This window comes from Oppia nitens, unplaced genomic scaffold (assembly GCF_028296485.1).
Source record: "Oppia nitens isolate AA-2021 unplaced genomic scaffold, nextdenovo-longstitch-racon4-pilon3 scaffold2_pilon_pilon_pilon, whole genome shotgun sequence".
Classification (NCBI taxonomy): Eukaryota; Metazoa; Arthropoda; class Arachnida; order Sarcoptiformes; family Oppiidae; genus Oppia; species Oppia nitens.
The window spans coordinates 5,997,037-6,059,158 of NW_026533210.1; the positions used below are offsets into that span (position 1 = coordinate 5,997,037).

General features: G+C 24.3%; 5 protein-coding genes across 5 annotated transcripts; 2 read left to right on the forward strand and 3 right to left on the reverse strand.

Moving 5' to 3' along the window:
- Window positions 1-5,724: 5,724 nt before the first annotated feature.
- On the forward strand, window positions 5,725-7,591 carry LOC128956152 (ecdysone oxidase-like). The gene is made up of 2 exons (XM_054301834.1): window positions 5,725-5,942; window positions 6,011-7,591. The coding sequence occupies exon 2, from the start codon at window positions 6,154-6,156 to the stop codon at window positions 7,558-7,560; it is 1,407 nt and encodes a 468-aa protein (XP_054157809.1). The 5' UTR covers window positions 5,725-5,942; window positions 6,011-6,153; the 3' UTR covers window positions 7,561-7,591.
- Window positions 7,592-9,990: 2,399 nt separating this feature from the next.
- On the forward strand, window positions 9,991-11,856 carry LOC128955887 (ecdysone oxidase-like). Its single transcript, XM_054301566.1, has 2 exons — window positions 9,991-10,239; window positions 10,304-11,856. The coding sequence occupies exons 1-2, from the start codon at window positions 10,005-10,007 to the stop codon at window positions 11,854-11,856; spliced, it is 1,788 nt and encodes a 595-aa protein (XP_054157541.1). The 5' UTR covers window positions 9,991-10,004.
- A 2,117-nt stretch (window positions 11,857-13,973) lies between these two features.
- LOC128956153 (3-ketoacyl-CoA thiolase, mitochondrial-like) lies at window positions 13,974-16,030 on the reverse strand. The gene is made up of 7 exons (XM_054301835.1): window positions 15,785-16,030; window positions 15,494-15,660; window positions 15,211-15,414; window positions 15,105-15,149; window positions 14,577-15,024; window positions 14,308-14,487; window positions 13,974-14,236 (listed from the first exon to the last, which is right to left on the reverse strand). The coding sequence occupies exons 1-7, from the start codon at window positions 15,801-15,803 to the stop codon at window positions 14,100-14,102; spliced, it is 1,200 nt and encodes a 399-aa protein (XP_054157810.1). The 5' UTR covers window positions 15,804-16,030; the 3' UTR covers window positions 13,974-14,099.
- Window positions 16,031-20,730: 4,700 nt separating this feature from the next.
- On the reverse strand, window positions 20,731-21,726 carry LOC128956155 (C-type lectin domain family 4 member E-like). The gene is made up of 3 exons (XM_054301836.1): window positions 21,361-21,726; window positions 21,230-21,299; window positions 20,731-21,156 (listed from the first exon to the last, which is right to left on the reverse strand). The coding sequence occupies exons 1-3, from the start codon at window positions 21,706-21,708 to the stop codon at window positions 20,768-20,770; spliced, it is 807 nt and encodes a 268-aa protein (XP_054157811.1). The 5' UTR covers window positions 21,709-21,726; the 3' UTR covers window positions 20,731-20,767.
- A 2,762-nt stretch (window positions 21,727-24,488) lies between these two features.
- LOC128955889 (transcriptional regulator ATRX-like) lies at window positions 24,489-30,434 on the reverse strand. The gene is made up of 6 exons (XM_054301567.1): window positions 30,345-30,434; window positions 29,433-30,061; window positions 28,589-29,381; window positions 28,441-28,527; window positions 26,432-28,375; window positions 24,489-25,726 (listed from the first exon to the last, which is right to left on the reverse strand). The coding sequence occupies exons 1-6, from the start codon at window positions 30,421-30,423 to the stop codon at window positions 24,489-24,491; spliced, it is 4,770 nt and encodes a 1,589-aa protein (XP_054157542.1). The 5' UTR covers window positions 30,424-30,434.
- Between the last annotated feature and the right edge of the window lie 31,688 nt (window positions 30,435-62,122).

Genomic DNA, 62,122 nt, shown 5'->3' on the forward strand with positions numbered 1-62,122 from the left:
TATATTATTTTAATGAAAATATCTACTAGACATTTATATTATATTATACAATATATATAAAAAATTTAATTAAAATTTCTTTTTATTTTCTTTATATAAACAAAAAATACATACTGTAAGTGTATAACTTAACATTTCAGATATTTTCTTATTTTATATGTTTTAATATGCTTTATATAATAAATTTTAAAAAATAGCAAAAATAACTAAATTACATAATTGTCTTTTATTTTTTTAAACTACTGTCGGCAACAATGACTATAAATAGTTTTTCAGGTATTAAATTAGAAAATAATTGAATCGTTAATATCAATGTTAATGTTATGATATGTCAAGAATTAGTATATAAATTCTTGTAAACGCATCACTGGTTTCCCAATTTGTAGGTTTATTAACAAATCGACGGTTAAAATGTCTTTATTGTAAAATAATATCAAACTAAAGATTTATTTCTGGAGCAAACTTTATCAACAAAAAAAATATGTTTAATCAATATTATCATTATCTAAACTGTTTTAATAATATTAATATTATAATAATCTTTTATTTTGTAATAATAAATTATTTATTATTTTTATATAATTAAAGCAAACTTAATTTAATTATTAAATAAAATTCATTAGCAATTTATTATATAGAAGTTGACTGTATTATTGTCGACAGAAATATTTTGTATTTGGTTTTATGTTGTTGTTTGCATTAACCAAATATTTGTGACTACAATAAAAAATATTATTATGCAATTATAATTTTCAAATAATATACTAAATACATATMTATATATATATATACAYACACTATAATACATAAAAATCCGTTCATGAATTATAATAATATTGTCGATACAATACTGATATTTTTTATTAAATATATTGTAATATTAAGCTATAGTATTGCCATACTATAAATATATATGTATTTTAGATTTTCAAACAAATTTTGATAAAAATTTAATTCTGGAATCTATGTGTCTTATCATATCTGTCTGTCTTAAAATACTTTTTGTGAATTTTGAAATTCTGATTTCATTTAAAACATCATAAATATGAAATATGGGATCACCTAAAAAAAATGACATGTTATTGGAAATATAGACATAATAACGACTAAACTAAAAAATTTTTGATTGAAATTCATATAAATTTTTAAGATTTATAATATCTAATATAAATATCTAAAGAATATAATCAAAATGGGCGACAAATTAATTTTTTTAATAATTTTGATTTGTGTGTGAATTTAGTAATCGATTTGTGATATATTTTATGACTTATATAAATTAACTAATATTTTAATTATACTATTACTCAGATTGACTATTGGTTATCAGCAATAAATTTATATTATAATATGACATAATAAATATAAACAATAAACTTCTAGTAATGTATTAGTTGAGTATTATAATATTTATTACGCTATTAAAGTTTATTTCTGGGCAATGCTTTCTACCATTCTCAACTGGTTTTTATATAACAATAATATAAATTTATATCTATATATTACAATCATATTTTTATTAACTCGATATATATATATATTTAGATTTGATATTCACTAAGAAATATTTTGTTGTTATTATATGCTTTACAAAGAATGTAATATAAAATACAATAGAAAATGTTGAATTTTCTATCGTATATTTATTTGATCAAAACTGTATATATTTACAACAAAAAAATATATAAATTGAATATTTTTTGTATAATAAATATATAAATACTATTTTATATCAAATATAGCTTTAAAAATGTATTTTTTAGTGATATACAAGTATTATTGATCATACAATATATAATATAATTTATTTAATAATATTATACATTCCACGTAATAATGTTATTAAAATTATAATATTTCTTACTATAAAACGTACAATAAGTAAATATAATGCATTGCGTGGGTATATACTAGATATGAATAAATTATTTTAGTTTTCTAATAAATAATTAGTTGTTTTTATTAATATATTATGTTGTAATATTATCTTTTAAAATTTTTTAAAAATATATCACTAATTCACTTCACAAATACAAAAATTGTTTATATAATATTTATCTTAACAAATACTTAATTATTTCTTTAAATAATTAATAGTTTAAGCTTTTTGGTATATACAGTTTATATTTTTATATTTTAAATGTGACTGAATAGTAATTATTTAACTTAATTTTAACTAAAGTTTTAATTAAAGAAAATAATTTTAATTAATTAAAATAAAGTTATATTAAGATTAATTTGAAGATGATTTTAACTATTTTCCTTATTTTTTATTCAATAATTACATTCATATAAAGTTCTGAAAATTTTTTATTGTTTTTAAGCTACAATTTTTTTTATATTTTGATCAAAAAATGTGGGGGTGGGGGTAAAATCACAAAATATTGATCCGTTATAATACTGTAAGCAGAGTTCGACTAAAATTTTATTATTTAGTAATATCTAATAAAATTCTAAAAAATTAAGTAAACATGACATAAAATTTCTGTTTTTTTTATTAATGCATTGTAATTGGTTTTTTAAATTATTGAATTTAAATAAATATTAGCATTAAATTAATATAAAATATTCATTATACAGTTAAATCATGAAATAAATGTTTAATAAAAGCTTAATATTTTTAAACAAACAAAAATATTTATAATAAAAATAATGTAATTTAAAACAAAATAAATTACAAGATTTTAAGATTAAACAAAAATAATCCACAAAACACTAATAGTATTGTATAATACATACAAATAGTGCATTAAATTATATTAATATAATAATTATAAACAACTTTAAATAATACAAACTGATATATAGTTTAATTAAAATATAATTAAGATTAACATAATGTAATTTATAATAGCTTAGTATATATAAAATAATAAAATAAATTTTTATTACTAAATAATATTACTAATGTTGATAAATCTTAAATATATTAATTATATTAAATATAAAATTATTGTAATTTTGTTAAAAATTTTATGATATTTTAAATTATTGTTAATTTTATCAATTATTGAATAATCCATTTATATAATTTAAATTATAAATATTTAAATAATATGTTTTAAAATAAAAAAATATACTATATAAAACATTACTAAAAAATAAGTTTATATTTGTATAAATGTTAAAACATTCAATTTAATTATTTAGATGAGAAATACAATAAAATTATTTTGAAAACTTTTGTAAATTTTATTATTTTTTTCTGAGAAATAATGTCAATTAGTAAAGATAACTAAATTTATTATACGTAATTCAAATTTATTATGTAAAATATGATTAATCAGTTAACAAAAAAATATTATTTCATAACACGTAAAAATTACATTAGATTAAATAATTTTAGTTTTTTTTAAATAACTTAATTTTAATTTATTTAAAAAAAGAAATAATGATTTTTTAAAAGGAAATATATATTTTTGTTATTAATTGAATATAAGTTTTTTGAGTTTATAAAAAATTATTTTTTACTAAAATCTAAAATAAAACCAGTTAAGAATGCTAGAGAGCATTTTCAGAAAAAAAACTTGAATAACATTGAAAACTATTAGTTTGTATAATTATAGCGGCTATATAATAACATATAAAAATTTAAAAACTGGTCAAATATACATAATATAAATATTGTCATGTATTGTATCAAATGATTCAGTATGACAAAATAATCAACTACTCATGTGTGGTATCAAATGATTTAGTATAACAAAATAATCATAAAAATAATTATACTTTTTCCGCTTATACTTATTCTTTTTGTTTCCGTAGATATCAAAATTTTAATGCATATTTTTTATCCTTGTTTTTGATGCTTTATTCAAATCTATACTTTAAAAAAATTTCTTAATCATATGGCAAACAAATCATAATATTTTATTAAATATTAAATTGAATTAAATATAATATTACACTCAATCAATTGTATATCTATTTATAAAAATAATAATTAAAAAAACATAATTAAAACTATATGGAAAATAACATAAAATATACAATAATTATACAAAACATATATACAAATAAACTATAATCTCAAAAGTTAGAGTAATTTTACAAAATAAAAAGTTTTCTGTAATTAAAATTAATTTTTAGACGACCGACACTAGTCTTTCATTAGTAAGTTCTGTATATTAATTAAATTAAGATATTTTAAGTATGTTTTGAAAAAACTAATTAAAATAAAAATTGTTTTATAATTTTAATACATTATACAAGTGGTATACTGTTATATAAATTAGCTTTTCTTAATTTACAAAAATTTATTAAATTTCTTTATATAAGTTATGTCACTTAGTTTTACTATATATGAATGCTATACAAAATAACAAAATGTATAAATAAATTAATACTAATTAAAAATTTTTATTTAAATTAATTAATTTTACTAATAAACAAAATAATATTTTTTTGTTGATGAAAGACTACTAGTGGTTATCTCCAGCGTATTGGTCAGTAAAATGGGAATAATACTATCAAATGTTAATTTATTTTATAATTTTATAGATATTATGCTTACGTCAAGTGGTTATGGTTTAAATATATTTAGTATTTAAAGTTATTCCATAATTACTTATATGTTTATAATTATATCGTATTGTTTAATACTGTATTATAAATTTGTTAAATTCTAACTTTAACTACAAGTTTATAATATTTTTGTATAATTTATTTGTAGTCAATAGTTTAAACTATAAATTGCATATATATTTTAGGTATTTTCAAATAGTTTTGATCGTAATTTAATGATTAATGTTTTATAAGTTATTTTCCCAATGCTTTTGAATACTTGTACTTATATTTTTTTTATGTATAAATAGAGATACTTTTTGTATATTTGGTTAGTCTTTGTCTAAGTTTTAACAGTAAACAGACGATACATGTAGTGGTAGTACCGTAAATGCTAAACATTATATTTAATTGAATTTTTAGTCTTGAAGGGATAAAAAAATATAATTTAAGGTTAAAAAACATTTATTTTTATAACTATGGGACAAGTTATCACATTATTACAGACAACACATTGATGATAGTATTTAAAACAAAGTAACAGTTTATAAATGAGTTTAAAAACTATAAGATATTTCTAAGAATAGAAATTAATATAATAATACATATTATAAAATTAAATTTCCTGTAAGTAATAAACAGTTTACTATATTTTAAAAAGCAGATTAAAAATATTGAATTTTATGTAGAAATATGTTTATACAGTCTAATAGTTGTCGTATTGTTTAGAATCGGTCGACACTTTTTTAGTGGTCGTACCGTTAGTACTATATTTTATGTTTTAAAATTTAACAGACATTACCAAAACTAAATAAAATTTTTAATGTTTACATTAACCCAATAAAAATTATAAGAAATTCAACTAAAATAGTTTTTTTAATTTTTAAAATAAAATATTCTATTAAATAATTGATAGATAAATGTAAAAAAATTTCAAATATGTTAAATTGATTTCTCTGATATGTTCTGCTTATTAGTCAAAATTGATGAAATATTAATATAATTAATATAATACAAAATTAAATTTATTAGTAAATTTTGTAATATAATATAAATATTTAACTATATAATAAATTAGTATTACAATATTTTTAACACCATATACTATGTATAAAACATATTTGAATTTCTAAGTTTTTTAAATGTAAAAATTAATATATTATATAATAAATAGTATAATAAATAAATAGTAATTAAAAATATGAAGTTTTCTTTAAAATTATTAACCATATTAGCAACAATAATTGTTGAAAAACAAAATAAACACAACAATATTGAAAACAATGATAATCTAAAAATAATACTAAATTACGACTATATTGTTGTCGGTTCGGGAGCTTCGGGAACAACAGTTGCCGCCCGGTTGGCTGAAAATAGTAAAACAAGTGTACTATTGTTGGAAGCGGGAGGCTATCAAAATACATATAATGACATCCCTGGTTAGTTACTTTAAATATGTTTCTAATAATTTTTAATTCGTATAAAATATACAAATAATTTTATTTAGCATTTGAATCAATATTAAGTGAAACTCAACAAAACTGGAATTATACTATTGTTAAACAAAAAAATGCATATTTGGCTTTTGTGGACAACCGGTATAACATACAACAGGGACGAGTTTTAGGCGGATCCACAGCTATTAACTCAATGAACTACTATCGCGAGTGTCCCGACTATTATCGTTTGTGGTCTGATATTACAGGTGTTAAAGGTTGGAGTTATTCCGATGTTTTACCGTTTTTTCTTAAAACCGAAAATAATTTGGACAAAAAATTAGTGTCTATTGACTCAAAGTATCATAAATCGGGCGGAAAGTTGACAGTAACCACACCTGATGTCGATGTTATTCTTAAAAATTATATAATTGCTTCAAAACAGTTGGGTTATAAGTGGACACATATGGATGGAAGGAATCCAATGGGAACCACATATATGCAGAAAACAATAGATAGTAATGGATTTCGCCAATCAATTGCAAAAATATTTCTCGAAAATCGAAGTCAAAAAAATCTCAAAGTTTTAGGTAATTCTTTGGTAACAAAAATTTTGATTAATGATAAAAAACAAGCCATTGGTGTTGAGGTTTACAGAAAAGCTAAAAAATATCAAGTATTTGCTAAGAAAGAAGTTATTATAAGCGCTGGCGCTATAGGAAGTCCTAAATTATTGATGCTATCGGGTATCGGACCATCAGATCATTTGAAAAAACTGCATATTCCTGTAGTTTCTGACCTAAAAGTTGGTTATAATATGATTAATTCACCGATGATTGAGATAAATACTATTGGTTTTGATATAATCAATCAATCGTTAGTTGAGAAACCACTCGAAACATTTGAGAATATTTACAATTTTTTTGTCAACCATTCCGGGCCTTTAAGAAACAAAGTATCGGGTGTTTCCTGTTTTCCTGAAATGTCGTACAACAGTACATATCCACAACTAAGTAATGGATGTGTATTACCCCGAACTAGTTATATAGACACTGATTTGGATGCATTGGTCGCACATTACAAACATCCCGATCAATGGCGTCAATATTTTAGACCATATCTAAATCGGACCAGTTTTTCACTTTATGCAGTAATAAAACGCGCCAAAAGTGTAGGCCGTATACAACTTGCATCTACTAATCCTCTTGATGAACCAATTATTGATCCATGTCAATTTTGTGATAAAAAAGACATAGATGATCTTGTTAAAACAATCAAATTAGCATTAAAAATTTATACAAGCACATATATGAAACAATATATTAAACCCTATAAATATCCCATTCCTGGTTGTACGCCCTGTCCTCACAATTATTTTTGCGATACGTATCTAAAATGTATAGTACAGGCAAATACCGATTGGGTATTACCAATGGGTGGGTGTCGTATAGGTGTATCTCCCGATACCGATGCTGTTGTCGATGAAAACTTTAAAGTGTTTGGTGTTTCAAATTTACGAGTTATTAACTCCTGTATAATACCGGTTGCAACCGAACAGATAAATGCCATATCGGTTATGATTGGAGAATATGGAGCCCACAAAATCATTAATACATTATAAACTGTAGATTATTTGTTAATTTTACTTTATTTTTACAAATTTAAATATAAATTTTTTATATTTTTATGTTGTGATCAAAAAAATATTAACTAATAATTAGTAATTATAATAAAATGTCTTAATATTAATTTTACTTTCCACTGTTATAACATGTATTATTATTTTATTTTTATTTTTGCTTATCAAGATAACACTTTAAGATAATAGTTCTTTATGTATGTATGTATGACACCTTTCTCCAACAACCATATTTTAATTCAAACCTAAAAATGTATTGTTATATTTTCAATTTTTATTCAAAACAATGTTATTTCTGTGAAATTTTAAATGCTCAGGTAGGTTTTAGGGACTAGTAGACAGGTGTTGTGTAATTACATTTTGCTATATTGTGTGAGTCACAGGGCACCAGGAAGTTAGCTACATGTGCTATATTTTTGTAAATTTTTTTCAAATGCTATTTTTTAGGAAAAAATGAATAAATTTTCATTTTTTATTTAAATTTTTAATATATATATATAACTAAAATTTCTTAAGAGTTAAGACGAATTAATATGTAATTCTGTTGTTTTGTTACATTAGGTTCAGTAGTTTTGTTAGAATAGTGAGACTATTTAATTGCTAAATACAGACATTTTTAATATCAAAAACTTTTGTAGTAACGTTATTCTGGATAGCCTAATCTAAATTTTACATATATTATAACTACATATATATACTACATTATAGCAAAAAATTAAACATTTTTAATTGGGCGAGTTTTTTATAGACGTTTTTCTAAAGAAATTAGATATCCATAATTGTCCAGTACAACTAATGTAACCATTTATAATCAAACTTTCAATTGTTGTTGACTGTCCGATTGGAAACAAATTTGGTTGTCTTTCAAATATCTTATGAATATTTTCAAATTAGTATGAGAATGCACGACTATATATGTTACGCGGGATAAACTAGTTATTTTTTAAATAATTTTATTTCAATCTATTTTAAAATATCACACAAATTTATTATTTACTTATGTTATCTAAAATAATTGTTATATTAATAAATTATGAAATTAAATTTAATAAATGCTTTAATTTTTATTTCATTCTAATAGAATGTGTGCTATTTTTGCACAATAAATAAATTACAGTACATAAACAGGGGTAGTATATCATATATTTTGAAATCTTTATATATTAATTGACTAGTTTTAACATGGGTTAGTTGACAATAAATTTACTGTTAAATATAAATACTAATTTTTAGTTAATATAAAAGTTACTCAAAAAAAATGTCAAATATTTACTTAAAAATTATTAGTAATTTATTAGTAATAATTTTTTTAAAAACACTTTTTCTTCAATATTATCTTCATACTTTTTCCATCTTATATTTTATCAAATTGTAATTTTTTAATTTAGATTTTTAATTTAAAATTATTTATAATATGAAATAATTATGTTTATTGTCAGCAAATGTAATAATAAATTATTTATTTAATGACATATTACATAAAGCTAAATGTTTTATTGTAATTATTATTTATTATTTCTCTAGACTAAGATTTATTTCTCTTTATTTTTTACATAATTGTTTTACTAATTTTATATATTTTTTTATCACTAAAATTGTGTTAAATTTAAAAGATTTTAGTCAAAAATTAAGCAAAAGTTAACTAAAAGTTGATTAAAGTGCTAAAAGTTAATAAAGACTTAAAAAGTTATTTATAGGTGATATAGACTTTTGTATAAATGCTTATATTTATATGATATACTCATATATTTAATATTAGTTTATTCTCCGATATCGCTAAAAAATATAATTAAAATAAATTATTTAGTTAAATAATTTCAATTGGACAGCTTACTTATTACAAATATTAATATTATTAAATTAATTTTATGTTTTTTAATATAAATTACTAATAAATTAAAAATAATTTTTTAATTATTATTATAATCTATATTGTTGAGAACTATTGATAAACTATAGATTTATTTATAATTAAAAATTAGTGTGACCCACGATAATAATAATGAATAAAACATAAATTAATATAATGATAAAAATATATTATAAATAAAATAATAATAAATAAAATAAAAATTAAGACAAATGTAAATGAAAAATGTTTATGTATTTATTATGAAAATATGTATTATATTTAATTAAAGTAATTATTAAATGTTTTTATATGGGTATAATTTTTAATTAAAAAAACATATGTTCTATATAATAGTCAATATAATATAATTAAATTTAAATTAATAGTAAATTTTTAATATAATTTTATCTTAAACATTTAGAATTTTAAAAATTATATTATACTGATTATAACATTATATTTAATAAGTTATGGGGTTTTTAACTTAATTTATTTTTAAAAACATATTTGAGTTTTTAAGTTTTAAAAAAATATATACAAAATTAATATAAGTTATTAAACAGTAATAAAAAATATGAAGTTTTCACTTAAAATGTTAACTTTATTGTCAACAATAATTATTGACAGACAAAATAAACACAAAAATATTTTGAACAATAATAATCTAAATATTAAATATTATGATTATATTGTTGTTGGTTCGGGAGCTTCGGGAACAACAGTAGCCGCCCGGTTGGCTGAAAATAGTAAAACAACTGTACTATTGTTGGAAGCGGGAAGCAATCAAAACATATACAATGACATCCCTGGTAAAATTTATTATCAATTTATATATAATACATAGTTATAAATACTTTATAAAATTTTAATTAGCATTTGAATCAAAATTAAGTGAAACCCAACAAAACTGGAATTATCCGACTGTTAGTCAAAAATACGCGCATTTTTCTTATGTAGACAATCGGTCAAACATAAAACAGGGACGAGTTTTAGGCGGATCCACAGCTATTAACTCAATGAACTACTATCGCGAGTGTCCCGACTATTATAGTTTGTGGTCTGATATTACAGGTGTTAAAGGCTGGAGTTATGCCGAGGTTTTACCGTTTTTTCTTAAAACCGAAAATAATTTGGACAACAAATTAGTGGCCATTGAATCAAAGTATCATAAATCAGGTGGAGAGTTGACAGTAACCACACCTGTCATCGATGTTATTCTTAAAAATTATATAATTGCTTCAAAACAATTGGGTTATAAGTGGACACATATGGATGGAAGAAATCCAATGGGAACCACATATATGCAGAAAATGATAGATAGTAATGGATTTCGCCAATCAATTGCCAAAGTTTTTCTTGAGAATCGTAATCATAAAAATCTCAAAATTTTAGTTAACTCTTTGGTAACAAAAATTTTGTTTAATTACATTAAGAAAGCAATTGGTGTTGAGGTTTACAGAAATTCTAAAATATATCAAGTATTTGCTAATAAAGAAGTTATTATAAGCGCCGGCGCTATAGGAAGTCCTAAATTATTGATGCTATCGGGTATCGGACCGTCAGATCATTTGGAAGAACTGAATATTCCTGTAGTTTCTGATCTAAAAGTTGGCTATAATATGATTTATTCACCGATTATTGATTCAAATACTATTAGTTTTGATATAATTAATCAATCGTTAGTTGAGAAACCACTCAAAACTTTTGAGAATATTTACAATTTTTTTGTCAACAATTCCGGCCCTTTAAGAAACAAAGTGTCGGGTGTTACCTGTTTTCCTGAAATGTCGTACAACAGTACATATCCACAACTAAGTAATGGATGTGTATTATCTCGAACTAGTTATTTGGGCACTGATTTGGATGCAATGGTCGCACATTACAAACATCCCGATCAATGGCGTCAATATTTTAGTCCATATCTAAATCGGACCAGTCTTTCACTTTTAGCATTAATAAAACGCGCCAAAAGTGTAGGTCGTATACAACTTGCATCTATTGATCCACTTGAAGAACCCATTATTGATCCATGTCTATTTTGTAATGAAAATGACATAGATGATCTTGTCAAAACAATCAAATTAGCATTAAAAATTTATACAAGCACACATATGAAACAAAAAATTAAACCCTATAAATATCCCATTCCTGGCTGTACTCCCTGTCCTAACAATTATTTTTGCGATACGTATCTAAAATGTATAGTACAGGCAAATACCGATTGGGTATTACCAATGGGTGGGTGTCGTATAGGTGTATCTCCCGATACCGATGCTGTTGTCGATGAAAACTTTAAAGTTTTTGGTGTTTCAAATTTGAGAGTTATTGACTCAAGTATTATACCGGTTGCAACTGAAACTATAAATGCCATTTCAATTATGATTGGAGAATATGGAGTTCACAAAATCCTTAATAATAATACTTAAAAATATTTTTATTAAATTAAAAATTAGTTTTTTAATAATTTAAATTTCATATTACAATATTTAATTTATTTATATTTTAATAAAAAAAGTTTTTTTTATTATAATTATAATTCTGATTATCTTATTATTTAGGTTTATCTTTGAGCATTTATACTGAAAATATTTTTTTAAATATCAATTCTATTATTTAATATAAATTATTTGGATTTTAATCTAAAATTTTTTAATTTAAAAATAACATTTTCATACCCTATTTGTTATTATATTATTAGATTAAATTAATCATTTTTCGGCACTTATATAAACAATGAAAAAATATAAATAATATAATATCTTTATATAATAATTGCATTGCTTACTCAAGCATAATAAAAAAAATTATTAAATTAGAAAAACATTGCAACACATAGATATATTATACATATTATATATATGCACACTTAAACATATAAACTTGGTATTTAACATAAATTTTTACCAATGAATTAACCACCAAATAAAAAAAAATAAATAATATAAATCCCAATTAAAAATACAATATAAATGTTAAGTTATAAGTTGTTGTTTTAACTAAAAAAATATATAATAATATGTTTTTTATGCAATTGCGTTTGAAACATTAATAAAAAAAATCTAAAAATAATTTCTATAAATTATAATGTTTCCATAGTCTATCTCTCAAAGTATTAGTTTTATTTTAATAATTTCAAACTTAGCAGTCAAATATAAAAAAAAAACTGTGTTACCAAGTAGTAGTCTATTTGAAAATTTATTTCATATAAAAACCACAATTTTAGAGAAAGAGAGATCCGGTTCATAAACTTTTTAAAGTTTTTATATATCCATATGTTTTAGTAGAGATTTTAAACCTTACTGTAAAGACTGCAAACAAAATAAAATTTGAAATATAAATAATAATTTTTTTTATTTAAAAAGTTGTTTACTGTATTAAATTCACTACAGTATACTAATATTGTTTATTAAACACACAAATTGGAAATTTCTCAAAAAATTATTAAATAATTATTGAAAAAAAAGTTTTTTCAACTAATACTCGATTTATACTCTGATCTCAATAACTAAATAATAATTTTTAAAAATATCATGAATTCGTTGTGTTTTAGTCTCACATTTGCAATCATTGCAATTGTTTATCATATGTCGACTTTTGTGGCCAACGGCGCTCCACTCAACCGCAACACTGTCTACTATTATCCGAATTCGGTAATCGAAGATCTGGTCAACAATGCTGTAGTGGACAACAATAGTTTGGAGCCGGCCGTCGAGTACAAGATGATGGACCGTATTATCGGTACCGGTAATGGAGTCAATCAACTCAATGGTAACCGATTGTCGGGAATGCTGTGGCATTGGTGGCGACAACAACGACAAGGGTCGGCGGCGGCGGCGACGGCAGCGGCCAATCAAATATTGTCCAACATTTCGGACAAGCGATCATCGGTCGAGTACGGCGGTGGCGATATGTCCGTACGGATGCCGAAAAACGATTTGAAAAACATCATGAAAGTGAAGGGCAAACTGACCCGAGTTGGAGATGGCATCAGATTTTTAACAAATTAATATATAATTATCTAATATATTAAAACCTAAGTCTAGTATTTTTTTCTCTCATTCTGTTTAAAGTACAAAAATCTCTCATTTTTTTATCATTTATTTATTTTTAAACTTATTTTTCATATATATATATATATTTGTCTTTCAATTTTTTTATGTATGAATTTTATTTTATTAATTATCGTTTCATTAGAAACAGCACTAATTATATACTTAAATGTATTTTTACAGAAAATATTTTTTCATTTATCACAATCAATGCCCATATTTAGAGAGCGTGTTAAAAATAAATCATTGAGTTTTAATAAATTAATAATCAAATAAATATTTTTATCATTATTTTTAAAAGAAATATCTACCAGTATTTTAAAAATAAAATATCAAATAAAAATAATTTTAAGTTTTTAAAAACTGCATGCTAAATATTATTTTTAAACTTTTAAAAAAAATAATGAAACTGTTATCAAATAATCCTATTAATAAAATAGATTTGAAAAATGTAAAACAAATTTCAAATTTAATAAAAACAGAATATAAAAAATCATTTATTTAAAATATACGGTATATATAAAAAACAATTTCTTAATGAATTCAAAAATAAAGAAACATTTTTGAAATATTAAAGTCTAAAAAATACGATAAAATTGCTTATATACGGCACAAATAAATTATTGAACATTTTCAATCATAATGGCAATACCCTGTCCTCCACCAATACAGGCCGAGCCGATACCATACTTGGCTTTTCGTCTGTTTAGCTCATAAACCAAATTTGTGGTAATTCGGGCGCCTGAAGCTCCGACAGCTAGAAAAAAGGTATCATTTTTTTGTTAAAAACGACGCTTTTTAGATGACAGACAAAAAAAAGATACATACGATGTCCCAAAGCAACAGCACCGCCGTTCACATTAGTTTTTGCCGGATCTAAGCCGAGATCCTTCTCGACGGCACAGAACTGGGAGGCAAATGCTTCGTTAACGTCGACCAGATCTACATTATTCAGTGAAATACCAGTTGACTCACAGAGCTTACGAATAGCCGGTGCCGGTCCGATACCTAAGCGTATCAACAACAACAACAACAACAAAAATATATCATTAATTATAGTAAATATGTTAAGTCCTAATCTATCACTTATTGCATACCCATTATTGTCGGATCGACACCAACACTACAATAGCCAACAACCCGAGCCAATGGTTTAAGATTATACTGTTTGAGAGCCTCTTCACTGGCCAAAACCACAGCACCGGCGCCATCGTTAACACCCGAAGCGTTACCGGCCGTAACCGTACCGTTCTTTTCAAAAACTGACGGCAATTTGGCCAAAATCTCAATCGTTGTCTGTGGTCGCGGGTGTTCGTCCACATCGAAAACAGCGTCTTTACCCTTAACTTTAATGGTCACGGGTACGGTCTCTTCTTTAAAAACACCGCGTTTGTGGGCATCGGCCCATCGCTGTTGCGATCGAAGAGCCAATTGGTCAGCTTCCTCGCGAGTGATGCCATATTTTTTGGCCAATTTTTCGGCAGTGGCTCCCATTGGCATTTTCACGTGATGGTCGGCCAATCCTTGCCATAATCCGCACTCAATCTAAATAATAGTAAAATATAATAATGAAATAACATTGAAATTGCATTAAATAAAAATCTCTTATTTTATGATATCCTTACCAATGGTACGGTTGAAAACTTGACACCAAATCTGGCGCCTCTTATCTGATAAATATTAAAAGTATAAGTAATGGTAGACTAAAGATATGTGTTATAAAAATATTACGAAAAACGGTGTTTGACTCATATTTTCAGAGCCAACGGCCAGAGCTATATTGGCGTCATTTAGTAGTATGTCCTGAGCGGCCGTCACCACAGCCTGAAAGCCAGAACCGCACAAACGGTTAACCGTTAACGCGGGTACCGCTTGTGGGACACCAACGAGTAGACCGACGTGTCGGGCAATCATTGGACCACTATTTGATGAACACTGCGAAGAAAATAGATGTCCTTAATATAGGTGCTACCAATCGGTGATAACATAGTATAAACAAATATGATGTACACACTGAGGTCACATTGCCGGCGGTAACCGAGTCCACGTGTTCGGGTTTAACATTTGCGTGCTGCAGTGCCGCCCGTGCGGCCACTTCTCCGAGCTCTATACTAGTCGTGTCCTTTAGTGCCCCGCCGTAGGAACCGAAAGCCGTTCGTTTGGCTCCGACTATGAAAACACCTGATCGTCGGGTTTGACAACAAAATAATTATAATTATTAAACATTTTTTTGTCAATAATTTTGTAATAAAATTTTTTAAATAATTAATTAAATTATTATTATTAGTATTATAACTGATTATACCTTTTGCTAATTTTGACATTTTGTCGCGTTTTGATTATTATTATTAATTAATTAATTACTAAATTTAAATAATAATAAATTAGACCTAAAGTTAACACTATTTAATAATTTTCAACTATTTTTTAAAATATCAAATAATGACATGAAATGACATTTGAAAATAAAAACTTAATTTTATATTAAAATTAATGACTGTTTTATTTTATTTAAATACTGAAATCAATAGACAGTTAATGTACTAAATAATCAAATAATAATGATTTGACAGTCAATGCAAAAATATATTGCAAATCAAGTTTTCATTTATTATTATCACTTTTTAAGTTAGTTTTTAAGTACACAAACAACAAACATATTTAGCCATTCAATAGTAACAAACAAACATAACATTGCTATCAATGTACGAATAAGTTGTACTTTTATATATATAATTTGATTTATGTATTTATTTATGCTTTTAGTTTGTTTATAGATTCATAACCTAATACTCATAAAAAGGCACAAAACATATATAAACTTGCATTGAATTATTTTTTTAAATTTTTTAAACTTTTAGTTTTATCAATAATAAACCTGTTTAGTTAGTAGTGGCGTATTTATACATTATAATATAATACAATTAAATTAATTTAACTACAAATTATTATTAAAATGTTTAGTTAAATACTAATTATTCTTAATTGAATTAAAAAATTAATTTAATTGAATTAATTATCAATATAATTTTGTTAAGTTTAATTGACTACGCCACTTACAGTATATTTTGTACTTATTTAATGGTGCATGTAATGTTGTAATGAGTAAACATAGCCAAGGTAGTTTAAGTTGAAAATAAAATTTATTTTACAATTTATTGAATGCATATTATAATTTATTATAAATATTGTAATTTATTTAAATTAATAAAATTTTTGTAAATTATTATTAATCTTTAATTAATTATAGCAAACTTAATCTAGCTTAATAATTTATTATAAGTTGATGATACTATTTAATAATAGGGTATATGTAGAGTGCAAATGAGTACAATATATTTATTGTATTTATTTTTCAGTATCATTATTATTAGCATAAAACTTAGATAAGTTAGTTTTAATATTAATATTTTTAAAAGTCTAAAATATTATATGGATTTAATTTTTATTGATATTAAAAATAAAATTATTCATGTATTAAATTAACTAGTACAATTGATTAATTGATATTAAGATTTTATTTTTAATTTGATTAATAATTATTACAGTTTATTCAATAAATAGATAATAATTATATGTATATTTAAAACATATAATAAATTATTATCAAATTAATTATATATAAAAGTATTTTTTTTAAAATTATTTTTACAGAATTAATAATTAATAAATAGTAGAGTATTCATACTTAACATTAGATGCAAATAAATATATAAATTAATCAATTAATAAATATAACTAAACTATGCATGCTTAAATAATATGTAATAATTTTTGTGGGTGTATTAAAAAAACTGCATAATAAAGTCAATGATGGCCAACGCTGATAGGCCTAACCACATGCCGGTCAAACCACCCAACGATGCTATAAACGATATGAACGTCATTTCGGGTAAGTGTTCGATCACCTGATCCGGCAAATGATTGTGTGATATATAAACCGACGCTCTCTTATCCCACGAACTCAACGGTAGTTTAGTTTTCTTTTTGAATACAAAATCAAAGAACTGGTTGTGACACTCGTCCGGACAGTTGTCATCACACGATGATCGCACCTCATGGGACATATGGGCCGCATAGTAGAAACTATGGTGATAGTCACCCCACTTGTCAAATATGGGACAAAACTTTGTCGTTCGGTTGGCCATCAATAGGTCTTTCCTTAACAGGTCGGCCGTCCTATGAATACAGTTATCACTGTTGTTCATCTTTGACATCTTTAATACGCAATCCGTTATACAATCACTGCGAAATCGGTGTCCATTTTTCTGGTTTAGGTCATAGTTTTGGCAATTTGTCATATAATTGGGTGGCAATAGTATAGTATCAATTTGAGAGTATAGTATTTCATTAGAATAGCCGGGACTGAGGGGCAAAAAATTATTATCAAAAGCAATGTCGGGAATAATGTTTCCCGAATGCATTGACAGCTGAGGATAGGTATTGATATTATCGTAAATGTTTGGCGGAAACCATTGATAATCATTATGTATTTCTATAGCAATATAATTGAGATTCAATCTTAAGTTCCGCCATTTTTCGTTCAGTTCACTAAAAAATGTATAACACTTATACTGATCGCCTCTAAAGCTCATGGCTAACGACTCCACTGGATTATAGTCTCTAATTCTCTGTATGGATGTATGGGTACCGTTACGTACAGTTCCTTTAGCTTCAATCTCAATGGCGTATTCAGTCTCATAGTCATCGTATACACCGACATAATCCCGGTATTTCTCGAACTGATAGAGCGATCGCTTTGGAAATCGAAACGGTAGGCTATAGTTACCAAACAATTCATAAACCGGTACTTCAAACGGTATGTTAGTGTTCATAAATTTTTCCCAATAGATATCCATTATTGTTTGCTTTAGTGTCTCATTTTGGTAATCCTTGTCCTCTATCTGTTTAATAATAGTTTGATAGTTAAAATAGTCGGCATTAAGTTCATCAGTCAAATGGGACAGTCGTTCCATAGGTAAAAATCTGGGATAACATATAGTAATCGCCGGTATCTTATTGTATTTGATTTTGTCTACTTTGACGTTGACCACTGTCTGGCCGATCATATACTCGGAAACTAGTTTTGAGGCGTGAAATGTAAGTCCAAACAGACATATCACACACAATGAACACCGGATCCAGAATTTTATGCGAACTTTTCGTGACATTCGCCGATAATATCGTAATAATTGTAAAGAATTTGCCGGCAATTCATTTGGCGACGACTCGACATCACGTTTTGAATTATTTATGTAAACCGATGACCAAATTGGATATGAATTTTCGCTCATTTCGGTATAACTTATCTAAAAAATAGTTGAAATTAATTAATTATAATAAGATTATGTTAAAGTTTTTTTTTAAAATATAATATTATACTATTTTCTACATACGGTTTTATATTATTACATATAATATATTATATGATTTTTATTTATCAAAATTAATTAATAAAATAAATAGCGCACCATGATTATTAAAATAATTATAAAAATTAACAATTCATTTAATTTAACTGAAACACTAATTAAAATAACAAAATAATTTTTATTGATTTATTTATCACTACTTACTTTTTGGTCAAACAATTGCATTAGTATTATTAAAATATTATTTTTTTTGGAAATTTTGTGATTATATTTAATAAATTATTAATATTATTAATAATATGTATAATAGATAAATATCACTAATAAAGCTAATATTGATTCAATATTAAATATCCAGATATTCAGAAAACACAAATTGCATTTAATATTTAAAACATTTTATTAATAATTTTCATAAGTAATTGTTTTGAACGCATTATTTTAACAAATTTTATGACAAAAATTATAAGTTTGTGTAAAACATAGCATCCTTTCCGAGACATTGCTCTTTCAGTTATTAAACTAAAAATTATTAGTGAAAATCCATTAGTCGATAGATTTATAGATAAATATAGACATTCAATGCAATCATTTTGTCAAAAACTAACTGTTTATCTGTCAAACTCTATTTAGACTGAAAAACAAATGCTTTTTATTTATTATTAAACAAAAACACTGTACATGTAGTTCACTATGTTTTTGAACTTATAGTCAATTAATTACAGGTAATCAACAATATTTTTATTTATTTATTTGTATCCTTAATTATAGTATCATAAATTTATCTTAATTTATCAATATATACCTTATTATACAATGTTACATACATACTATAATTATACAAGAATAAATACAAGAATAATTTTCACAATTAAAAAATTTTATTTTAAATTTAATTATCTAAGGGAATGATTATTTATTATAGAGTATTATTTATTTTATTTTTAAAAATAAATTTACATCAATTATTCATATAGGATCAAATGATAAAATTATTTATTTTTAAAAAAAAATCTTGTCGTAGATCACAAGTATTTTTTATTAACAACATTTTATTTACAAAAATATCATAAATAGTGTTTAAACTTTATGAAGACATTTTAATTACTTTAATTAGCTTTTTAAACTCTCTCTCTCTCTCTCTCTCTCTCTCTCTCTCTCTCTATCTATCTATCTATCTATCTATCTCTCTATCTATCTATCTCTATTTACTTATCTATTTATCTCCATCTCTCTAGTGAGTGAAATGAAAGAGAGAGAGAGAGAGAGAGAGAGAGAGAGAGAGAGAGAGAGAGAGTCAAGCAATAAATAAATATTCCTATCAAAACTAATAGTTAAAATATTAATAAAGTAAATTAGAGTCTATAAACAGTTACATAAAAATATTAATGTTTTGTAAACAAATTGTTAATAATGTTAAACATGTTTTTGTAGGAATTTTCCCTAAATTAACAAAAGATAATAACAAAATAATAATTAATATTTTATCCACAAAAAAATAGTTAAAACAATATTTTTTATTAACTTTAGTTAATTGAAAACATAAAATTTATTTCTTAAACAAATATCGTACAGTAAATCACATTTTACATATTAATTAGAAAAGTTTATAAAATTAATTAATTAATTCAAAAATTATTATTTTGATTATTATTTGCTCGGCGGACAGCATAAACTTAATAATTTATTTTATAGATCATAAAAATACATTTTTATTTTACATTAAATATAATTATTTTTGCTGTCGATAAAAATTTTATCTAAAATATATGCTAATATTTTTACTAAAAATTATTTTTTATATAATTTTATTTAAATCTACAAAAAAAAACTTTTTATTTTAAAAATTATCATAATTTATGACAAACTAATTAATCAATAATATTAATAATATATTAATTAAAAAATGCAGATTTTTAAGCGCAAAAAAATCTAATTTTCAAATTGCAGTTAACGTCCGCCCACTTGAACTCTGCCTTCTCTGAAATAGCGCCACAATTTTCGCCACTGTTAGCATAGGCTCCACCGTTATCGGGCTGACCCGTAGCCCAGGCCGAGAACTTATCGGAAACTGGGTTCTCGTCGTCATACATCCAACTTTCCTCCATAAGCTCATCGCTTATACCCATCCAGAATTTAGTGTCTTTACCGGTTCTCAAGTCTGGCTGTTCCGCCAGACGTTTTCGGGCAAAGGCCTCAAAAAATCTCTGTTCGTCCAGATTTGTCGGCATCGGTAGTGTCCGGCCCAGCGATTCGCAGTACTTTTTGGCCTCACTTTTTATCATAGGTGTGTCCGATAAGTGAGCTATAGGTGCAAAATAATACCGTATTTTTTAATAAAATTTTTATAAATTTTTATGTAAAAAAACACGACTCACGTGAGCGAGGATAGCATTTTGCGGAACATTTTCCAAATAGACGACAGTATCCATCCTTTAAATGTTTTTTCTGCAATAATAATAATAATAATAATAATACTTTAATAATTAAATGTTATTACAAATTTTACCTCCGAATCGGGTGCATCCATGATATCATAATAGGCATAACCCTCTTTACGGGTCAACAATAGGGTTTCGTTGAAGCAAATCGAGTCTGACATCAACATACAGGTGCCGTTACCCCAATTAAATGATTTACAATCGGGTTTGCGTTTCATACAATTCAGTAGACATGTCGATACCGACGACACATTTTCAACGACATGCAAATAGGGAATACCTTCGAGCACTTGGTTCATACGGAACAGGGATGAAGCATACAATGTTTCGGCTTTATTAATATCAGGCTTACGCTGGGCCAGTACGGCACCAATAGATAAGGTAAATATAGCTATTATTATGATATATCTATACATTTTTTAAGATTACTTTATTTGACTGATTATTATAGAAAAAAATGTTAAAATACAATTTACAATACAAAATACAATTATATAAAGTTATGATTTTATGTTTTTTTTAGACAAACATATTAATTGTCGCATAAATCTAAATATTTTTGGTAACAGTATTACATATTATTATTATTTATTAAGGTTATGATGTCTAACCTGACGTATAACAATAGTCCAATTGTAGGACTGTGCAAATTATTTATTAATAAACACAAAAAAAACATTGAAATCATAGATTCAGTAAAATTGAATACAATAAACAAATTACTTTAATATGTTTTATTAATAAAATTTATTTGTTTAATTGCTATTGAATCGCATGAGTTATTTAGTGGTCAACACGAAAACTAATATACATTACATTATAATAAGTAATAGTAATAAATATTTTAATTAATTAATTATTAAATAGTCTAAATGCATTTTATTAGTAAAAATTAATATTTTATTATGATTAGTCTATTTATATCTGATAATAATTTATTCATTTAGTATAAACTAATTTTATTTGGAGTATTCATTCATATGACGATAACTTGGATTTTAGGAATTATTTGTTTAAAAATATTACAAATTAGTTAACAAAATAGCTGTATATAATTATAACTGTCTTAATAATATGTATACTGTAGTACACTATTAATGTATTAAATACTAATTTATCATACAGTAAGTATCATATAGTAATATTACAATTTATATAAACAAAATAATAACTATAAAAAATATTTTATTAAATATTAGTTTTGTTAATTAATTGTTGATATAAACATCATGTAACTTTTTGAAACATTTTAAAAATTAAATATATGTTACAGGATAATATTTATTAGCAGCATTATAGTAGATCATTGGTGGTTCATAATAGTGATCTCGATAGTAACCATTTGGATTTGTGGTGGTTTGAGGCATAATCCTATTCAAATCGTTGTATGTCCATAATTTACCTTTAATATTTATCGAAAATATATTGTTAATTGTACATGGTATATATATATATATATATATTTAAATTATCAATTATCAAAACATCTATAATTTATAAATTACCATATATGATAACATATGCTATACATGAACATAGCATAATAACAATTATTACGATAAGCAAAAACACGATTAACATTTTTTTTTTATTTAGAGATATTTATTTAATAAAATTTATATTATTAATATTATCAAGAAACAATTAATAAAAAAAATTTATTTAAAAAAATGTTTCAATATATTGTAAATAATAAAACAATTAAGAAATAAAATAAATATGTTTTTATTTGCAAAAAATAATGCCATGTCATCAAATATTCTTATAATATTAATATATATATAATATATATTGATAGTTATCAAGCATTTTTTTAGAATAAAATAATGCTAATAAAATTTTATACAAATTTTAATATAAATTTCGAAATCAATTAAATTCAAAGAAAATATATTATAATGTTATACGGTATAAATTTACTGTTATAAATAAATAATTATATAATATTTATAATATAAATTTTTGTTTTGTTGAAAATAATAATAATAATTATAAACTTAAAAATTAAGAATAACAAGCAAATTATTCTAGTATTTTATTTTTATTATTTCATATATTTATTTAATGTATTTAAAATCATTAATGAAAAAGTATTTATAATTACCATATTAACAATAGGTTGGATTAAAAAATTATGAATTCTATTAAACTATATATATATATTACTTATTTATTTTTAATACATCATATATTGTACATATATTAGTATGTCTATCAAATAATTTTAAGTGATTTATTATTTTTAAAATATAAAATTATCATTATATTACTTACAGTATATTTATCAATATCAATATTATCAACAATTTACAATAATTAAAAAATGTTTTATATAAAACTATTATTTTAATATAAAATTTGTATACACAATATATATACTGTATAATGTATATATGAATGTATTTATAAAGAAAAAATTAAAATTTTACAAATTAATAATATATCACACAACTAAACATGATATATTGGGACATCTATTGATATATCATTTTGTAGTTTCAATTTAATGTCATCGCTTATCGCATATTCAATTGGTATATCATTACTGTAATAATAGTGGGAAACGTATGGCATGTTATAGTTTGATATCCAATTAAATGAAAATAAATTACCAAATTTACCTGTAGATCAATATAAATAAATTTTTTTTTAATTATAAAGTTTTTCATTATAAATAATGTGATAAATAATAATTACCGAATATTATCATTATAACTATAAAAGAATATATTAAAAAAATTATTAACATAATAATTAATATATCTATTAAAATCATTTTTATTTTTGTTTTAATGTTTTATTTATTTTAACAAAATATTCAATTCAATTTTATTTTTAAAAATTTTCTAATACTACTAAATATATTTGCGACTCATAACAAATGTTTTTATATAAGTCTATTTAATTTTATTAATATAATATATCAATGTAACAAAAATAATATCATAGAGTTTATTAAATTAGGAAACTTTGATATATTTATTTTTTGTCAATTAATTGTCCTTGATATTAGTTAAAGTTATATAGTTTATTTTATTAAATATACAAATAATAATAATGTTCAGTATATGACTGTACATAATGTAAATTATATATAAAATAAATTTATTTAGATATTATTAAAAATAACATTATTTTAAACTTTATTTAGATAAATGATTAAAGTAAACATATGTATTGAATCAAATATTAATAATTAACCAAAATTTTTATTCCAATATTGACTATAATTAGGCCAATATTGTGAGAGAGCACCGGTATGTTTTGGACCATTACTATAAATCAATCTATTACTTGACTCTAATGGACTTTCATTAAATCTAACGATATCTTGAGGTTTATTATTATAGTTATTATAATTTTGATAATTTGTTGGCGAACTGAATAATAGTTGATTACTAACTACTTGTTTATCCCCGACAATAGTACCGGTATTATGGCCAGTACTACCACAACGTGGCGATACAAGTATTGGCCAATTACATTGACCTTTGCTCGGGTCAAAGTGTAGACCTGGAGGACAGGCAAACTCGTGCATACGTAGGACAGGTGTACGATCGCATCGGTAAAATTTTGAGCAATCAGAGGGATGTCTAAAGTAACCCTCTTTTTGACATTTAAATGCTTTCCGTTGTGAACCAATATTATAGCTATTGAATGGATAGTAGTCTTGAGCTACAGGCTCTAACTTTTTGAGCACCCGTTGGGACTCTTGTGCCACAAAAATCTTGTCCCGTAATGTATCCGATTTAGACTGACGACGGCGTCTCTGTTGTTGAATAAACTGTTGAGCTGTTTGTTGTTGTTGAGCGCCGTTAGACTTCTTTTGCGGTTTATTTTTATTATTTTGCGCTTTTCGTTGACCTCCCGGTGCCGCCGCCGCTGCCTTCGAAGTCGACGATTTGATGCGTTCACTCTGTTGTGGTCTCGGATTAAACATTGGTTTAGTTTTCTGTTGTGTCGACGACTGTTGATTATCGACTTTCTTCATCGGTTCACTTCTTGGGGTATTTTTTGTTTTTCGGCCGACATTTGCCGGACTTTTCTGTTTATTGCCTTTAGTCGTAGTGTCCATATGTTTACCACCTTTTTGCTGCTGTTGAGGGCGTGGTGTAAATCGTGGTTTATCTTTGATACCACTATTGACACTACTTTTTGTTTGTCCTTTTGTTGCCGGTTTAGGTTTAGCACCCGATCCTCCTTTTGTAGGACTCTTTCCAGTGGTTTTTTGCTGATCTTTCATCGGTTCCCTTGTGTTAGTTGAAGGTTTGATAGCATTAGTAGTCTGTGGTCTGCTCTTTACCGGTGGTTTAGGTCTTGACACAGATTTTGTAGATTGTTGTGATGTCTGTCCTTTTGTGGCACCATTTGATTGTTGAGGACTTACCTGTTGTGATGGAGATTTTTTTGAACTATCACCTGATTTTGTACCACCTATTTAATCAATATTATTATTAATATTTAATTTTTTAAATTTTTTTTCAAAACAAATTTATGTTTTCAATTAATTTGATAAATATTAAAAATTATTTTGTTATTTAAAATAATATTAATTTAATTTTAAAAATATGTTATTTCAAGTGACAAATTAGTTAAATTATTTCAATCGGAAAAAATTATTTTTGTTTGTTTGTTAATAATAATCATTTATTTATAGAAAAATAAAATTTATTTATTGAAAAAAACTTGTTAATTAATATTTTGAGCAATTACAATTTGTTAAATTTATATTAATTTATTATTTTAATTATTGTGTTGATTAGTTTATAGAAAATAAAATTTAAAAAAATAAAAATGTTTTAGTGCCATGAAAATAAATTAACAAATTTACAATAATTAATACAAGTAAATAAATAAAAAATAAAATGTGCGATTACTATATATTAATTGTTTAAAAATACTACGATAACTACTAATAGATAATAAGATATAAATATTATATTACATAAAAGATAGAAAATAAAATAAATTAAAAAAATTATTTGTAATTAAAGCATTATTAGTTATATTTATTATTATATTATTTTATGATAATTAATTAATTTATTAGTTTATAATTTAGTAGCATAAATTAGTTAATAATTGTTAAAATATAATTAACTAATTTTTAGTAATAGTAGTTATAATAATAGGGTAAACCTTTGACAGGTTGGTTGGGTTCGCGCACTTGACTATCACTGTTCAATCGATTCCTCGACTCTTGAGGACTGTATTCAATGAACTGATCCTGAATTGGTTGTTGCGATGGTTTTTGCTGCGGTATAGATGGTTGTCTCTGTTGCTGTTGTTGACTACCTGATCCCTGACATGACGGATAAGCAGACTGTGGCCAATTGCATACCTTATATCTCTCGTCAAAATGAAGACCAGCGCCGCACCGGAAGTCAAACCTTTTTAGACCAAACTGATTGACGCACCGGTAGAATGCGTTACAATCGTTAGGGTCTCTAAAAAAGCCCTCTTCGGTGCACTGAAAGCCTGATTGACCAGATTGTTGTCCTACTCCTCCTCCGTGTGGTTGTCTATTACGTTCGGGTATTGGACTAAATTGTCCATCTTGGCGATTGGATGAATCAAATCCATGATCAACCATAGCTACATCTTCCTGTTCAAATGGATCAGTTGGTCGCTGTGATGGCCGACCCCTAACTGGAGGTTTATCTTCGGGTAACTGCTCGTCATCTGTAACTTGTTGTATGTGTTGTTGTTCATCTCGTGGTACGGGTGTTGTTGATGACTGTTGAGGACGTTCTGTAAATCGGTGATGATTTTCAGGTTCTTGAGGTATTTGTTCTTCATGTTGTTGTTGTATTGGTTGCTGATCCTCATTGTCTTCATGTTGTTGTTGTATTGGTTGCTGATCCTCATTGTCTTCATGTTGTTGTTGCTGCTCTTGTGGTTCATCTTCTTGTGGAATCTGTTGTTGCTGTTGTTCTTCTTCTTGCTGTCTATCCTTATCATTGGCAGACTGTTTGCTATCTTCAGGTATCTGTTCCTCTTGTTGTTGTTGTTGATCTACTTGTGCATCATCTTCAGGTATTTGACCTACTTTTTGTTGTTCAACTGGTTCTTCACTACTGTTTTCAGGTGCTGCAGTAGTAGTACTTGTTTTAGGTTTAGGTTTAAATATAGGTCTTTGTGTGGGCCGTTGTTGCTGAGCACCAGAAGCACTGTCGCTATCGTCTTCGTGTTGTTGTTCAATAGGTTCATCACTTGAAGGTGTTGTAGACTTGGTTTTTGTTGGAGCTTTAGTCCTCTGCGCCGCAGGTTTAGGTTTCTCTGGCTTTGATGTCGATGTGTCTATCGGTGTGTCCTCTTCTTCATCTTCGTGTTCGTCTTCTTCTTGTTGTTGAACAGTTGGTTCAGTTGTACGTTGCGATGGTTTTCTTAAATCAGATTTAGTTGATTTTTGTCCATCAGTTGACTCGTCAGTTGTCTCAACACTTTCAGATTCGGTAGTTGTTTCTTCGGGTGCTGTAGTAGTTGTGTCTGCACTCGTCTCAGATGTTGGTGATGTCGTCTCTTCATCTTTTGCAGGTGTGGTCGTCTCACTCGACGCTTCAGTAGTTGTTTTATCTGACGATTCTTCAGATGTGGTCTTTGACGAGCTTTCGTTTTCTGTTGTTTCAGTCGCTGCTTCTGTTGTCGATTCACTTGAAGGACTGGCAGTTGTTGGTTCAGATGAGGATTCTGTTGACTCGGATGTCGGCGACTCAGATGACTGCTCTGTACTGCTTTCGGTTGACGTACTGGTAGATGATTCGGATGTTGTCTCAGTCGATGGTTCACTTGTACTGTCTAACGGTTCATCACTGGAAGTTGTATCCGTGGACTGAGATGTAGTCGTCTCCTCAGATGACTTTGTGGTGGAAGCTTCAGATGTTGTTTCTGTTGACGATTCAGATGAAGATTCAGATGAAGATTCAGTTGAAGATTCAGTTGAAGATTCAGTTGAAGATGTTTCAGTTGATTCTGATGTTGTTTCTGGTGATGTCTGGGTTGACGACTCTGTCGTTGCTTCGGTAGAACTATCAGTGCTATCGCTTGGTGTTGACTCTTCTTCATCTTCAGTCGGTTCAGAGGCTGAAAGGTTTTAAAATTAAAAACAAAATGATATAATTTATTAAATTAATCAAATGATATCTCACATCTTGACAATGGTTTGGCAGTAGGTCTGGGTGTGAACCGTGGCTTATCCTTTTGCTGGGCTAACACACCACCCTTTTTGCTGTCATCTTTGTCATGGAATAAATATATTCATAAAAAATAATACTTTATAATTATTATTATGATTACCTGTTTGAGCACTGGTAGCCTTTTTTGTAGGACACTTATTACTGGTCGATTCCTTATCACATTTCCCTGATTTTTCATCAAAAACCATACCCTCATCGCACTCGTATTGATCGGCATTGAATCCTCCATCAGTTTCGGTACACTTGTAAAACATATTACATCGTTTTGGATCTCTAAACGAACCGGTTGTTCGGCACTGATATATACGCCGTACTGGCGAACAATTACAGTCCTCATCGGCCGACGGTAAATCTTCGTCATCCGTATCCTTCGCTTGACTAATCTGTTCGCCCGATTGTTGTGTCTCTTTCGGTACTTCTGTGGCTTCATCTTCAGAACCGCCGGAAGTTTCTGTAGTAGTGGTCTGTTGTTCTTCTTCAGCATCAGTGGCAGCATTAGTTGAAGTCATTGGTGTAGCACTAGGACTGGCAGTTGTAGTTTGTTTTTTAGGGGCAGTGCTTGTCTTTGTCGGTGATTTAACTGGCGGAGTAGGCTTTGGTTTTGATCTGGTCTTTCCTTTAGTCGCCTCATCACTGGTCGGCTTGCCTTTTGTAGCCGGTTTTGTTTGCGATTGTGGTTTAGGTTTAGATTTGGTTTGCGGTTTAGATTTAGTTTGCGGTTTAGCACTGGGTTTTGTGGCAGTTTTTGTCGGCGGTTTGGCAGTGGTTTTCATTGAAGGACTGGCATCTGAGTGACTGTCGCTATCATCTTCTTCTTGTTGTTGTTGTTGCTGTTCTTTTTGTTGGACATCTGTGTCCTCTAAGTTGTCATCTTTTTGTTGGCTAATCCGATCCTATAATTAAACAAATTAATTAATAAGTAATAGCAGTATTTAAATAATTACATTTTGTGAACCATCTCCCTGTCCATCAGCCTTAGGTGATGGTTGAGCCCAGTCATCATCGGATTGAGTATTGTCCGGTGCCGGCGAAAAATAACGCGACGGGTCTTGTGGTCTAATGTTTGGAAACCTTTCGTTTGCATTACTTGTTGGCAGTAATGGTGCGGCAGTTGTAGTTGTTTTGGGCTGAGCTCGCGGTCGGGCAGTATTTTGTGAGCGCTGTGAGCGACCCGATGCGGGCGATCTAACAGATTGGTCGAGTGGCTCGAGTTCATAGGTAACATCACCAGAGGAAGCGGCCGGTTGTCCGACCGGTTGGTAGTAATAACTGTCCTCAGGACGCATCTGAGGTCTGGCATATGATTGGCCATTTAGGTTAGGATCGTTAGCCACTGCTGATGATTGAACCCCATTGTACTGGTTCTGTGGTAGTGTTGCAGGTGATGATGCATCACATGGCGGTGCCGAATGAGGCCAATTGCACACCGAGTTTCTCTCGTCAAACACAGTGCCGGGAGGACAAGCAAAACGGTATATACGAAGTCTACCGGCTGTCTCGTCGGGAACACATCGATAAAATTGGACACAATCTTTGGGGTCCCGAAAAAATCCCTCACTTTGACAGAGAGTATCTAAATGTTGAAAAGTTTTTATTAAATTTAAATTTTAAAAACTATTTATAATAAATATATTATTTTATTATTAATTTCTAAAACTTTTAAATAAATATAATTTTTTATTTGACAGTTTAAAATCTAATTAATGAATAATATTTAATATAAATTGTACTAAATCTATATATTAATAATTATTTTTATACATTATAATAATTATATACAGTATTAATCAGTGCTAAACATTAACATCACTAATTTTATAAATTTATAAATCAATATATAAAAGAAATATACTTACTATCAAATTGTTGAGCAATTGATTGGCCAATCAATAGTAATAAAAGTTTGAAAATAATGCCAATAATTGTATTATCCATTTGTTTGGCAATGATTTAGTTTATGATTATAGTGTATAACTGTTTTATAAATATACAAAAATGACATTTATTGTTAAAAATTTAAATTTAAAATTTACATCAAATATTAATTTCATTTTTTTAATGTACAGTAAATAACTATTTTTTATTGTTTTCAAAAACTATATTTAAATTTAAATTTGTAAACTTTAAAATTATACAACTATTCAAAACTATAGACAAAAAGTGTCAATGAAGTTAAGCAATTAAATTACCATAAGTTTAATGTTAAATACTATGAAACTTAAATAAAGTCGTGATTTGATTTTTCAATAAGTGAAAGTAAAAATTACAACAAATAAAACAACAATAAAAATAATGAGAATATACATTAAATAACTTTTTTTTATAAATAAATAAAAAAAAACTTTATATACACTTTATATTGTTTTACAAGTGATTCAGTAAAAGATATGAATAAAGACATGAGTTTATAATTCATGAATTATTTTTTGTTAGAAAAAAATTATTTATAAATTTAAGTATTTTAATATTATTTTGTACTAAACTACTGTTGAAAAAAGTACAAGTATTTTCACATTAAATGTATTTAAATATATCTATTATATCTATCATGTATTTCATATCCTAATCATAACTATAAAGTATTGTATTTTCCTATATATTCAACAAAAATTCTTGATTCCATATTATATCAAAAAATTATTTTTAGATATTTTGTTAGACAATCAATAATTGTTAATTACGTACATTTAACATAATATTGACAGTAATTTTTTTTTTGTATTTTGTAAAAACAAATATTTAATAAATTACTGTCATATTTACTGTTAAATATTGTTATTAAATAAAGTGATTATTAATATAATACATTTTTTATGATAGCTGTAATTGAATCGGAAATCACACTCATATATAAAATTTTGACATTTTTTCAAATATAAATATTTAATGTAATAAAAAATATTTTATTAAAATAATTTTTTTAAAATAAAAGAAAAACAAATAATAAATTCATTAACTCATTCAATAACTCATCAAAATAGTCATCAAATAAATGATTTTTATGGTTGAATACTCAAAATAACTGAATTTTATTATCATATTTGTTATTATTAAATACATTTTAAGATGATATTGAATTTTAAATGATATTTTTTTAAATGACAGTAAAATTGATAGTATTTAATATTATTATTAATGAATTTCAGTGTTAATAGTGAAAACACTTTAAATTCAAATTTAATAACTTTATTTTGATTATGACTTTAGCTATGATCAGCTATTAAATTATAGCCATATTGCTAATGAATATTTAATTATTATTTTTTGTTTATTTTAAAATAAATAAATAAATAATATTGAATAATAATGATAATACTGTATAACTTTATTTGTAATTTTTTTTATACAAATCTACTATACATACTGTATATAAATTATATTGTTTATAAAAATTATGTTTTCAAACTTATTGTCAAAAAAACAAAACAAACAAAAAGAAACAAATATTAAACAAAAAGCTAAATTCAGGGATAAATTTATTACAATTTGTTTTGTTGTTTATTTGTTTATACATATGATGTTTGGTATTATATGATAAATGCCGACAATTATAAAATGTGCTCATCTTTTAGGTATTTTTGTTAATAATAATTAATTTTCTTTAAAATTTTCGTTTAAAAAATCATTTAAACTATTAATCTATCACCAAATGATAAATGATAAATAAAATAAAAATATTTATAATTAATTTTGCTATACATTTAAAAGTTAAACATTTTTATGACATAAATTATTAATATTAAATTACCAAAAAACATAATTATTATATTAATAATTTTCAAACATAATGATTGTGTGACTTAACGTAAGACATTGAAAAGTTTCATCTCTGAGAAAAAATACATTTTATTTAAACACATTGTAATAAAATTAATAGCCTAATAATTTTTAATTTTGTTTTCAGTTAATGGTAAACACATTACATTAGACGATAGGTAAAAATAAAAACTAATATTTTTTAATTTTTGTTTTTTTTGTTTTAGTGCAATTTGTATAAATATTTAATTTTATTAGTTATTTTTTTATTAACTATTATTACGCTATAATAGTGTGTTTATAGATAATAAAAGTCTATTTGATCATAATTTAATTTTATTAGTTATTAAGTTTAAAACTAATGTAATTATATATCTTTATTATATATATATATATATAACATTAACCTTGTCAACTTTTGATTAAGATATCTTTAAATATTATCTTGTTTAAATATTTAAAATAATTACAAATATAATTAATTAATTAATTTTTAAATTTTTTTTATTGATAGTTGATTTTGTATAGGTATCGTAATTTTTGTTTACTTAAAACAATAGGCAATAATTAAATTTTACAATTAATTAAAATTCAATTCAATCTAATCTAACATCTTTTGTTTTGTTTTCTTAACTTTATAAACAAATTCCGATAAATATTTAAATTGTATAATAAATAATTTCATAATTAAATAATAATTAAATAATAATGCAATTATTGAATTGAGACATAAGATAAATGGACTTTTAATTTAAACACTATTAAATAATTTATAAACTTATATACAAAATTTATTTTTAAAATAATATTTAAAAATCTAAATGCCACACATATATATAATGACATTGACATTATTTTTGCATTTAGGAAACTACAATAAATATATAAATTTTTTCAGACAATAGGATTAATTTGAACCATTAAATACCCCTAATTTGTTTGTATATCTATTTGCTATTTAACAATACATTATATATATACAGTACTCTACTGTTTATATATCTATAAACGCAATACTAATATTAAAACATCTGCTTTTGTTTGTATATAATTTATATGTATTTAAAACTATTATTTAATAGCAAAACATTGGCATTATTTTAGTAATTAATTTTTTTCAATTAACTATTTTTTTGAAAAATTATTTAACTATCACTTCACGATTTTTTAATTGTTATTTTTGAAAATAATAATAATAACATCCTATATATATATATATATATATTGATTTAGACAAAATTATAATTAATAGTAATTAGTAAAAATATATAACAATCTATTGACTATTTTATCTTTAATAAAAAAAATAAAACAAAATAATGAAAAATGTCTATTTATTAATTATATTTGACATCACTTTCACACCATGTGTTAGGGTATGAGCCGTCTCTAGGATTAGCCTAAAAACCTCCTACACTATATGTATAATATCCTCTTTATATATTAATATACTGTATTAAACTTAACTGTCAATTAATGTTTTCTCATTAGCCCTGAGCTACCAGTGAGGGGTAATCTATCTATAAGTCACTTTACACTAAAGGACACACCAATATAGCACACATACAGTCAAGTGATAATCAATAATATGAATTATTAATATATTTTTTTCTTGTTGATGATCAATGAAATTTTATATTGTGTCCATCAAACTATGTTTTGACAAAACATCACAGATATAATAAAGTTATGATAAAAAAATTAGCAATTTAAAACTTTAAATTTTGTTGTTGAATACATTTTGTTGTTTTTTGCATAGAAACACTTTTTTAATCACATTTTTTTAATTAAAATTTAAAAAATTGTCAAAAATTATAGTATTTCCGTGTTATATATATATTCAATAAGATTGTGAGTTTGTTTTTATGAGTTAATACAAAATTATTTTATTTTTAAAATATTTAAATTGTTGCAAAATTTTATTATATAATTTTTTAATAGTGTAATATAATAAATAACTAATGTATACGTAATAACTTAGTTTCAAAATAAAAAGTTTAATGTATCTTATTTTCTAAAATTAATGATATATTGTTATGCATTAACTATACTATAATACAGTATTATACATAATATAGTAAATATACTTTTTATATAATCGTATAATTTTACATAATTAAATCATTGGCATAAACATTAAAATTTAATGGTTATTAATAAATCGTTTATCAAGTAATTATGTGTTAAAGTAAGTATTTTATATCACTTAATTTATAAATAACTAATTTAGTGGATTATTTTTTTTAAAAATAAAAATAGTAAATTAATAATATTGATATTTGAAGGTTGATATAATACACTTACAAACAAATATATTGCTATAGTAAATAATTATTTGAATTCAATGTCTAACAATAAAATTAATATTTCAAAAATATACTCATCAATTATATATTATGTGCTATACATTGAATAAATTATAATTATATAAATACAGTACAGTATATATATATATGAAAACCACAATATTTGTTTTGTATATAAAAATCACATAAAATATTAATATATTGATGTGATTGAAGTCTAATCCATTAAAATCAATCATAAGTTTCAAACGCATTAAAAGATAATATAAATATTATTTCAATAAAAAAATATCGGAAAATCCATTCCTATATTTAATATACGATAATAATAATTAATATTAGATTTATTAAATTATGTATACAATAGGCAATTGATTTTATAAATCTATTGAATGTAAATTATAATGTGGTTTGAAATTTTTTTAATGCACAAATATTTAGTCAATATAATTGGCTTTTTTATTATTATACTATTGTGTAAAAATTTATAATAATAGTTAACTAATAGAAACCCATTAATTAAATAATTTTTTGTTGTTGATATCATACAACACTATAAAAAGCAATAATTAATTATTATTATAGATATTACAATATATGTAAAGTTTGTAAACATACAGTACTCATGCAATGATGTAATAATTAAATATTACATAAAATAAGATATCGTTGATAAATGCAATATAAATGCATTAATTTTTAATATTTATATTGTTGTTAACAACGAATTAATATTTATTAGAAATTCATTTATTATACAATACTAAAAAACATGTTATGAAATCATCGTTTTATTTTTTGAATCACTAATATATAGCGATATGAAAATAAAGGGATAAAGTGTTAAAATAAAAAATAAAAAAAAATTTATTTCATTAAATTAATTAATGAATTATGTAATAATTGTTTAATAAACATATACCGTTTTAAAACTACTATCTATCTATACTATTAAATTTTTGAGATCATAATAATATATTGATTTTATTGAAAATATTTAAGTCCTATTGTCTTAGATTGTATAAAATTATAAAAAAATAATTTAAATAATAATGCAATTTTAAACACTAATTCTGAATATTAATTAATTTGTCAGCAATTAAAACTATTGTGTAAAAATAAATTATTTAAAAATAGATAATTTAAAAGTTATTTATTGTATTGTCAAAAATTAGCATTTAAAATAATGTAACATATAAGTAATAAATTCTATATTATATTTATTAGATAATTATTTTAAAATTTTAGTTGTTTTTTCAATCTTATATTTTTAGATAAGTTATATTAGCATATAATATAAATATAAATTATGTATGTTTATAAATATGTTATGATTTTATCAAAATTATGACATGTCATTTATTAAATAAAAAAATATTAAAATAATATATAATTTTTGTTAATTATAATAATTTATAAATAATGTCTTAATATTATTATTATATTTGCAAATATATATATTATTAAATAATATTTACTGAAAAATAGTTTTTTATAATAATAGCCTTTATACAAATTATTTTAAATCACTATTCAATATTAATCAGTATTAATATTATAATATATATATACTGTATATTCTATTATTTATTGAAAGTCTTAAAATAATAATAATAATAATTAATAATAATAATTTTATTTAGCTTAAATGCAATGTTATACATAACAAGTTGTATACAATATTACAAAAAGTCATTAATATATTTAATAAAATTACAGTATTTTTCTTCATTTCTTATATACAATGGTAATGAATTAAATAGGTTTATACAATAATTAATATAATTTTTATCAAATAAATCAATCCTTTTAAATGTTTTTTTAATAAATAAACCATTTCTAGATGTTTTATAAAATTCAAACAAATAAAACCAATTATTAGGTACAGTATTATTACATGTTTTTATTTTGAAAATAAGTTTCAACGCTTTTAATTTTCTTCTTTTTTCTAATGTAATTAAATTCAAATATTTTAATCTATTAATATAACTTATGTCTAATTTTCCTAAATTGTTACAAATATATTTTGTTATAACTTTTTGGATTTTTTCAATTTTATGTGATTGAGTTAAAGTAGGAGTAAAGCATGAATTTGAATAGTTTAAAATCGGTAAAACATAGGTTTTATACAATTGCAAAAATATTTTACTGTCAATATTTTTACATAAAAATTTTAAAAAATTAAATTTAGAAATAGCTTTACTATAGATTTCATTACAATGTATATTAAATGACTATGATATTAAATAACTGTCATACAATATACTACTACTAAAACTAATAATAATAATAATAATTTTATTATTAGAATACAACCTTGATCATCATAAATGTTAATTTTTGAATATATATATATTGGTATTATTACTAAAATTATAATTTTCGAAAAAATAAATATATTAATAAAAATTAGTCAAACATTAGTTAATCGAATAAAAAAGATTTAATAATTGATTTTATACTAAATTATTAAAATATATAATAATTTGATTGATTGCATGAAATTAATGTACAATTGTTTGTTATATTAACTAACTGTAGAAATGATGTTTTTTTATATTTCTAATTTTTATTGTTATTATGAATGGTACCGTATAGTATTACAAAATATTTTTTATAGTTATTATTATTATAGCTTAATTTTCTCACAAAGTATACAATTTATACGTTTACCCAATGATTATATTAACATTAGAAAAAATAAATTATGTGAATAATCTATGTATTAGAGTTTTTCTTTAAAAGTTATATTATATATATATTTTTTATAAATGTAATTTATATACCAAACATGTATTTCAAATACAATACAGTATTATTGACATTGAAATATTAACATACATTATATTATTTTTAAAAATTGAAAGTTAGTTTTTTAAAATAACATTCAAATATTAAGATTAATAAAGTTTTAGTAACTTTTATTGAATATATTATAAAATATTTAGTGATTTATTTTCATAAATATAAATAATAATTTATGTGTTATCATGTTTTAATAGTTTTCTATAGTAATTAATAATTTTTTCAACAACAAAAAAACACAATAATCCACAAAAATCAGGAAAATTTAGATAAACTTTGTTAGCTATAAATTTTATGATAATTATTACCAAAGATAATAAATAATGTATAAATCAATAATATAATAAAATAATCAGAAACATTTTTATTCAGATATAATAAATGTGCCGTTAAATTATTATTGACATTAATAATTCAATTATTATTAGTTTTTTTTCAAAAAAAAAGATTGATATACACAAAAATCTTTAACGATATCTTATTAAAAAAAATACAGTTATATATTTAAACAAAACAAAAATATTAAATTTTAAAACAAAAATATCGATAAACATTCAAAACTTTTATTTTACAGCTTATGTTAATATATAGAGAAAAAATAAGATAATTTTGTAAATTTTTTTAAAAACTTTTCTTTATTTTTTTACTATATGACTACTTAATATACGCTAATTATATAGTAGTTAATAACAAAAATAATATTAGCTAATTATTTTGTGTTATAGTATTTTATTTTATATGATTAGAAAATAAATTATAATATTAAAAATTGATTTTTTATAAAGTCTAATTTATTATCTAAAATTGATTTTTTAAATAGATTTTATTGCATCTCAACACATAATTAATGAAACCACAAATAACAAGGTTAGTTAAGCATTTATGCATTTTAAATAACAATAAAAATATATAAAATAAAATTAATGTTATTGAAGAAACAATATTATAAAATCAAATTTTAATCTCATTTTTATTTGTTGCTCATCTCTAGCCTCAGGGTCTTAAAAAATAATATTATATTTTAATTTTTTTTAACAATTTGCAAAAAAAATCAATGTTATCATTTAAAATAAAATCTAAAAAAATACTAAATAACGTATTTTAATATATATTCTATAGTTATAATTATGTTGTAAAATTGTTATAATACTAAAAATAAATAAAATTAAAAAATTAATTTTTACCTTATTAGTGTTAAGATTTGTTGCAAGATTGATTGAAATAAATTAAATAAATAACATAATAATATTTAACATTTTTTAAAAAAATACAAATATATTGTAAATATAATTTTAGAGTACAAATATAAAATTATTATAGAAAAAAAATATAAACTGTGTAATATTAAATAGCTAAATGAGTTTATAAACTATAATTAAATAAATATGGAAAAATTTATGATCATTTTATTTTTAATATAAAACAATGACATTTATATAAAATAAACATTTTTATTTTGTAAATGTAAATAAATAATAAATAAATAATATTAAAATGCATTTTATTTCATATAAATAGTTTTTTGAAATTTTTTTTATGACGTTTGATAAAACCCATAAATCAATAATTAAACAATTATTGTCATAAAGTTAACAAATAATTTGTTTAAACAAATTTTACCAAAATTACAATATTTTCTATTAAATTTAACAAATTATTACTAATTATATCAATATTATAAAATATATTTATATAAAATTGTTTTATTAAGAAAAATTATATAATACTTATGTTTATGAATAACTTACGTTTAATTATCATCAATGAAATATTTGTAAAGTTTTTTTATTGAGAATCACTTATACTTTTATATAAAACAAATATTTATTTAAACATTTACTTTATATATATTTTTTGGCAACAGATCATAAAAACAAAACAATCGAAAAAAAAGTTTAATTAACTTTAAATACAAATCACATAACAATTTATGTTATATAAATTAATTACATAATCATAAACATAAGCAATTAATAATACACAAATTAATTAATTATATATATAAATTTAATAGTAATTAAGTTAATATTAAAATGACATTAATTTTTTCTTTCCCTAAAGTAATATAAATAAGTTGCAAAAAACCGCTTTTTTGTCTAATAGTCAAAAAAATTTTTTTTAATATCTCTTTTACTTTCTCTGCCTACTAGTGCTCATCGCTGTTGTTATACTATAGACTATGGGCTATCGTTTTTTCTTAACAAAATAAAATACAATACATTTAGTGAATTTGTGTTGTTTAGCATAAATGCAATTATCAAGTATTATGTGTGTGTATGAAGATCTTTACCTTCACTTTTCAATAATAATAATAATAATAATGATAATAATGCAACTCTATTATAATGTATATATTATCATAATTTGTGATGTATGTTATGTATATATAAATACTGTGTGTGTGTGTGTGTGTATTATTGAATACCTGTATAGTATTACTACTTATTACACCGTTGGGCTCTCTCAAAGCCACCAAACAATTTGCTAACTTTCCTATTAATTCATTCACACATTTATTGTTATCCACACACTTAGTATTGATTGTGATGACTATTATTATTATAAATTCAATACACAAGTCAAATGAGTTAATGTATACAAAAAAAATAAATTATAAATTAAAAAAAAAATATTTTACAAATTAAATCAATTAAATTTATAATGAATTTTTTGGCGGTTAATGTTTTGTTATAGTAAATAAAAATAATATTATTTGTTTACCTAATATATAATATAAAAGTAAATATACTGTAAATAATAAGAAAATAGCTTTTAAAACATAAAATAATAATTCTAATAATTAACATTTAATAACAAAAAAACTATTTAAAAATTTAAAACTAATATTTTTGAGGTATTTTTTGATGTTTTATATAATCCTTGACAAATAAAAAACATTTTTTTCTCTATTAAAATCACTAAAAAAATTATTATTATTTTATTAGCCACTATAATATAAACATTTTTTTTTAGTAATTTTAATGTTAAATAAATTAGTGTTGTCATTTTTACTATTAAATTAATTAACTAATCAATCAATTTATCAATTTGTCTAAAATTTTATTATAGTTGAAAAAACAACAAAATTGGTTTGCAGTTTTTTTACTTTGCAAAAATCATATATGATAATTTTACAATTTATATTTTAATACATAAAATTAATTATTGATATTTTGTATCTATTGTGAAAATTTTCAATTTTACAATATATTCAATAAAAATAATTAAAAGTAAAATTATTTACTGTTTTTTAAAGTTATTTAATATTAATAAATAGTGAAAATTATATAAATACAACAAATCACACACACAAATGGTTTTTTAAGGAATACAATGAATACAAAAAAAAATAATGCAATTAATAATTAAATTACAAAAATAAAAATAAGTTACAAAAAAAATTTCAAAATAACCATGGTTGATTATATATTATTTTTTATCATTAAGTGAATTACTTGGTGATACATTTAGCTCATTGTTATATGCATTATAAATCAGCCGCCGATATGATGATTGTCCCGGTTGTAGATCACGAAACGGTATGCGATATACTTTACCGCCGTTAGACTGAATCCACAGGTTTGACGTCTGGGTTACCGGTTTGGTGGCCGACGACGACGATTTGGCCATATATGTAATACCCGGTGAGGTGTCCAGGAATCTAGTACGCGGTGGTCGACCGCATGGACGCGATACATATATTGGCCAATTGCAGGCCAAAAATTGCGGATCAAACCAGAGGCCACCCGGACACTCAAACTCAATGAACCGGCCGTTGACACACCGGAAAAACTTTGAACATTCGCTCCAATGGACGATAAATATACCCTCTTCTGAGCACTGGTTTGGCTCTTGAGGTTGGGGTTGAGGCGGTTGTGTAGGTGGTTCTGGTTGTGGATATTCAGGTTGTTGTGGTGGATGAGGATGTGGATGTGGGTGTGGATGATGTGGTGGTTGTACAGGTGGTTGTTCCGGCTCTGGCTGTGGATGACTTGGTGGTGGTTGAGTTGGTTGTGGAGGTTCTGGTTCTGGTTGTTGTGGAGGAGGATAATGTGGTTCTTCGGGTTCTGGTTGTTGTGGTGGAGGATAATGTGGTTCTTCAGGTTCTGGTTGTTGTGGTGGAGGATAATGTGGTTCATCGGGCTCGGGTTGCTGTGGAGGATGTGGGTGAGGGTGTGGATGTGGGTGAGGATGTGGATGTGGGGGACGATGTGGACGAGTTGTAGTTGGTTCAGGAGTGGTTGTAGTAGTGGTAGTTGTAGTAGTTGTTGTCGTCGTTGTTGTAGTGCTTGGCTTACCCTTTATTGGCGGCTTAGATGTTGGCGGTCGGTGAGTAGGTTTCCCTTTAGTAGGTGGCGACTGTGTTGGATGTGGTCTATGAGTGGGTGGTCTTCCCTTAACCGGTGGTTTAGTAGTGGTTGGTTTGGGTCGACCTTTGACTGGCGGGCGGTATTTGGACGGAGGCCTAAAGCGACCTTTAATCCCGTCGGTGTTTAAGCCTCTTCCTTTGACACCGTCATCAATAGGCCGACTCCAATAAGTCGGTTCACCGACTAATGCTGGTGCTTCAAATGTTTGCGGTCGCGGAGGTATAATAACCACTGGATAATTAGGCCGCTGTGGTTGCGGAGGCCAAGCAACTGGTGGACGGCTTGGAATGGTTGGTTGATATGGTGGTCGTGTCCAATATGTAGGACTGTTGGCTTGAGATGGAGGCTTAGTGGGTGAAACAGCTGGCGGTGGTTCGGGATGTGCTATTGCTGGTGGTTTCTGCGGTTGACTACTAGACGGTGGTTCTACAGGTTGTGCCGGTTCTACTGCCTGTAGACGACAGTCCTTGACATTCTTTGGCCAATCGCAGGCCTGTTTGATTTGGTCGAAGAGCAACGGTTTCGGACAATTGAATGTACTTAAGACAAACACATTGGAAAACTGACTTCTCTCGCAGCTATAGTATTGATCGCAACGAATTGGATGTCTCTGTAGACCCCGTGCCGGACATCGATAGTCACGCGTCCAGTATTTATCAATAGAGCCCATTGTTTGATTGGCAAAAAGTTTGGTCGGTATCGGTGTTGAGACTATGGGACTGTCACCGAAACCGCGATTGTGGTCATCGATAGCAGTACCGGAGCCATCAATCAGTGGGTTAATGTTGAATATGTCAGATACCGGTTCGAGTTCTGTATCAGTTATAAGTTTTTTATCATCAGTGGATACACTGGATGTGATCCGACTGTTGTCTATTGGTTTTGGTTGACTACTACTACTACTGTCTATAACTACCGACGAGTCATACATCAAACGATTATTATCTTTGATATTACTATCTATGAGTTCGGGTTCACTACTACTGACTAATTGATATATTAGTTGTAATAAAATCAATCCAATGATATTTCTATTCATTTTAGTAAATCTAAAATTATAAAAATACAAACAAAATAATAATTAGTAATTCTTTAATAATAATTATAACATTTTTAACAAATTATTTTATTATTTATAGCTATTTAAATAAATTAAATATTTTATATAAAAACAGTAAAAAAAATTAAGACAATATTAACAATTAGCAATAAAATTATTTGTTATACATTAATAAAAAAAATTATTAATAACTTATAATAAAAATACAATTATATTGAATATGTAATGCAAGATAATTATTATAATAATATATTTTAAGATCATTTTAAATTATATATTTAACTTACAGATATGTCATTCAAATTAGCGAAAAGTAATATTTAATTTGACATTAAATTATTTTTTTATACAAACAAAAATTAGTTGACACAAACTTTTTAACACTTATAATATTTAAATACTTGAAGTGTTTTATGACATTATGCTAATAAAAAATTGAAACAACAAAAACTATTGGAACCAAAAAAGTTTATGAAAAAAATGTCAAAAATATTTCAAATAATTATTTTTTTCAGAAAATTTAACGAAGACTTTTAAATACACGTCAAAAGTGTTGTCCAAAAGAGTGTCTCAACCAATATATACCATCAAATAAAGTATACTATTATATATATAAACTAAACTATAATATAATATTGAAACCATTAAAAAAGTGGTAATTGAATATCACTTTTATTTGCAAATAAAATAACCAAAAGATAAATACTTTCACTGTATGTGTATCTGTTTGGGACACAACCTATTGCTTTAGCTTTCACAGGTTAGGGGCTGTCCCGCCCTGTTTAATGACCCCAAACCACCCCAGAGATGATATAGCCTATAATAGATATATTAGACATCCACTGGTCTGTTCACTCATACCTTTTATGCAACATTAGTATATTAAAATAAAATCTTTTTAAAAAAACCTAAAGGAACTACATGTGCAAACATAGTGTAAGTGCTGTAAGTATTTATGATGATATGACCCATACATACCCTGTGGTCCCAACAAAAAAATTTGGGAATTATTATTATAAAATTAGAGAAAAGCAATGAAAATTTGAAAGGCATGTCATCTCGTTTTTTATATAATTTTATTTTAAATACACAAAACACTCCTTTAGGTTAATATAACTCACAGAAAAAACTTGAATTTTTATGTTGTTTTATAAATGCTTTACTTAAAAAAATTCATTATTAATGGCATCTAATTTAAAGCACGTTTTGTGATTATTATTATTATTATTATATTTTTGTGGAAAAAATAGTTATTCAAGTTTTTGTTAATCAGTTGTGGTTAAGGACCGGTAGGTAAAAACAAGTAGTCTAAGTCATATGTATAGCACTGATATATACTGTATAAATTATATCATATATTAAATAAATATATATTTTTAAACTAAAGATCAATTACTCATGTTTTGTATAAGACTTTCAACATATTTTCAAGTAATTTAATTTAATTTTATTTTTTGTGAAAGTTTTTTTTAAAAAATTACCAAATGATTAAATTAAAAATAATTATTTTTATTTGTATAATAATTTTTTTAGATAACATAAATGCATTTTAATTGAATCTTTAAAGTTGATGCTTCAATATAATAAAAAATAATATCATCCAGTAAATAAGCAAGTTGAATTAAATAAATTATGTTAGCATGCTAAATAATTGTATCATTCACCTTATTTTTAAAACTGCTTTTTTAAAAAATGTTTTAAACTGAACCAATTATAAATGATTCAGAAAACATTTCTGATGAAAATTTTTGTTTCATAAATTATTGATAATTTATTTTGTATTTTATTTTTTGCTGTTGATAACCTTGTATCATATATTAACCCTGGTTATTTTGAATATTTATCCATGCATGCATAAAAGAAACTATTAATATTACCCTGATAAACTACAATCGAGTTATTGTGTATATTTTATTTCTTGATAAACTATTATAAACTATTGTCAACAAATTATAGGTTTCTTCTATATGTTTGTATCGTATTACACAACAATCTAATAACAATGATTGAAATCAAATGTAATATGTATTTACCACTAAAATACAAGTCCAATACACCGGTATTATAATAATATATGAGTTATGCAAAGATTGTTGTTTGTATGATATCTTTTTAGTTGATTTGCATCTGTAAGACATTGGATGTAAAATACAGAATATATATATATATATATATATATATAGTGCATATTTAAACATAAAATACCTCTTCTCTAATAGCTTTTTTAAGGGAAGATATTTTGGTTATTTTTCTTCTATTCAATCGTTTCTTGAGATAACCCCAGAAGAAATAGTCCATTGGTGCCGCATCAGGACTAGAGGGCATCCATTGTTCAGGTGTTATGAACGGTACATTTTGTTCCCGAAGAAAGTTTAATGTCTTTTTAGACACATGACTGGGAGCCGAGTCTTGATGGAAGCAATAGTCACCATTCGGGTATAATTTCGGGACATCTCGGCGGAGAAATGGCTTTAATATCTTATTTATATAATAATCGGAGTTTATTTTGACTCCAGGTTTGACAAATCGGACTTCGGTTTTGCCACACACACACACACATGTCTTTACGGGTTTGTTGAAAGGAGATATACTGTATCTTTGTTTTACCATCTGTTTCCGATAAATGGAACAGTGCCTCATCTGATGTAATATGTTTTGTCCATCTCGACGGCGATAAAATGGCCACGATCTCTTTGCCCGCTTTTCAATGGTTGCGGCGCTAAGTACCTGTCCTATTGGTTTTTTGGCCAACTTTTTCTTTAAAACATTGCGGATCTGGTAGTTGACAACCCATTCATTAGTTTTCAGTTGTTGTGCCATCGCTTTCTGTGTGATTGGATTGGGATTTTCCACCATTTTCTTCAATCGACTTAATTGGTTTGCTGAGAGGACACTCTTTTTGCCTCTCAAGTCGGGTTTCTTTGGGATATTGTCCGCTATTTTTGACGCATTTTTTATCTTAGATATCATACTCTTAGATAACGGGATGCCCTTTGACTCGAAATATTTAATTATACGCCTTTACTTGAATTCGGGCGTGACCTTTGGCCACATTTTCAATTGCACTTTTAATTAAAAAATATCACAATAATTATATAACACTATAGTTTGTTTTGGTATGAAAATAAATATTTTAAACACATGTTTAGACAGTCAAATCTTACATCAAATACGTTCACAAGTTCATCCAATATCCCTGTATATATATAACAATATTTAAACAAAAAATACATTTAGTTTAATGACACCGCAAATCACTGTCACTGTCACTGTCACACACACACACACACACACACACACACACACACACATACATACAGTATATTCAGTATATATTGATAATATAATATATTTTATATCGGGTTTAGTAGTATATATTTATAAGAAGCGGGTTCACCAAAATAATAGCCTTGAATTTGACTTTAATTTTTATTTTTAATACCTCCGAAAAAAATTAGATTTAGAGATATTATTTTTGATGTTTGAAATCTTCACGTTGAAGACAAAAATATTTTAATATTAAATAATAATAATAATGAATAAAAGACACACAAAAATGTTGGTGTCGTTAGCCGTAGGGTATATCAACAGTTGATTTAAAATAAATAATATAATAGTATGCATCAAAACGTTAGCGTAATATATGATATTTAATAAAAATTACAAATAAAGTAAATTTTTTATTTAAATAAAAATATTAAGTCTTAGCTAAAAATAATTTTAATAAATATTATAATAAATTTTGACATATTGTTAGATTTTTCGTGACTAATATGTTATAAAATTGTTGAAAGTAACATAAAATTATTTTAATTGCTTAAATATAAATTTTTATTTATACTGTATATGTTATGTAATACTGTATATTGTATTTAAATTTTATTTTTTACTAGTTATTTAGTATTTTCCTATTATATATATATATTTATCTTATATTATAAGTAGTACTTTGAGAAAATTAATGCAATTTTATTGACTATTTTTTTATTAATTTAATTATATTACATATAAATACAAATATAAATTAACTATTTCAAAAAATTGATGAAAATTATGTCGTTTATCTAAAATATAGTACACATTTTAGATATGTGTATATTTAGAAAAATAATTTTTTATATATTGTAGTACATGTATACAGAAAATTTTTTATGTCTTTAAAAAAGTAATTTCTGATATAAACATGTAAATTTTATATAATTAAAAAATAAATTATTTTATATTGATAAAAATATTTCTTTAGCTTAGTATAATAACAAACAATTTAATTAAAATTTTATGTAATATTGTATAATAATAATATTATTATTGTTATTAAAAGGGTGTAACATTAACTTTTGCAATATTATTAATAAGAAATGAATACATTTTAATATAATAAATGATTTTTTTTATTATTATTAATTTTTAGAAAATTTTATTATTTAATTATATTTAACATATGACTATTCTAAGCAATTTCAAAGTTAATATCTATATTTTAATTTTATCTAGGTTCATTCTATAAATTATAATAATAAATTGTTTTATAAAGCATATATTAGTACTTAATGTTAATGTGTATATATTAATTACTATCATAATAATAATAAGATATAATTTGAGTAATGGACCAGAATAGTTTAAAAACTTATGGCGATATTTATAACTATATTGAATCACATCACTTTGGTTATTGGCATAAATATGTTTCGGGTGTTAATATGACTATATTTGATAAAAATTTTACCCAGGATCAATTTAATAGAATGCCCATTCAACAAAACAAGTTCATAATATCAACACAAACTGATACTGTTAATAATATAAATTTATAAATATATATATATTTATTATATATTCGTTATGTTATAATTAATATATTTATTATATTGTTTAACTAATGTATTTATTTTTATTATTTTTCTATAAAAGAAAGAATATATGGTTATTGACTCAAAAGTTGGTGAAAGTTATCTGAGCTCATTAATTGCTCCCATATTAATTGAACTAGGTAAACTTGTCAATTACAGGTAAATAACCAGAGATTTACTACTTTATAGTAAAATAATGTTATTTTTAGTAACAATAATTTTTATTTATTTATTTATTATTGATAATAATATTTGTATTCCTTAAGCATTCATCTCTATGTTTTTGATGAGACATATGATTTAAGTGAAACTGTATTAGTTTATGAGGAAAAACTAACCAGTTTTGATCGGGTGCCACAAAATTATTTGGATCAAACTAAATTATTTGTTAAACATAAGTCCAAAAACTTTATTTATCACAATTGTACCCGACCAATCTACCTGTCCAATGCTATGCAGTATATTACAGCTAATGTACCGGCACCGATTGAACCCATTATGAATATTTGGAAAGCATTTGACACTCTAGTTTGGTGTCATGTATTTCTGGCATTTATATTATTGATAGTAATTGATATAATAATTTATAAATCAAATCAAAATCGATGGAAAGTCATGATTAGATCTATTTTACACAACATTTGGATTTATTTTAAACCATTGTTAGGCATCGGTGAAGTCCTGGGACACACAAACTATATGTATATACTATGGCTGTTCTCAATGGTTCCGTTAGTAGAGATTGTGCGCAACGAGTTGTTGGCTAATCTCATGCATCGACCGATGATCAGAGCCGATACTATTAATAATCTATTGGACAGTAGACTCAATGTATATACAGATAGACATAAAATTAGAGAATGGAGTCGACCAAACTTTTATGAGAACTGGGAGGACAAGGAGTTTAAAAATAATTTTATTAAATTGACTAAAAAACTTCAAAACTGGGAAAGCGATCAATTTATCAGTGAAATCACAGACAAAATAGAAACTCCGGAAAATTATGTTGACTTTTTAAATACTATAGCTATAGTTCAGGACCAGGCATGGATGGATATTATTGTTGCCATTGCACCCAGATTTGTATCAATACATTTGGGACAACCATATCTACAGATACCATATACACCACTATGCTATGGACGGTCATTCAAGTTTGTCAAGGAAGCAGAGATTGTGTATACTTTTTTAAATATTATCTATTTTTAATATTTAAATAATTATAATAATAATAAATTTAATTATTTTATAATAATTCTAAACTAAATACAGATATATTAATATTCAATGTTTTGTCCATATTATAGAACCCGGCGTTTATACGAGTCATCACTTCTACAATATTGGTATGAATTGAAAGCAAAGTTTTATTTTCAAATGATTTGGAATATTATTCCTAAAATTGGATTTTTAGGCGACAAACAAATACATGATTTTTACGGACAAACGGCAATTAAATATCCAAACAGTGCATCCATTCAACAAATACCGGAGCCATTAATGCTTAATAAAATTGTCGGACTGTTTAAATTTACTGCTTATTGTATATTAGTTTGTTTGATAATAGCTATTATTGAAATTTCATTTAAATATTTATCAAAATGATTTTAAAACTATCGAAACTATTAATTAATATAAAATATAATTATCATTTACATTCAATACACTTATCAATTATAACAATAGTAAAATCAAATTTTTTATTTAATAAACAATATCCTTAAAAAATAATTTTATTAATTTATGATTTATAACTTAAAAACCATTACTACTTAAATGTTTTTATAAAAAAATAAATATTATATTTTATTAATGTCAATAATATTTATTAGCAATATTATTTACAATAATTACAAATAAAATCATTTAACTTTAATAATTACCAATTAAAATGTTATTATAGATTAATTTAGATGTTTATTTAATTTACATTTCTATTAATAGATTATGTTTTAGTGAGAAATAGTTTATTTTTATTTATTATACTAACAATTATTATAATATAGTTTTTGAAATAATAAAACTAACTGACTTCCTATAGTTTATATATGAGTTTAATTATAAATAATATATATTTAATATAACTTACAGTAATGTTATCCATAGTTGCAATGCAATGTGAAATATATTAAATTTTGTTTTTTTAATAAACTTGTAATGAAATAAAGTATCAAAATAATTAAAAAATCGATAAATACAGCTTATGATTAATTAAATAATTATTTTATTAAATACAAATAATTATAATTTTCATATAAGTACTCTATAATATTAATTGTTGTAGTATTTTTTCATATACTGTATATGTATGTAACGATAATTTATGAGTTTAGATAAAAGTTTTGATTAAAATATACTATTAAAACAAAATTAAATAATTTAAAAATGGTTTATATGTCACACAAAAGCCTTATTCAACATTTAGGTAATCCAATTGATTATATAAATTCACATAATTTAGTCTATTGGCAAAAGTATGTTCAAAATGTTAATATGACTTATGTTAAGTGTAACAGTAATAATAATAATACATTGAATTTGCCATTTATTAATCATAATAATAATACATTTATAACTATTGTACAAACTGATCAAGTATGTATTATTAATTTCTAAACTTAAATATTATTATTTTTTAAATATATATTTTATTATATTCAATAATAAAATATAGAAAGATTTTTTTCAATCTGATAATTATGCATTATCGAGCTCATTGATTACACCAATACTATTGGAACTTGGTAAATTAGTTAATTATAGGTATATTTTTTAAAAAATTTGTATTTAATATAAAAATTATCAATTATATGTATAATTTTTTAAATAAAATAATTTAGTGTACATTTATATGCTATCAATTGTGACAAATTGATTACAATGGATAGTTTGGCACAGTTAGTAATCAATGGACAGATAACTGGTTTGGACAGAACACCGTTAAACTATGAAATTGAAACCGAAATTAAATATCAATTTAATTGTACTAAACCTTTGTATATATCATATTTAATGAACTATATTACTGCCAATATTTACAAACCAATGCCACCTATTTTAGACATTTGGCGATCTTTAGATTTATATGTTTGGTTAACGATATTTCTAATTATGTTTTCAATTATATCATTAGATTTTATTACTGATATAGTATTTGGCAAAAAATCTTTTAGAATTATTGATTTGACTAAAAAGATTTTTAATTATTTAAGTCCATTATTAGGTATCGGAGGAAAATATAAAAATCTATTATATATTGTTTGGTTATTAATGTTAATACCGATTATCAGTATTATACGCAATGAATTGCTAAAAAATTTAGTGCACAGGGATGTCATAAATGCCGATAACATTGACGACCTGTTAGATAGTAGACTACAAGTGTTTACCGATCGACAAAAACACAATGAATGGAATGACCAGAATTTTGCTAAACATTTTGATAATGATTTTAAAAGAAAATTTAGCATGCTCATCAACAAATTACAAGTTTGGAACTATAGTGTCATATTGGATGAGACACTGGATGTGCTAACTGAGCCCAATTTGTTTATGAAATATTTCGATAATAAAGCTATCATTGAGGACACCGTTTGGATGGATGTGTTGTTGTCGTTTGCATCGCGTCATCTGTCCATACATGTGGGACAACCATACGTACAGATATTTGTAACACCACTGTGCTATGGACCTAACTTTCCATTTGTTAAGCAAACAGAAACACTGTATAAAAATTATTTTTTTCAAATATATATATATGTTTTCCTATTAATTATATTTGTGTCATATTTTTTTGTTGTTGTTATTGATATACAGATCACAGCAATTATTTGAGACCTCATTATTACAGTATTGGTATTCATTGCGCGGAAGATTTTATTTTGAAATGAATCGCAATATTATTGAAAAAAGCGGTTTTATGGGTGAAAACACTTTTGCCGATTATTATGCTAATAGAGATCCGTATGAAAAACTATGTATCAATAAATTGATTACTTTGTCTTATTTTGTTTTGTATGCCATCTCTGTATCTGTGATTACAGTATGTATTGAATCTGCTGTTAAACACATTACTAAATACAGAAAACACTAATTATTTTTTTAATTCAATAAAATTATATTAAGTTATTTTATTTGTAGATTAGATTAATAGATATTTAAATATCATAATTGTTTTTTACTATATTAATCATTTAGATTTTGTTATATTATTTTTATTTTACAAAAATAAATTATTATGATTTTATTAACTTAATAAATGAGTTCAATGTTATTATTATAATTATATTGTAATCAATATACATATTTAACAAAATAAAAATTTCTTTATTAAACAACTTGTTGTATTTCAAATTATATTGCTCAATATAAATTTATGATACTTTTAAACATATAAAAATATAACATTAAAAATAATTTATTTATTTTCATAAACAAAATTATTTATGTATTTAATATTCTGTATATTATAATAATAATGTATTTAGATGTAAATTATTTTGTACACAATAATATTAAATATATGTTGATATTATATTAAAATATAAATCTATTTTAAATTACCATATATGAAATATTATTTATATAAATTTTTTATATAAACATATTTGCAAAATAAAAACAAACTATTTGTGAAATATTTCTCTAGTTTATAGAAATTTATTATTTTTTTATTAATATATTTTTAGTTTTGTTTCAATCAAAATGTCAATGAATGGCTTTTCACACCGAGATTTGGTGCTATTGTTTGGAAAAATATATGAATATATAGAGTCGAGAGCATTGGGTTTCTATCAAAAATATGTTTTTGGAGTCAATATGTCATACATTGATTGTAATTATAATTTAACTTTTGATGATTTACCCAAATTTGGTAATAAATTTTATTTAATGGCTCAACCAACTGCGGTAAGTGTTTAGTCTAATCAAGGTGATTTTGTTTTTAATTATTAAATTTTAACATTTTACTATGCCTATTTCACTGATCAATCTATGACAATGCAATATCACATAAACAAATTTAATTTCCTAATATATTAAATATTTTTTTAATTTAAAAAAAATGTTTTAGAAAGAGTATATTGAAATTAAAAATGAGCCAGGTGCTGCCTATTATAGTTCACCAATAGGGCAGTTATTGATTGAATTAGGCAAACGTGTCAATCATAGTATTCATCTATATCTATTTACATGTTTAGACGCTGACTATGAAGTGCTACAGGAGTCACTGATTATGAGGGGACAGTTGACTGCATGGGACTGGACTCCGATGGACTATGTCATAGAAACAGATAGTGTTCATCATTTTAATTGTACAAAACCATTGTATATGTATAACACATATAATATTGTAAGCTTTAATAATTATCCGCCACTACTGTCGATAACCGATATGTTGAAAACATTGAAATATATTTGGCATTTAATTATTATTATATATATTGGACTCGTATTCATTAACAAATTATTTAATAAAATTATTGGTATCAATACTACACTATTAGAGCTAACAATTACATATTTTGCACCATTATTAGGACACTCCTATATTAAATCTCGTAATATAATTTACATAACGTGGCTAATGATGTTAATGCCAGTGTTGGAAATTGTAAGAAACGATTTGCTAAATAATATACTTTATAGACCAGAATTGAATGCGGACTCATTGAATGATTTACTTAATGATGATATTATGGTATATGCGGTGACAAACAAAGTCAATACATGGAAATCAAATATATTTATGAAATATTTTGATGACAATGAATTTAAAAGTAATTTTATGAAAGTTGCCCAAAAAATGAAACCTCTCCAAGGTCAAGATTTGATTGATAAAGTTCATTAAATTCAAATGTCATTAAAAGATGACCGTGCTAGTTTTTATAAATATCTATATAAAATGGCAGTTATTGAATCGGAACATTGGGTTAATATATTGAAATATTTTTTGGCCAAATTTCTCGACGTACACATTGGCCAATCGTATATACCGATATTGATTACGCCACTGTGCTATGGACCTGGCTACAAATTTATTAATCAAACAAATATAATGTACTTGTTAAGTTTTTCAATTCATAATAAATATACGATATTTTATATTTTATAAATAAAAGTTGAACTTATATTTGAAATTATAATAATTTTATTTTTTGTTGTTTTTTGCTATAGATCTCAACAAATGTTTGAATCGTGGTTATTGCAGTATTGGGAGCACCAGGAGTCATCCTGGTATTTTGAAATACACAAAAATATTGTCGAAAACAGTGAATTTCTCGATCCAATGTCAACCTATTATCTAAATAATACACAATATGTGATTGAATCTTTAAATTTGAATAAATTTGAATCATTATTTATATATATTATGTTGTGTTTGACATTATCAACATTTGTTTTATTAATCGAAAAATTTATAAATAGTTATAATTTATATAGAAAATGATATAAAAGTTAGTGATTTTTTTAATTATCTTTTTATTATATATTATCATTATATATTGTTATTATTTATTATTAAAAATTGTTAATAATTATTAAGCAATTTTTGCAATATTTATGTATAATAATAATAATAATCCAAACTCATTGTACATTTATATTAATAAAAATATTTAATAGTTTAAATGCTAGTTAAGTAAATATTTATTATTTCATTACTAAAGCATTTAATAAACTTGTATAAACTTATATACTGTATAATATAATATTAGATTATATTATGCATCTATAGTTAAATTGTTTATTTCACAATTTATAAACATACGACTTATTAATTATTATATTAAAAATATATATTTATTTTAGTAATTATTAAAATTAGTTTTTTTTGTATTTAATAGTCATTAAATATATTAAAAATAATCACATAAAAATTGTTATATTTTATATTATTAAAAATATGTTAAATATTTAATATAATAAATACTATTAATAATTACAATCTACTAAATATAATTTACAAATATGAGATTTATAAGTGAAAAAAGTTCAAATCGATGCAATAAAATTAATATAACTACCAAATGTCAAAATGAATCAAATAATAATGTTAACAAAGAAATGCCATTTGTATTTATATGTATTTATACAGCAATACATTTTATTAATCATTTTTTATTTGTAAGTATTGATTACTTAACAAAATACCGCATATAAATATAATATATAAATAAATAGTATATTTAGCAATTAGTATACTGTTATACTAAATTTTTTAATATAAACTATAATTATTTTTTTTTATATAATAAGGGTTTGACATCATCAATGGTCCCACCAACTTTTGTTGATTTTCAATACACAGCTAATGCATCATTAAAAATGATAGGTTTGAGCCCTAGTATAACAGCAATTGGTACACTAATTGGTGCATTAGGTAATCAATTTTTTTGCTGATTTTAAAATTAACACAATTAGTAGTAATAGATTATGTAATTTCTTATTTTAGTAACAATAGTACCGGTATTTAAATGGATTAACAGACAATTATGTTTATGTTTAGTTGTAATATTAATGTCGTTGTCAACAATATTTTATCCCTGGGCCACAACATTATGGCAATTATGGTTATGTGGACTATTATATGGGATTGGTATAGGCTGTTGGAATGGTAGTAATAATGTTGTACTGATTGAAATGTGGAAACATAGAAGTCCATCAATACTATTATTTAGTCAATTTATTTGGGGTGTGGGTACTATATTGGGACCATTACTAGTGGAAAAGTTTATTATTGGCAATGATGTCTGTCCTGGTGTTACTAAAGATGACTGTCAATTAGTGGACAACAATCTTATTACTCAAAGTAAAGTCATCTCCCGATGCAGTGACTGGTGTAGACATTACGATAGAAGATCATCATTGAAAATACCATTCCTTATCGGAGGTGTACTGGAGTTATTGGGACCCGTTTGCTATTTTATTATGTTTTTTGTTCATCGATACAAATATATACAAAATGATGATAACAATAATGATAATCATTTGGCAGATAATAAACATAATGAACGAAAGCATTGTATACCTAAATGGACTTTACTTAGCTGTGTGTCCATAATTTTTCTAACGGGTATAACAGCTGAGGGCTTATATACATCATTTTGTGCCACATTTTTTCAATACCAACCAGTTCTTCATTTATCAGCATCGAAGGCATCATTGATAAACTCAACAATGAACGGTGCCTTTAGTTTTGGTCGACTTGTTTGCATGTTTTTAGCCTTATATATCAGTCCCCAGAATCTGGTTCTCGCCGAACTAATTCTAGCTCTAATAGGATTCATATTTCAGATATTTGGTCAAAACCAACTGACCCTACTTTGGATTAGTTCAATAATTATAGGTTTAGGATACTCGTCCACTTGGATCTCATGTTTTTCATTTATTGCCCGTTATATGACTTTAACCGATATAATTAGTGGTTGGTTTATAGGTCCATGTAGTATACCCGGCTCTGTTCTCGGCTATTTTATTAATGATTTAATGGAAAGTCAACCGTCTCTATTGCTATATATAGCTGCGGCCGGTTTGACCATATCTATTGTGTCACATATTATAGCAATGTTTGCTATTAGAAATGTGCCCAAGGATCTCTTATTAAATATTGATCATGGTAAAACTGCACATTAATATATCATTTTAGCTTAATATTTATTTATTGTGTTTATTTATTTATATTTAATATAATGATATATTTAATCCTCTATTGTTTTTTATATTAGATTGTAAAATCACAATTAATGAATATTTTATTTAAATAATTAAAACATTAAATATTGTATATTACTTTAGACTATTAAAAAATAAATTGTAAAATTATTATTTAAATAAATAAAAGTTTTATTATCAAATTAAGTTAATCTAATTTAATTGAAATTAAACAAACAATAATTTAAATGGAATTATTAAATATTTTAATGTCTATTATGTTATTATTATTAACATATGATTATTTTAAGCAAGCACAATTAATATTTGTTTTAATTTTATCGAAGTTAATTCTATAAGTTACAATAAAAAATTGTTTTATAAAGTATATACTAGTAATTAATATTTGTGTGTATATATAGATCATTGTCTGAATAATAGGATATAATTTTTGCAATTTACTGGTTTAAATTAAATTAAATAATACTCTGTTTGATAATAGCTATTATTGTAATTACATTTATATATTTATCAAAATGATTTTTAGATCAGATTTTAAATCTATTAAAACTATTAATTAATATAAAATATAATTATCATTTATATTCAATGCACCAATTATTTTAAAAATATTTATCCAGATTTTATTAGTTCCAAATAAATCGATTTTAATACTATAATAACAAAGAAAATTAGTTATAATATAAATTTTATAATATATCAAAATATTAATAATAATAATAATTTCACAATATACTGTTCATATTACTACCGCTACATTAATGTTTTACAAAATTATCAATTTTAGTATTTTTTCTAATAACTTTCAATATTTTATATGTTCAATATAGCAATTAAGTTGATAAAAAACATTTTATTGATAATTATGTTAATAATTATGTAATTAAATATTGATCTAAAATATAATAATTATAGTGTACTTAAAATACTTGCAAAATATAAATCATTGTTTATTTGTATGATATTTTGGAATATTATAAATAAAATCATTAAAATATTATAATCGTATAAATTAAAACAATCAAAATTTTTTTTAAAAATTGCATTTTTCTCATATAATTTATCACTGTTTAAACAATGACTGAATTACAACATAAACAATTAGTATTAACTTTCGGCAATATATATGAGTATTTAAAGCTTCATTATAAAGGATATACACAAATATATGTGGAAAATGTTAATATGAATTATATTGATTGTAATTATGAAGTAAATGTTTCTAGATTTTCAAACACCTTTTATTTTGGGACTAATACTAAATTTGTATGTTTTTATTATTTTTATTATTATTACATTTTTATTACAATGCAATTAATACAATGATATATTATTAATATATTATTAATTTAATTAAACAGAAAGAATTCATACCTTTTCTTGATGATGAAAGTCAAGCTTATTTTAATTCAATAACTTTACCCCTAATAATTCACCTTGCTAAGTCAATCAACTATAGGTATAATGTTAAAAACTAATTTTTAAATAATTAATTAAATGTATATATAATTATTTTTATTAAATTAAATAAAACTATTATTTTACAAACAGTGTTCATTTGTTTGTATTTAAATGCTCTGATGATAATTATAATGGTTGGTCAAAAATAGTTAATCTAATGAAAAGTGCTAATTTAATTACATATGACTCGGCACAGTTAGATTATGTTAAGGAAAGCCATAAACATAAATGTATTAGTCCGCTATATATGTCAAATATTTTTAATTTTATTAGCATTGATTTGGACAAACCGTTGCCACCAATAACCGATATATTTAAAGCATTGCCCATCACTGCCTGGATATTATTATTGTTATTATTTATATTATTGATAATTATTGATAAAAAGCTGTATAAAAATTATCATAATTTAATGAAAAATACATCAAAATCAGAGTATATATGGATATACATTCAGCCTATTCTGGGAATTAGTTATCAAATAAAATATAAAAATTATTTATATTTATTGTGGGCATTGGCTGTAATGCCATTAGTATGTATATTGCGCAATGAGTTGGTTATATTTATGATGTACAGGGGTGTCACCAATGCCCACACTATTGACCAATTGTTTGATCCGAAAATTAATGTTTTCGCAGTTCAGTCGCGAATCAATTTTTTTAAATCCCAACAATTTTTTGACGAATTTTCAGACATTGCTTTAAAACAACAATTACAACAATTGATGACTAAAACTAAACCTCTCGATGACATTGAATTTTTGGATACTATTAATGATATTAAAGATGATTATAATAAACTGTATGACTATATGTCTCATTTGGCTATAATTGAATCAGATCTATGGGTCCAAATGCTTAGTATCTACTTACCCCGATTTCTACCCGTCCACGTGGGACAACCTTTATTGCAGATACTGATAACACCCATGTGTTATACACCGACATTTCAATTTGCAACTGAAACTAATAAAATGTATTAATAGTATAAGTATTTTATTAAATTATTTTTAACCTGATAATTTTTTTTAAATATTTTATTTATTAAAGTGCCAGGCGATTATTTGAAACATATATATTACAAATGTATAATGATCAGGAAGCATCATGGTACTTTTACATTTACAGAAACATTGTTATCAATGCCGGTATACTCGAGGAATTGAAATATTATTATAATAACCGTACGGTAGCTATGAATCAATGGGAAAGCTTATCACTTGATAAACTTAATTCATTATTTATTTGTATGCTATTGTGTTTAACCTTAAATGTGATGACATTTTTATATGAATTTGTCTATAAATATTATAAAAAATCGGCTTAAAAAATAATTAAATATTTAAGTGTTTTTTTGCTAAATTTTGACAAAATTCTATATCCAATAATATCGCAGTATATCGATCAGTATATGAAAAGTTTTAAACAAAACATTTATTAATTATTTTATTTATTATAATTGTAAAATGTCAATATATTTTATTTTCCAATAATAAATTATTTAATCAATATGACTATACAATAAAAAGTTTCCTAATTAAATAATCAATAATCAATATAATTATAAATATAAATAATTAAAATTCACTATTGTTTTCCCTTATACTAGCAATAAATTTATTTTAAATAACCTAATAAATTTTATATGTATATTTAAAAAATTATTTCAATATATTTTAAGTTTATATAGTTTTTAAAATTTTAATCAAAATGTCAACAAATGGCTTTTCACACCGAGATTTGGTGCTATTGTTAGGCAATGTATATGAATATATAGAGTCGAGATCATTGGGTTTCTATCAAAAATATGTTTTTGGAGTCAATATGTCATACATTGATTGTAATTATAATTTAACTGTTGATGATTTACCCAAATTTGGTAATAAATTTTATTTAATGGCCAAACCAACTGAGGTAAGTGTCTAGTAGTAATCTAGGTTATTTTTAAAAATTAAACTTATACAATTTTGTATATTTATTTTACTGATCAATCTATGACTATGTAATATCTCATAATAATTTTATAGTAATTTAAATAAATTTTTAAAATTGCTTTAGAAAGAATATCTTGAAATAAAAAATGAGCCAGGTGCTGCCTATTATAGTTCATCAATAGGACAGTTACTAATTGAATTAGGCAAACGTGTCAATCATAGTATTCATCTATATCTATTTACATGTTTAGAAAATGAAGTGCCACAGGAGTCACTGATTATGAGGGGACAGTTGACTGCATGGGACTGGTCTCCGATGGACTATGTCATAGAAACAGATAGTGTTCATCATTTTAATTGTACAAAACCATTGTATATGTATAACACATATAATATTGTAAGCTTTAATAATTATCCGCCACTACTGTCGATAACCGATATGTTGAAAACATTGAAATATATTTGGCATTTAATTATTATTATATATATTGGACTCGTATTAATTAACAAATTATTTAACAAAATAATTGGTATCAATACTACACTATTAGAGCTAATATTCACATATTTTGCACCATTATTAGGACACTCCTATATTAAATCTCGTAATATTATTTACATAACGTGGCTAATGATGTTAATGCCAGTGTTGGAAATAGTAAGAAACGATTTGCTAAATAATATACTTTATAGACCAGAATTGAATGCGGACTCATTGAATGATTTACTTAATGATGATATTATGGTATATGCGGTGACAAACAAAGTCAATACATGGAAATCAAATATATTTATGAAATATTTTGATGACAATGAATTCAAAAGTAATTTTATGAAAGTTGCCCAAAAAATGAAACCTCTCCAAGGTCAGGAATTTATTGACAAAATTACATCATTCAAAAATGACCGTGCTAGTTTTTATGAATTTATGTATAAAATGGCAGTTATTGAATCGGAACATTGGGTTAATATATTGAAATATTTTTTGTCCAAATTTTTTGACGTACACATTGGCCAATCGTATATACCTATTTTGATTACACCACTATGCTATGGACCTGGCTACAAATTTATTAATCAAACAAAAACAATGTAAATTTAGTTTTTTTTTATAAATTAATTATTTTTATTTGAATGTATTAATTTTTTTGCCATAGCGTTCAAAAAATGTTTGAATCGTGGTTATTGCAGTATTGGGAGCACCAGGAGTCATCCTGGTATTTTGAAATACATAAAAATATTGGTGAAAACAGTGAATTTTTCGATCCAATGTCAACCTATTATCTTAATAATACAAATTATTTGCATCAATCGTTAGATTTAAATAAATTTAAATCATTATTTATATATATTATGTGGTGTCTGATACTGTCTATACTTGTTTTATTAACAGAAAAAGTTATCAATAATTATAACTTACAGGTATTTAAAAATAAATATTTGTCTATATTATAAAAATAAATAATGTTATTAATTTGTTATTGTATTATGTATTAAAAATTATTAAACATTTAATGAAATGTTATTATAGTAACCAAAAGTCACCTATAAATTATGTCATTTTATTTATTTGAATTTATCTAGAAATTTATTGTCGCAACTTTGCGTAAAAGTACCTGTATATCCAATAGTATAATTTAATTAATTTACACTTGCACTTTATCAGTACATTATATTGAATGTAATTATTTTTTAAATGTCAAAAACATTTATTAATTGTTTTGTTTATCATACACAGAATATTATGTATAGTAATAGTAATAATAATAATAAATTATTTAATCAATATTAATACAATTAAAATGTAATTAGCAAATTTCTTTAATTAAATCATTAACTAATAATCGATATTTTAGTAAACATAAATAATAATAATAATAATAATTCACTTAATTTTATGTTCAGATTTATTTTTGTATAGCAAACAATTTAGTGGAATAATAATTTATAATAAAAAATAGTTATATAATATAATAAAAATTATTTTTATAAATCATTATATTTTTAATCATTTTGTTTTATAAAAATATTTTGGATAAATTTAAAAATAATAAAAATCCCAAATGAGTCACAAAGATTTAATTGTAACATTAGGCAGTGCTCAACAATATATGCAATCAAATCATTTCGGTTATTGGCATAAATATGTAGAGTCTGTAAACATGACACACATTGGTTGCGATATTCAATACGGATTTAAACAGTTTCCCAGATATCCAAATAGTTTTTATTTAAAAACTATAACCGAAAATGTTTGTTTTTCATAATAATAACAATATTTAATAATAAAAATATATATACTATTTAACAGATAGAGATATTGGAGTATGATAATGGTAAATCAGCATATCATACATCATTGATTATACCAATACTATTGGAAATGGCAAAATTAGTCAATTATAGGTTTGTAT

Bases quoted from the DNA above. Each gene is read 5' to 3' on its own strand.
- LOC128955889 (XM_054301567.1), bottom strand. From the start codon at position 30,423: ATGGATAATACAATTATTGGCATTATTTTCAAACTTTTATTACTATTG. The intron at 30,062-30,344 runs GTAAGTATATTT...TTCAACATTTAG, and splicing joins AATTGCTCAACAATTTGATA to ATACTCTCTGTCAAAGTGAG. The intron at 28,528-28,588 runs GTAATCATAATA...TCCATGACAAAG, and splicing joins GGCTACCAGTGCTCAAACAG to ATGACAGCAAAAAGGGTGGT.
- LOC128955887 (XM_054301566.1), top strand. From the start codon at position 10,005: ATGAAGTTTTCACTTAAAATGTTAACTTTATTGTCAACAATAATTATT. The intron at 10,240-10,303 runs GTAAAATTTATT...AATTTTAATTAG, and splicing joins CATATACAATGACATCCCTG to CATTTGAATCAAAATTAAGT.
- LOC128956152 (XM_054301834.1), top strand. From the start codon at position 6,154: ATGAACTACTATCGCGAGTGTCCCGACTATTATCGTTTGTGGTCTGAT.
- LOC128956153 (XM_054301835.1), bottom strand. The intron at 15,415-15,493 runs GTGTGTACATCA...TTTTCTTCGCAG, and splicing joins CCGCCGGCAATGTGACCTCA to TGTTCATCAAATAGTGGTCC. The intron at 15,150-15,210 runs GTAATATTTTTA...AATATTTATCAG, and splicing joins TGAGTCAAACACCGTTTTTC to ATAAGAGGCGCCAGATTTGG.
- LOC128956155 (XM_054301836.1), bottom strand. From the start codon at position 21,708: ATGTATAGATATATCATAATAATAGCTATATTTACCTTATCTATTGGT. The intron at 21,300-21,360 runs GTAAAATTTGTA...TTATTATTGCAG, and splicing joins TGGATGCACCCGATTCGGAG to AAAAAACATTTAAAGGATGG. The intron at 21,157-21,229 runs GTGAGTCGTGTT...TTGCACCTATAG, and splicing joins AAAATGCTATCCTCGCTCAC to CTCACTTATCGGACACACCT.